Consider the following 68,888-nt stretch of genomic DNA (forward strand, 5'->3'; position numbering starts at 1 on the left):
TAATTCACCCAAGTGCATATAACTAAGTATTGAAGCTCTACCAAGCTGGAACCCAGGTGAAGTGTTGAGCTGGGAAGAATGCAGGTAGCATTTCCATCAGATTAAAACCATTAATTTTTAATTGCCCTATATCCAAAATACATTCTGACTAGAATACCAACTCCTTTTTGTGACCCCTTGCTAAAATAGCAACCATCCCTTAAATCACAGATCAAACAACTTCAGGGAGCGTTCCCTAGTCACTGCAGTCAAACTTTGATTATTCCTTTGGAAGCTACAAAGCCTTGTATCTTCTTCCACAATATTCAGCACAATCTGTCTTGAATATTTTACATACAAATGTCATGTCAACACTACTCTATGATCCTCCAAGATATGTTTATCTCCTATATCACCTCATTCATGTACATAGTACTCAAGATGTTATTTTAATGAATAAAATGGAACTAATATTACATATGAGGTAAATCACCTCCTAAGTTTAGGAATTATTACCATTTGACTATTTCCCAATGGACAATGAACTTATAATTGGTATAGAAACACAGAATCTAGTGTTATAGGAGCCTTTGCTGGTTACCTAGTCTAATCTTCTACCCAGTTATTTCAGGAGACCCAGAAATTCCTTCAACAGCATGCAATCTGCAATTATTTAAAATACTTATTGGCTGGGCACAGTGGCTCATGCCTGTAATCCCAGCATTTTGGGAGGCCGAGGCAGATGGACCACCTGAGGTCAGGAGTTCGAGACCATCCTGGCCAACATGGGGAAACCCCATCTCTGCTAAAATAGAAAAATTAGCTGGTCATGGTGACAGCTACTCAGGAGGCTGAGGCAGGAGAATCACTTGAACCTGAGAGGCAGACATCACCCCGTTGCACTCCAGCATGAGCAACACAGTGAGAATCCATCTCAAAAAAAATAAAAAATATTTACTTAGCCCTACCAATCCACGGGACCCGCATCCACAGATTCAACCAACCAAAGGTGAATATATTTCAGAGGGAAAAAATAAAAAATAATACAGATTTTAAAAATACAGCATGACAACTATTTCCATAGCGTTTATATTGTATTAGGTATTATAAGTAATCTCGAGATGATTTAAGGTATATCGGAGGACGCGCTTAGGTTACATGCAAACACTAGGCCATTTCATATAAGGCACTTGAACATCAGGGGTTTTAGTATCCATGGGATCCTAGAACTAATCTCCCAAGATTACTAAAGGGTGGCTGTATATGCTGTAACGGGAGTGGGAGAAGGATAAGACAGGATACAGTAAAAAATAAGACATGCTTTCATGAAGCCTAAATACTAGATAGGCAAGCAACAAGGAAGCAAATAAATTAAGCTCATTACAGATTGTGAAAGAGGCTGGGAGGGCAGTAATTGGAGTCCTATGATAGACAGTATCTGGGAAGGACCACCTTAGGATGCTCAAGGAGTGTCTGACATGAGATTTGAAGAAATATAAGAAATTAGCCCTGACAAAAGCTATGGTTGGGGGAGGGGTCACTCCAGGCAGAAGGAACATCAAATGAAAAGACTCAAGGAGTAACTTGGCATATTTGAGGAAGAGAAAGGCGGCCAATACGGAGGGCATCTGGCAAGGTAACAAGTGGTAGGAGAAACAGGAGAGGTAGCAAGAGCCAAAACATGTAGCATCTTGTAGGCCAGGTTAAGCCAACTGGATTTTAAGCTAAAAGCAACGGGAAGCCAAGGAAAGTTTAAAGTAGGAACATGGCATGATTTAAAAAAAAAATTATTTGGGTTGCTGGATGGAGAACTCGGATGCCAGTAAAGAGGAAACTGCAGTCACTCAACTGAAAGGTGATGGTGGCTTGGACAGGGGCCATGGAAATGAAGTGGACAAAGTTGAGATATAGTCTGAGGCTGAACTGACTGGACTTGCTGATGGACTAATGTGTGCACATAAGAAAAAGGTGGGCTTTGCTTTCTAACAAGCATTGAGACTGGAAAAACGGAGGAAAGGATAGATTTAAAGGGGGAAACCAAGAGCTCTGCTTTGCCCGTGACAACGTAAGAAGCCTATCCGATATCCACGTGGGGAAGTCAGGTGGGATCCCACTGTGGAATTCCGGGTGAGACTCAGCTGTAGTGACCATTCGGGAGTCACCACACTACATCACTCTACGTCCTGGTTCGTCCGTCTGTCTTCCTGGGACCGAATTAACTGCTTTCTTCACGTTCAGCCCTGAGCAGCTGCGACGTATCCTCTGGGCAACCGGGAGCGGAAAGACGCTACGCAGGAACTTGGGTCGGGTGAGGCTCCCGGGGAATCGCTCTGCGTGCAGAGGACAAAGGCATAGGGACAGCGCGGAGGGCCGGCCGCGGCCTGCCGAGCTGCCCCCGCGGCCGCCGTCACGTCCCCGCGGCGCGAAACACGCGCAGCAACCTGCATCCTGTCTCCACGTCTGGCCTCCCACCCCAGCCTCCCGGCCTTCTCCGCCCTGCCGCGGCGTCTCCCGCTAAGCCCGCTGGGTCTGGCTCTCACCCTCCTCCTCCTCCTCACGCCGACACTTCCTCTTGCCCTTGGACTTCTGGCTGCGCGGTTGGCGTCCCCGCGGCTTCCCGCCGGCCGCGCGCTTCCGAGCCATGTCGCTCTTCGGGGCAAAATCCACTTCGCGAGTGACGCACCTCGCCCCCGTGCGCCAGAGCGTGGGCTCCGCCCCCAGGCGGGTGCGTCTAACCCTGCCCCTTAGTTGGAGGCCTAGTCACGCCCCCGAAGGAAGCTCCGCCGACACCCGTGGCCACTAAAAACCACGGGAAGCAGGAAGGAGAAAAACAGATTTCTCTCTACTTCCGGTGTATTATAGCCTCCTGTTTCCGGAGATCGGCGTTGCTCTTGTGTTATCGCGAGAAGCGGGAAAGGGCGCAGGGTTTGAAACATGGCGGACGACGTAGACCAGGTGAGTGTACTTTAAGGGGGTCGCTCCGAGCAGCTTTGCGTACTAGGGCTGGTTTTTCCAGACTTAGGAAAAATGGCCGGTCGTGTCTACTCTTTCCAGGTGACCATGGTCTAATCCGCCCCGTCCTTTCCGTAACCGCCCCCAGCTCCGAATTTTGCTGCAGGCCCTGAGATCTTTTCTGGCTAGAAGCCCACCTGTCTACTATTCATCACACTCTTCAGTTCATTTTTTTAAATATGTAAATTATTATCCCTGCCTGCCTCACGGAGCTGTTAGGATTCCAATAGAAAGCCTGATAATAAAGTTAGAAGTTCTTATCATTACTGAGCGCAACCATTATTTATTCATTTAGCAGATTCAGTGAACCTCAGCTTTGTATGGTTGGACACTGTTCTAAGGGCCAGGGACACTGACATCGACATATAAGTGATCCCTGCCATTACTTGGAGCTTATATTCGTGAGGAGAACAAATAAAAGTAAATATAAATATGTAGGAGACTTATAGGAACTGTGATGTAATGTGAAGGAAACAAGGAACTAGTATGCAGAATAACAGGTGGCCCTAGAAGCTTTTTCACCTGGTCTTTCTCTTCCTCAAATATCTTTGGAGATCAAGCCACAAATTCTTAAGCTCTGTACTGAAATCTCACCTCCTCAGAGAGGACTTCTCCTGCGCCAGTAGCACACGCTTTACTCTGCTTACCCTGCTTCATTTTTCTTCATAGCGCATTATTATTTCATATTAAATGTATGCATCTGTGTTTAATGTATAGCCCTCCCCACTAGAATTTAAGTGCCATAAGAGCAGGGTTTTTGTTTTGTTCTTTCTTCTGTCCTTAAGGTTTAGAACAGTGCTGGAAACACTCAACAAATACTTACTTGATGAGGCCTCTTTGAAAAGGCAATATTTAAAGCTACAGTGGGCATCGTAGACAGAGGCTTAGGTAGCAGTAGGGCTCTGTCATATGCATATTTTTACAGTATTTAATTATTTATTTGTATGCCTCTCCACATTACAATGAGCTCCTTGAGAGTGGGGATTGTGACTTCTATATCATTGTAATCTAACAGTTGGTTATCTGATCCTTTAACAAACACCTGTTGAACTAGGGAAGTAGGGATTTTTTTTTTTTCTCTCGTCTGACCTTTTGAAGCTTTAGAGCCTGATACATTCAGTCACCTTCCTCCACTGGCCTCATGTACTTAATGAAGAAGCTCTCCTTGAATAGTCTTTCTAGCTCTTAATGGCTGCAACCACCCGATCCCAAGTCATCCTAACCGGACCTCTAAAACCAACGTTTCCAGCAGTTCTTTAATAATACTAATAGGAACCATTTCTTTTCTTTTTTTTTTTTTGGACAGAATCTCACTCTGTCACCCAGGCTGGAGTGCAGTGGCACGATCGATCTCAGCTCACTGCAACTTCCACCTCCTGGGTTCAAGCGATTCTCCTGTCTCAGCCTCCCGAGTAGCTGGGAGTACAGGCGCGTGCCACCATGCCTGGCTAATTTTTCTGTTTTTAGTAGAGATGGGATTTCGCCATGTCAACTCCTTACCTCAGGTGATCCGCCTGTCTCAGCCTCCCAAAGTGCTGGGATTCAGGCGTGAGCCACCATGCCCAGCCAGTAGGAACCGTTTATTAATATTTTCTGTTTACCTGGCACTGCTGTAAATGCATTAACTACTTTAATCCTCTCAAGAACCCAGAAGGAAGGTTGTGGCTTCCTCAATTGCAAATGAAGAATCAGAATTACGGATGGCATGATTTTTCATCTCAGTTCATTAGAGGCAGGTCACAACCAGGAGTTGAACCCAGACTGCCTGATTCCAAAACCAGTGCTTGCTTTTTTTTTTTTTCAAGACAGTCTCACTCTGTTGCCAAAGCTGGAGTGCAGTGGCACGATCTTGGCTCACTGCAACCTCTGCCTTCTAGGCTCAAGCGATCCTCCCACCTCAGCCTCGGAGTAGCTGGGACTACAGGCACGTGCCACTGTGCTCGGCTAAGCCAGTGCTTTCAACCAGTGTTTTATACTGCCTACTAAATATATTCATCTTACTGGCCAGTTGGCAGCCTAAACTCAACCTGTGCTAAATTCATAATCTTCCTGTAAACCTACACCTCTACTTAGCATTCTGACTAGTGTATGGTAGACATTGAGTGTTTTTCCAGCGATTACATAATATTTGAGATAAAGCTAAAGTCCCTGAGAGCCTATACCCTGAAATTGGGTCAGGCAGTTTGATTTTGAGGGAACAAAGTATAGTCATGATTATTTTGCTGTGTAACTCCTTTTTGTATAGGTGTGTTTTAACCCACATTTATGTAGCACATATTATGTGAAAGGCACTGTTCTAAGCCGTCATAGATATCACTTAAACCTCACAACAACAGTATTAGGTAGACACTGTTATCTCCATTTCGTAGCCTAAGAGACTGAAGCAGAGAAAGGTTAAATAACTTGCCCATGGTCACACAGCTTAATGGTGATTTAAGCAGGTTTCTATCTCTACTACTATATTACTAAACTTGTTTCTTTTATCAGCAACAAACTACCAACACTGTAGAGGAGCCCCTGGATCTTATCAGGCTCAGCCTAGATGAGCGAATTTATGTGAAAATGAGAAATGACCGAGAGCTTCGAGGCAGATTACACGTAAGTAAATTTATCAAGTTACCTTGAAATCAGATTCCTTCCTACCCCCACTCCCTTGAAATGTAAAACCTGTGCAGAGTGAAAGAGTATTTTGAAGGAAGAGAGGGAAGTAGAAAGTCACCCATATTTCTATAAGCCAAATAAAGCTGCATGTACTCACTTTTTTAACATTTTTTATTTTAATAGAAATATGTTTATTATAGAACATTTTTATTCCCTTCATTTTTCCCTTTTGTTTATTTGTAAATAACATTTGTCCTTTATTCTTAAATGTTTTTTAAATTTCTGACATGTACACAAATAGGTGTATTATTATGAAAAGTTAAATGTATATATGACCCAAGAATATATAGAATAAAAAGTGAAATCCCATTTCCCCTATTGGTAAACATTATTAGAAATTGGAGTATCTTGGCTGGGTGCAGTGGCTCATGTGTTTAATCTCAGCACTTTGGAAGGCTGGAGCAGGAGGATCACTTGAGGATGCCAGGAGTTCAAGACCAGCCTGGGCAATACAGAGAAACCCTGTCTCTACAAAAAATAAAATTTAAAAAATTGGTTATCTTTTCTGTATGTTTATACGTATATACTCATATATGTACATATGCACATTCCTGCAGTATATATAATCCACCTCTACAAAACATGGATCTTGCTATACATGTTTTTCAGCACCTTTTTTTTTTCCACTTAATCTTTCTTGGAAATTATTGACCATGAGTGCAAATAATTCTCCTTTATTCTTTTTAATGACTACCTAGGATTTTGTACATGATAGTGATAGATTTTTTTCGTTTCTTGCTACAAATACTTACATAAATACTGCAGTAAGCATTTTCTTAAACATATTTCTTTGTGCGTATCTGCAAAATATCTGTAGAATTGGTCCCTTGAAGTGGTCTCATTTATTCATAGAGTACCCTGAAGGTTTTGCCTCTCTTTGATGACTTGTTGCTTTCCTAAGTATGTTGTTTTTAGTGCTGCCACTCTACCCTAAAGTGATTAAAAATAGCTAACATTTATTGAGCATTAATTATAGACCAGTTACTATGTTTTGTGTATGATATCTCATTTAATCTTTATAGCAACTCTGTGATGATAGATACTAATTATTTCTGCTTTGCAGTATAGGAAGCTCAGGCTCAGAAAGGTACAGTCACTTGCCAGTAAAGGGAGAGCCAGAATTTGAATCTATATAGTCTGACGGAGCCCCACTCTTAAGTACTGTGGTTCCACCTTCCACAAAACCTAAAGATAAAGAACCTGTAGGCTTGGAAAGGAAATAGGTACCTAGGGAGACAATAGTCTTAATCTGCAGCTGGCCTTACGGGAAGGGAGACTCCAGGAAAGGAATAGTGGTAACTTCGGGAATATAATTGGAATTCAGCTTAATTACTTAAGTCTGTGGCTCTTGGAGTCTTCTTCAGTTCCCTGTGTAAACTTGATGGTCTCTATCCTAAATGGCCCCTACTTTCTGTTTGTTTTGTGCCCCTCAGTTATACCTTTTTGCTCTTGTTAGTGTGGCCTACCTAGCAATAACCCCACATGGCTGACAAGTGACTTTTATTTTGATGTGAGCAGGTGAACCATGTAACCCTTGAGTTCTGAACAAGGTCCCAGAAAGTTAAATGAATGAACCTTGCAGCTGGGATTGAATATCTTAGCTGCAACATTTATTGATTGAGCCCACAGGTGCTAAACACATTTAAGTTCTAGATAGATTAGAAATGGGCAGGGTGTTGCTCTACTTATTTTCTCTCTGCAACATGTAGTCTGCCATGTGCCTTTAGAAGACTGCGATACCATCATCTTAGCAGTAAACAAAGGATTTTATTTTCTTTACTGTATTTTTCTTGTCACATTGCTATAGGTGGAATTGAAGGATGCCTACTGATAAATGATGAAGATGAATCTGCTGTTTTTCATAATTAAGTATTATAAATGATGTGACTGCCTTAGAATAACAAGTGGGGTGGAGACTTTAAAAATAATGTCAAGTGACTTTGAGTACTTTTATATTTACATATAAGCAGTTTTATATTTTGATCAGGTCAATTAAATAATCATTGGAAATGACTTGTGAAGAAACAGTATATTAGTACAGTAGGATTACTTTTTGTTTGGATATAAAAGTTTGTGATACAAGTATCACATGCCTTAGTTGTAATTGATCCATTTTTATGTTGTTAAGCCTTGGTCATTTTGTAATTTGAATATTAAATTTCTTGGTTGTTTACCCTCCCAATTTAGGCTTACGATCAACATTTAAATATGATCTTAGGAGATGTAGAAGAAACTGTGACTACTATAGAAATTGATGAAGAAACATATGAAGAGATATATAAAGTAAGTCTTGCAGTTCTATTCATTGCTTTACAAATATCAATTGTTCTCTATTGGACAGTTTAACCCATATTTATGGGAAGCCTGTCATGTTTTGACACCTACTTATGGACTCAGTAGAGCATAGCAATTGTAAGCAAGTGTTCTGGGGTCTAATTGACCTGGTTGCCAGTACTGGCTTGACCACTTCCTACTTGGTCTACCTTGGGCAAGGGAATTAACTTAGCAGACTTCTCATTGGTAAGCAGGAATACTACTGCTTACCTCATAGGGTTCCCAGATTCAGTGAAATACAACAATGCAAGGTAACTATGTATAGTAGTGTATAACAGTAATAGTAGACAGTATTAGAAACTGAACATTTTAAAAAATATTTATTCATTAAAAAAACCTGGCCAGGCATGGTGGCTCACACCTGTAATCCCAGCACTTTGGGAGGCTGAGGCGGGTGGATCACCTGAGGTCAGGAGTTAGAGACCAGCCTGACTAACATGGTGAAGCCCCATCTCTACTAAAAATACAAAGCATTAGCCAGGCATGGTGGCATATGCCTGTAATTCCAGCTACTTGGAAGGCTGAGGCAGGAGAATTTCTTGAGCCCAGGAGGTGGAGGCTGCAGGGAGCTGAGATTGCGCCATTGCACTCCAGCCTGGTCAACAACAGTGAAACTCCGTCTCAAAAAAAAAAAAAGTGGCTCAAACCTGTAATCCCAGCGCTTTGGGAGGCCAAAGAGGGTGGATCACCTGAAGTCAGGAGTTCGAGACAGGCCTGGCCAACATGGCGAAACCCTCTCTCTACTAAAAATATGAAAAATTAGCCAGTAGTGGCAGCAGGCACCTCTAATCCCAGCTATTCGGGAGGCTGAGGCAGAAGAATCACTTGAACCCAGGAGGCAGAGGTTGTGAGCCAAGATGTACTACTGCACTCCAGCCTGGGGGACAGAGTGAGACTCCATCTCAAAAAAAACAAAACACCTATCACATGTTGCCGTAACATTTTTATGAACAATAACTATTTTCTACAACAAAATGTTTAATGAGGAATGTCTTTGTTTTACATTTTTGCAAATCTCTTTAACGCCCAGCTTAATTGATGACAGCTAGAAGATTCTTATAATTTTTTTCTGCATTAAATCTATCATGCGATGTTGTTGTAATTGAAGCAAATCTGACCACACAGATAGGTAGTTGGAAAGGAAGGAGTATGTTTTGTGGATGCTCCACCTTTGACACTATACCCAAACTCAACCAGTGGTAGTTGGTCAAAGGTTATTTGCAGGCTGGAATCTGAAACGATAACAGTAAACTTTTCATACTCTTGTTAGGTGAAAAGTCGTTGATCTGCCTTGTACTTCACATGGGTCTTTCAGTCATGCATGATTTGGTTACATCAGGTACTGGTTCTTTAGAAAATAGTAGTTCACTGAGCTATGCAGATTCATTTTATTGTTCAGTGTTTAAAAAAAATCATATTTATTAGTATCACCAATGATCTCATTAGAAAGGTCTTCTTTCTTTCTCTTTCTTTCTTTCCTTTTCTTTCTTGTTTTTAACAAAGTCTCACTGCGTCACCCAGGCTGGAGTGCAATGGCTATCTCAGCTCAACTGACACCTCTGCCTCCCAAGTTCAAGCAGTTCTCTTACCTCAGCCCCCTGAGTAGCTAGGATGTGCCACCATGCCCAGCCAATTTTTGTGTTTTTAGTAGAGACAGGGTTTTTCCATGTTGGTCAGGCTGGTCTCAAAGTCCTGTCCTCCCAAAGTGCTGGGATTACAGGTGGGATTACAGGAAGCCAGTTTGTGACCCTGCTAGGGCATGGTGGTTAAAATGTGGGCTCAGTATAAGACTACGTGGATTCAAATCTCGACTCCCTTGCTTACCACCTTTTTAATTGGGCCAGATCACCTAACCTGCCTGTGGATATGTTTCCTTGTCTGTAAAATGGGAATAATAATAGGAGCCCCTTCCTACAACTGTGGAGGATGCATTGAGGGCTGCATGAAAGCCTCCAGATTAGTGACAGGCACATAGTGACTTAAACTGGAGCCTTCTTTGGATTTTGTAGTTCTGCTTTACCCTGGCAATCCTCCTCTCTCTGACCACACCTGACTCCTGTGCTAGTGTTCTTTATCCTTCTAGATGTAAACATTTAGCATTTTTTTTCTTTTTCTACATTTTTATTTATGTATTATTTTTGCTGGCTTGTTTCTCCAAGAAAGAATAACATTTTTTAAAAATCTACATTTTTTTTCCCTTCAGGAATATCATTTAGTAACTATTATTTGGTGATGGTTATTGTTTTCTTAACATGGACACAATCATAAGTACCAATTCTAAGATGCACTTTTCCTTAAATTTTAGCATGTCAGAAATCTGATTGCATCTTATTGGTGATGTGATTAAAAAAAGAATTGTGTCATGGTTTAATTGGCAAAAATTTTCCTTTTCAGCTCAACTAAGCTTACATGTGATATCTTAAATGTGATAAAATGTGGAATATCCAGCTTTACTATTGTGCTTTATTCATCTAACATTATTAACATAAGAATTTTATAATGGAAGTAGACTCTGTTGTAAACATTTTAATGCTCTTGTCTTGAGTTCTGCTTGTGACAAAAATGACTCAACAGTGGTGCCTATTCTTACAGAGAAGGGAACACTGCCACTCACTGCATGTTTGCAGTGAGCTAACAGCAGGGTCCACCTCTGTCATCCGTAGTAGTCTGTTCCAAGTGTGATTCCTCCTGAATCTGTTTGAAAGTGTTGTATGCCTATGCACATGTGCATTTCTCTGGGTGAAGTGTCTATAAGAGAGTCTCAGTAGTCACTGACCTCCATAAAGATTAATTGCTGTCTTGAAAGACTGCGGGGACTGGTTAGCTCCTGAACGCTGTGTGCTACATGCATGTGGCCTCTCTTGCGCTTAGAGTTGCAGCTGCAGAACATTAAGCAAAGTCAGTTTAGGTAGTGAATTGTTTTTCACATTGCCATGATGTATTGGGTAAAACATTTAAAATCGAATCTTTGGATGCCTGAGAATACTTCAGTGCATAAATGTGTCTTAACTATAGACACAGAAAGGAAAGACAGTCATATTATGGAGAGTGCCTGCATCTGGTTCAGTGCCATTAAGAACAACTAATTCACTCTCCTGTGCACTCCTATTACTCCTCTTCAAGATGGGAAACCAGATTTAGTGGTTTCTTACCTTGGCCCATTTTACATTTTCCTCTCTCTCCTCTATTGAAATAACTAATGAGCATCATCATTACCAAAACAGTATGGGGGACCCATAAACCATAGGGTTGTTGGGGTTTTTTTTCCCCCCTGTAACTTATATAATTGACTTCTGAATAATGAATTTGACTGCTGACTTATTAATGGGAAAATGGAAAGCAGTCAGTCTTACTCTTCTGGTTCTTGGTCCTCCATAATTAGAGGTCCTCCATAATTGGAATAATTACATTTTATAGATTGTGAACAGTCTGTGTTACTTGGCCCAGCCTACTTGTTCAGCTGTCCATCATGTGTGCTACCTTCCTTCACCAAACACCTTGTAGTCTGGCTTACCAGTTTCTCTTGGGGATGTTGTACCCTTTTGTAACTGAGCCCTCTGCTCCCTCTGCTTGCCCGAAGGCCTCCTACAGCATTAGATGGCTCTTCTAGACCTTTCTGTAGATTAGCACTGTAATAGTAGAACTGTCTGCAGTAGTGAAAATTTCTATCTGTGCTGTCATTACAGGAGCTAGGAGCCACATGTGACTATTTAGCACTTGAAATGGGTGCTGGTGTGACTAAGGAACTGAACATTTAATTTTATTTCATTTTAATTCAATGAGCCACCTGTGGCTAGTGACACTCATGTTAGAGGAGCTCTAGACCTGCTGCTTCATACGAACTAACTCTTTATGGTCCATACTGAGACCATATGGTCTGTGTCACCATATAGTACTTAACACATATTTCTTTTTTTTTTTTTTTTTTTACTCATTTTAAATTGCTTCCATTTTAATTTAACTTTTTGGATAGATGCTAGACTCACACAGTCTTAAAATCACAGAATGCAGAAAGGAACACAGTGTAGTAAAACGTCTTCCACCCCAGCCTCTGCTCATCATCTTTACACCCCACCCCCAGACATAAGCACTGTTACTGGCTTCTTGAGAATCTTCCCATGTCTTTATGCATATGCTAATGACTGTTAATCTCTCTTCGCCTATTTTTTATCTTTTTTTTTTTTTTTGGAGACGGAGTTTCGCTCTTGTTACCCAGGCTGGAGTGCAATGGCGCGATCTCGGCTCACCGCAACCTCCGCCTCCTGGGTTCAAGCAATTCTCCTGCCTCAGCCTCCTGAGTAGCTGGGATTACAGGCACACGCCACCATGCCCAGCTAATTTTTTTGTAGTTTTAGTAGAGACGGGGTTTTACCATGTTGACCAGGATGGTCTCGATCTCTTGACCTCGTGATCCACCCGCCTCGGCCTCCCAAAGTGCTGGGATTACAAGCGTGAGCCACCGCGCCCGGCCTCTATTTTTTATCTTAATGCTCTTTCCCTTACATACGTAGCTTCCTTGTGCTTTCATTTTTAGCTTTATGGTACTTCATTGTATAGATGTACCATAATTTAACTATTTTCCTATTGATGGACAGATAGCCATTTCTAATATTTTGCTAATAAAAACTATTCTGCTGTAAATAATTTTATCTTTTTCTTATGTGGAAGTATACCTGCAGAATAAATTCATACTTCCTCTCTTTCATTTCTGGAATGGGGATTCTAGGAGGACAGTCCGTGTTTTATTCATCCCTTTGTGTCTAACGCCTATTGTAGTACCTGACACATAATGGGCACTCTAGGTGTTTATATGAGTGGACTTCAGATTTCACTGCAGGTTGACTCAGTAAGTTTTAAACAGAAGATTCTATTTCATTGCAAGGACTGCAGATATAAGCCTTGTCACCTGTCAGACACACATGCACACTTAAAAAAAAATTCTGGGTGAAATTCATCACCAGTGCTAGAAAATTCAATACTGTTCTCTGATATTGAGTTGATAGCATCCTTTTTTTTTTACCTAGAGCACTTAAGTTTACACACTGAACTCCTTGTACTAGAGTCCCCTTCTTTCTCTGGAATTGTTTATCTGTAGCCACATCTCCTGTCTGGGCATTATGACCAACAGCCCAGGAGAGATTCCTCACACATGGGTTGTTGAAAGCATACTCTTGTGAACATATTAGTTCATGTTGCCTAGACTGTGATAACGGGCAGCCCCCCCCACTCCCCCAGACAGGCACTGGCTCAGCAGAGTCACAGATATGCAGTAGCTTAGCACTGATGGAGTTTGTTTCTCAATGACATAATTATTCTAGGTAGTTTCCTCCACACGGTCATTCAGGAACCCAGGCTCCTTGTGTCTTGTGGCTCCACCAACCCCTAAGTCTTCTGTCATCATTTCACATCTAGCCAGTGGGAGCAAAAAGGAGTGGAGGCATGTACATGAGAAGTTGATGAATCAGCCTAGAGGTACTACATACCTTTTCCTAAATTTTTTAGGCTAGAACTCAGTCATATGACCTACCCAACTATAAGGGAGCCTGGGAAATACTCTAGAATTGTGTGCCCAGGAAGGAAGAAGGAATTTTTATGAACAGTTAGCAGTTTCTGCCATAGTCTGTCCCCCGGCAACCAATGTTTATATATACCTGTGAGCAAAGGGCTTTAAAAAAAATGTATTTATGGCAAAATGACCACGGATTAATTTAGCAGTTCGTTTTCCCCAGAAACTGATAAAATTGGAATGTCAGCTGTGTTAATAAAAAATATTGCTATATTAAAAAAAAAAGGCCCCTGGTTTATAAACTGCATCTGAACTGGAGGAACTGTGAATGAGCTCTGAATACTGTTAGGAGCCCATAGCAGTGGTCTTCCCTGAGAGCACTTCAACCCTTGTAGTGGAGTGCACCCCCTCCTTGGTGACTATGAAGCCACATTCATGAAATTATTATAAGAGATACTGGTTCTGATGTGAAGCTTGGGGCAGTTAAGCCAGGGTGGCTCCTGCACCCACCTGCTAACTAAGCAGTCATTTGGGTAGCTAGAGAAGAATCCTTGGAATGCTGTCAAGATGTCTGCTGAGACACTTGCCGCTGCCCAGCTGGCATGTGCTGTGTTTCCTTTGCACAAAGCTGTGTGCCCTTGGCCATCTTGAGCTTTGTGAGTTTAGTGGCCAAGTTGCTGCAGAGATCAATGATAGTGAGTGTTGCAGAATCCTGCTTCCCACACAGAACACATTTCTACCCCGAAGGATGCAAGCAGGATATCTAGCTCAGGGTGCAGCTCAGCCACGTGATTCTCAGTTCTCTCTGTCAGACCACATGTGGTCACTTGTACAGAGATCTATACCCCAAAGAATATGAATTATTTACCCCTCCCACATTCATGAAAAACACAGCGTAGGCAGGATATCCACCACAAAAACTCTCTTCCAGAGAACGAAGGAATGAGAAACCTAAGACAGTTACTAGTCCCTAACAGTGATGAATCCCACTGGGAACGTATGAATGCTCCCTGTCCTGGTAGTAGCAGAAATCCCTCAATTAGATAAAGTATGATGCATCCAATGTTTGGAACTGACACCAAATTTAATCATGCATTCTACAGCTTTATTTGCAAAATCTGGCAACCCTAAGTGGGGTCTGCAGAGCTTTCAGGGCCAACTTCAATTATGAAAGACTCAAATAGTCAAAGGTTTTTTTTGGCCAGGCTTTTGCTTTCTTTGGCAATGCAATTTCTTTAAAAACTTAGAACATAGGTTTCTGAACTGTTTACATCCAAACAATTCAAAGGGCCAGTAACTTGTCTAAGCTCTTCCCTAGGCATAGCTTATAGGACTGCTTTATCTCTTCAGTTCCTCACCTCTGTTCTGCTCCCTGAAATTAATGTTGACTACTTTGAGGCCACTTGCTATAAAAGCTTGGGTGGAAAGACAACACCCTTAATCTGATCTTTGCCTCAGGGCTGAATTTGTTTACCTGGGAAATTTTACTGGGCCTTGTTTCTCAAAGCCTTTTTTCATACTTATTTCTGTAGTTTGGGTTCTAAAAGCCAATGGGTTTTTTAACCCTGTGAGTCTTGTTTCTTTTCATTTCTGCTTGAAAACCAACTAGTTCTTGCCTGAGCTTTTTTCTCTTCTACTGCCCTGCTAAATGCATTAAGTTAACAGCGACACCTACTAACATTTGGCTTTTCCATCCTCTTATCCCAGAGCTAGTAAGTTTAGAAGCCCCTTGGGCTACATTCCAAGATTTATCTAATATTTTGCCAAGGGATAATATTAGGATTTCAAACATTCATGTGTTTCTCTGCTGCCTAATGCCTGACCACTAAGCTAATGCTTCAGGGTGTCCATTCCATATGCGTGACCCCTGTAGCACACAGAAGTAACATGTAATGGCTCAGCAAAATAGAAGTTCATCTCTTGCCCACATGACGCCCTGGTGGGGTCTAGATCTGCACAATAGCTTTCTTCCAGGTGATAAGTCAGGGACCAGGCTTTGCCTGTCAGTGGCTCTGCCATCCCCTGAGTTCTCACCATTATCTTAGTTCATTTAGTGTTAAAGAATGATTGCAGAGCGGCATTCTGGGTCAGTCTGGAGATAGTCTTGTCATTTCTGTTTATTTGCTATTGGTTAAAACAATCCACTGGCTACATCTAGTTGCAAGGAAAAATAAGAAACGTAATCCAGCCATGTGCCCAGGTGGAGGAGAGTGAGTTTTAGTGGGTAGCTCCAGTGTCTGCCACAACTGTTGATATCCAGGAAAGGAGGCATTAGATAGATTGGTTCTTGGTGCTACCAAGGTAAGTGATCAGGTTTTTTAATTCAGTTTTTTTGTGTCATGATGAATCAATTTTTTGACATTTCTTTCACAAACAATAAGTGGTAATATACAATTGCATAAATAAGCTCTGTTTTTTTTTTCTCTTCCAGTCAACGAAACGAAATATTCCAATGCTGTTTGTCCGGGGAGATGGCGTTGTACTGGTTGCCCCTCCGCTGAGAGTTGGCTGAAACAAAGAATTTGTCGTGTGGAGCCTTTGTACAGGGGCCTCTTTAAATGTACAAGACATTCAGAAGAGAAACCTGCGTACATTTTGATATTAAGAAATAATTCCAGGGATTCTTCCACTCCTGAAATGAGTTGATTTGCAGATAACTCACTATTCTTAAGCTAAATTGTATTTTCATTTTTCTCAAGCTCTTCCAATAAATATGACCACCAAGATGCAGAGCTCTTTTTCAGGACTTCTTTTGCTCCATAATTCTCACAGATGATTTATTTTTCTTTGAATTAAAATTGGTGTTTTCTCATGGATTTTTTTTTACTGCAGTCTTCTGTGTTGTGAATTACTTAAAGTGAGCACATCTTAACTTTACTTAGCACACATTTGCAGTGCATCTACTGTGTTGGAGGCACCAGGTTTGAGTGCTGGGAACCAGAGTATTATGAAAATGCTTTCTGGGCCAGGTGCAGTGGCTCACGCCTGTAATCCCAACACTTTGGGAGGCCAAGGTGGGTGGATCACCTGAGGCAGGAGTTGGAGACCAGCCTGGCCAACATGGCAAAATGCTGTCTCTACTAAAAATACAAAAATTAGCCAGGCGTGGTGGCGTATGCCTGTAATCCCAGCTACTCAGGAGGCCGAAGCAGTAGAATCGCTTGAACCCAGAAGGCAGAGGTTATAGTGAGCCGAGATCATGCCATTGCACTTCAGCCTGGGTGACAGACTCCCTGTGGAAAAAAAAATGTTTTCTGCCCTCAAGTGTTCTAGGGAGGCAGATGTTTAAACCAACAATTGCAGGCAGTAAGGTAAATGCTAATAGAATAATGCATATGCAGGATGCCATGGGAGCATGGGGAAGAGCACCCAAATGCCTGAGAAGGGAGTGGAGGGACGTCGTAAACATTAACACTAATGGAAGACAAAGCGATGCACGATTTCTCTTTTCTCTGGCCTTATTTAATTCTAAGGTCAGATGTGGTTCAGCTTGGTCATACCTACTTATAATTATCACCCAAACCATTTTTCCTTTTTGGATCATAGGCCGTTAAAGATGAGGAGTCTCAAACAGCATGTCTCAGTGACACAGTAAAGCAGAAATTGGCTAAAGGCAAAGCTATTTTTATTTCTAGCTTCAGTCAGTCAGCACTTAATGCTTAAAACCTAAAGGGGAAAGTAAAAGTGTGTTAGAATCTCTCAAACTTTATCAAAACAGGACTTAGAACCTGACATCCTGCACGCTGGTCATTCCATTTTGAAATGTTGAAAATCCAGTTTGTGGGTGGTTTATCTGTAAATATGCTGAATGTGTGTGTGTTCATCCATTACCAAGCACAGTATGCTCACAAATGCATAGTACTTTAAGCCTGGTGCAAGAAAGATGCTTTCGGTAGACATTAAAAAGGGTTTCTTTTCCTTTCTAATGGTACATGCCCCTGCAAGTTCATGGAGAAGAGAAAAACCAGTGTGAGTGAGCTGATGGAGGTTTCATCTTAGGTGAGGAGGCAGGAGAGTTACCCTCTCTTCACTTCTGCCATCCCCATGCTTTATCTTTAAGCTGTAGCGGTCCCACGAGGGCAACCTGTTTACATCAGCCTGTTCACTATTAAAAAAGTGAACTCCCTCCTGCAGAATGTTACAAGAAACTGAACCTCAAAGACCTGAAGTCACCTGTGGTCATTAGTGTGTGGGAGCAAGATTGAACCTGACTGCCTCCTACCTGTGTGAGCCTGTGGTGTGGGCGTGCTGCCAAAGCCCTGGCTCTGGGCTGTCTATTGGCTCCTGGTGTCCACGGTGTGGTGTGACAGGCTACCTGGCCTCACTCTGCCACTCTGCAGCTCTCCCCAGCACTGCATTCATTTGTAGTTACTTCTGATAGTCACACTAAATTCCTGAACACTTTCTTCTCTTCATTCTTCATTTTGTTTCTCCTTTTTGTCCTGGAACTGTTTACACTAAAACTTTCAGCTGTGAGGACTTGATTATACCATTTCTAAAACCCATGAATCTTAATATCTGATGCCATTACCCTCACATGCACTCACAACTACAACTTCATCTAGCTGCTAAGATACAGGGAGAGGGACAATAAAAGGGTCACTGCAGACGAGCCATTTCTGTTAGGAAGTGGAGGGAGAGGAGGTAGTGTGTGAGTCCTTGTGGAGCTGGGACTCCATCCACAACAAAGCTCAAGCAGGGCCCTGCCATGGTCCACATCGAGGTTTCCTCTACAGGGGTGCTGTCCACTGAGGGCTTATGCTGTGAGGGCCACTGGGAGCCATGCCTTAGACTTCTGAGTCTGCAGAACACTCAACTCCTGTCAGCTGGATGGCCAGTGGTCACCGGAGCTGGTGAATAGTGATTTCTGCAATGAGGTGTCAGATAGCCTAAGCGGAGCCTTGCCAGCGGGTGTCATACCTGGATCCCTATCTTGGTTGTTTTATGAAAGAGGCCGATATGAATTGCCATTGCCCCCCACAAAGAAAAATGGACAAAACATTGGACCACATATTTGAGATAAAATATGCCCAAAATGAAAAGTAACGAGTATCCCAAGTTAAACTTAATCATTAGCTACAGATGGATACTTTTCACATTTCAAATAGTGATTTTTGAAGATTTGCTCAAACTAGAGCAGTATCCCTCCACATGGTAAGAGGCAGAAAGTGGTTTCACACACCCTTTTATTTAATCTTTAATATTTAGCTAAACTGGGTGTGGTGATGCACATCTTCAAACTCAACTACTAAGGAGACTGAGGCAGGAGGACTACTTAAGCCCAGGAGTTTAAGGTCAGCCTGGGCAACATAACAAGACCCTGTCTCAAATAATACTTAGCTATTGCCCACATTGCTTTTAGTCTGCTACCAGGAGAGGAGGAATGTCTCATTGTGTGAACAGATGTCAGGTGTGAGTTATGCTCACCGGCATTCAATGTGGAAAATTAATGAGAGTTCCAAAAGTCATCCTGGCTAGATTAAGAGGCCCAATTGATGTTTCTCTGCCACTCAGCTCTGCTGAACTATGTGGATTTCATTTGTGTACAAGCTCTTCACTGTAGCAGATGCAGACTTGCAGCCTACCTACCTGCCCGCCAGCTGCAGTGCTCTCATCCTTGCTTGGTCTCTGTGCCCATCTGTGGGCTGGTCTTTACAGCCATGAGAGTGTGGGGCTCTGATTGGCCAGGCCTCAGTCACGTGCCCATTCCTGGACGTAAGACCACCTGAGCTGTGTGGTCTGAGTGTAGAGGGAGGGGTAGTTCTCTAATGGAAACCAGAGGGAAGCAGGGATGGAGCTGGACGCAATGCCTATTACACAGGAAAACTTTTAGTCTCTCCAACTTAGAGAAAAATAAATCCCTTTGATACTTTGCTATTAGTAACAGATTTCTGGGAACACACCTCAGACTGACACTATGACTTTAAGCTATTGCTCTGGAATTCAGGAGGTTCTGGAGCAACCCATGGGGGAATCAGTATGGGTGGAGCTCTGATTTGTTGGGTGACTGGGCCTGAGGGTAGCCCAAGTCCTCTGGAGGGGTCTAGGTAGGAGACCTGCAACACAAGAGGGCTGTTAAGCTGGAGGTAGGTGTTAGGGGGTCCTCAGAGCTTCCGGGGAGGGCAGGTACTTGAACAGAGCAGACTGAAGAATACCAAGCTCCATGAGACAAATTCCTGCTTATAGAGGCAGAGACCATACTCACAACCCCTGACACAGGGCCTGGCCAAGAATTTGTCCTCAATAAGTGTTGAATGAATGAATATTTAAATGATAAGAAACCTAGTGCAGCAGGACTTTGTGATCAGCACTGTGGATGGAAGTTTCAAACGGGAGTTTGAAAGAAGGTGAACTTTGCACATTGTTTTCCAGACACTTGTGTTTTCCTTCCCACAATTGGACAATGCTCCCCACTTATTTACCCTTCTGGCCATCCTCCCCATTACCATTTACCTGAAAATATCAGTATTTGCCAACTCTAGATACCTAACTCGTTATTAATTTACATGGAAAACTAATACCAAGAAACAAGGAAGATAAGGCCAAATGCTTTAAATTCCTTTTAGATTCATTGCCCAATTTTAATAAACCAGAGCATGTAGATTCCTATTTTCTTGGCTGCTTCTAGAAATGTCCTGGGTGTGGAGGCAGCATGCCCCATTGCAGTTTCTGATATTGATTACTCCAGAGGAATGTTTTCTTGGTGCTCACCCCACCCACCTGCAGTGCTGCGGGGATCTAGGCTCTGAATGTTGACAGGAGCCCCGGGGTGGCCCTTAGTGAGGTGGAAAACTGACCATGCAGGGTCTAGCAGTGCATCGGGGTCAGAGAAACCTGGCTGCACCTCCCTGCTGTGTCACATACCAGCTAGGCAAATAGCTTCTGTCCTACGGTCAGCTGTAAGGACTGGAAAATAGCCCCGGGAGCAGACTAGGGTAGTGCTGGGATGTTACTGCCACATCACGGACACCAGGGTCAGAGGCATAGAGGTGAAAGGGGCACTGGGAGGCCACTCCTTCAGTTTATTCCACTGTCCCTGCTCTTTTCCTCCCCAGATAATTTCCAGGAGAATCATGAATTCAAAATAATTTGATTCATTCAATTGAAAGTTATTTTCAGATGTCTGTTATGTGCCAGGATCTGTCCACAGAGGCCTGAGCAAGACCAACTACATGCACAATGCTAAGAGCTGGGAAGGACCTGAAGGGGGTGAGGAAATGGGAAGTGACATGGTGTGAAGGGTGAGGGGCGACGGGGCTCAGAGGTCTCTCTCATCAGGGAATATTTGAGCTGACATCTGAACAGCAGTCAGGAATAGGCCCGGAGGGGATTCGGCGAAAGAGCATTCATCCAGGAACTGGAAGCGGTGCAGAGGCTCTGAGATGACGTTTTTCCTGGTGGAGGGTCAGCAAGGAGGCCAGTCAGCATGGAAATCTGAGACCTTGGAGGTCCAGGGGTCATTCAGCACCTTCGTTTTACAAAAGGGGATGAAGAGCCCAACACAGTGAAATAGACTTGCCTGAGGCCACCGCCAGTCCAGGCTTTCTAGTGCTGAAGCCTAAAGAAGGGCCACTGTGCGCCCCAGCTGCAATGGTGCCGCTCACACTGTAGCCTCTGGAGTCGTGCATTGTGCTGCTTCTGCAGCTACACGATCCCTTTCTTCCCATCACAGGCCAGCATTTTATCATCCTTTGCTTTTTCGAAGGAAATGGCCTTCCTTCTGAGTTCGCAGCTGCTATGGGGACCCTACGCGAGCTGGTGGTATTCAAGAGGTGGAAGGCTGTGCTTTCCTCCCCATGGCCAGGCCTCGTGGGAGGAGCATAGAGTTGGAAATCACACCCGCCAGACTCAGCTCGATCACCATGTGCTTTGTGACTTTTGGGAAGCTCCTCGCCCTTCCTGGGCTTCCATTCCTCACACGAAGGGAAACGCAGGGAGTGATTTTTCCTCCTAAACCTGCATGTCTTACTTGCCAACACCAGGTGGTGCTGTACCCTTTTGCTTTTCCACGTCAGTCTTTGCGATCAACACGAGCTAATGCCCACAAGCTCTTAAATCCACGGTCTGTGGAACTCCAACCCTACTATAGCCATGTATAGGCCCCAGGGAGAAAGTTTTAAGGGAAAACACCCTTCTCGTGGTGCCCACATCCTGCTAAACTGAGATCACCAACAAAGCTGCACTCCAGGTGAGGCGGGTTTTGCTGCTCTGGCTCTGTGCACCTGGCTGAATGATGGGCGGGCAGAGCTTTCTTTGGGGTCCGAGGCCAGATTCTGCCATCCTGTCAAGCAGATCCCTTTTTCTGTTCATAGCCTTGGCATCCACATCTATACAGCGTCCTTTGAGTATGAACAATGTGTGTTTCAGGAAAAGGGCTCGATCACTCTGCTATTGATTAAAAGGGCTTAGGTTTAGAGTTGAAAAACTCTTGGTAGCAGTGTCTGAAAGCCAACATTGATGTGTGCTAGGAAAAGTGTACAGATTTGGAGTGAAAAAGCCTTGTATGTGAACCCCAGCACTGCTGCTTCTCAGCTGAATAACAGATTCCACCTCTCTGACCCTTAGTTTCCTCCTCTGTAAATAGGGATAGTGACAGTGCCCACCTCAGGAAGAAGGGCTGAGGATGAAAAGATGTCCATCAAGGATGGAGCTCAGATCCTGCCATGGAGTCAGAGCTCAGGACATCTTTGATTCCCTTATTTGGGCCAGCAGCTCTAAATAAGATGCTTCTTGTCTCCTCCTGAATGCCTTTCTGAAAAGACCACTGGTAAATATTTAATTGTCTTTAGAACAAGGATCCAAGCTGTTCTTCATGAATTCATAGTTTCTGCCCTGCTGAGTCTACTACAATATACATTTTTTAAAATTCTCATCGATCTCTCCTTGCATTGTTTTTGCTGTATGACTTTTCCAGGCTGAGTTCTGCTAGAAACTGGGTTGGCTAACAGCTGGTCATGATAAGGGTTTGGGAATCAGATGAGGGAACAGGGGAGCTTCCCCTTTGTAGGGTCCTCTGCCCTCCCCCTCCGTGGTTCTCAGTAATATTTTTCTCAGTTCAACTTCAAGGTAGAAGAGAAGTAGATGAAACCAGCTCCATGAACAAGGTCACCCCGACAACATCACGAGCTAATGACATCACTGTCAGTTTCTGCCCAGGAAAAACCCGGGGCTTGAATTACCAAGGGAAAGGGCAGGTCATCCTCATGGCAGGTTGACAGAACTGGTTGCAGACCCCCTGCCAGATATCAGGGCCTGGGAGTGTGGCTAAAAATGACCCAGGGACCACACCTTCCTCTGGTCAGTCAGCCCCTGGCAGCCTCACCACCCTCATGTGCTCAGAACAACAGAATATCACCAATGGGGGGGTTCATTTCCCCTTTCCTAGAAGAAAGGTTACCAACTGCCAGAATCAAAATAGAACATGAACCGTGTCACTGGAATCCTGTCCAATCCAAGCACACTGATATTGTGCAATGCCCTTTGGGAGATAGAGCAGATAAGCAGAATCTCCAAACTATTATCACACTGTTGGACCTGACATTGCAGAAGGCCTCTAGCTGACCTCTCTCTAGGCTTGCCATGTTTCTGCAACACTGCGTGTCGAGTGCTTTTTGTGTTCAAGAAAGACACTATTTCATAGGTGGCCCAGACACAAAGCCTCACAGAAAGAATTATTTTGTTAAAGTGAATGGTTGTCCCCAAGTTTTTCCATTTCCCAAGCTCATAATTTTATACATTGTTTATTTGTTTAAGGCTTGGCTTAAATTCCTTATTATTCTTAATGGCACAACATAGTTTTCCATATGGTAATGAAATACCCATGCTGACTTTCCTGAAGAACAAGGAAAAATTGACAAATTGGAGAATTCAGTACTTGGCAGGCTTGTCTTCATATATATGATGAATATCAGCCTTCCCTGAAACTTTAAAATTCTGTTGGTATAAGTTACTTATCCTTGAAGGATCATTCCTGATTCTTGACATCTTTGAGAATTGTTCAACATATAAATGGTGTGCATCATTTAATCAACTTACATTTTAGCTTCTCTATACCATCAGCATATTTTTTTCTGTCACTTTTGCCTTAGTAAAGTACAGTAGGTATTTGTAAAAGTATTTGTGACTATATATTTTTTAATTTTTTTCTTTCTTTTTTCTTAAGCCTCAGATGTCTACTTCCATCTTTACAATTTTAATTTTTTTTTTTTTTTGAGATGGAGTTTCACTCTTATTGCCCAGGCAGGAGTGCAATGGCACAATCTTAGCTCACCGCAGCCTCCACCTTCTGGGTTCAAGCAATTCTCCTGCGTCAGCCTCCCAAGTAGCTGGTATTACAAGTGCCCACCACCACGCCCAGCTATTTTTGTATTTTCAGTAGAGATCAAATGATGCACATCATTTATATGCCAAACAATTCTCAAAGATGTCAAGAATCAAGAATGATCCTTCAAGGGTAAGTAACCTAGACCAAGAGAATTTTAAAGCTTCAGGGAAGGCTGATATTCATTATACATATGAAGACAAGCCAGCCAAGTACTGAATTCTCCACTTTGTTCATTTTTATGTTTTCAGTAGAGATGGTGTTTCACCATGTTGGTCAGGCTGGTCTCGAACTCCTGACCTCCTGATCCACCTGCCTCAGCCTCCCAAAGTGCTGAGTTTACAGGCATGAGCCACTGCGCCCAGCCTAATTTTTATTTTTGATTAAGTAAAAAATGCAACACATAAAATATACCATCTTAACTATTTTATAAGTGGGCAGTTCAGTACTGTTAAGTACATTCACCTTGTTGTGCAATGTACGTTACGTTTTCTTTTTTTTTCTTCTTTTTTTTTTTTTCCAATTTTAGTATATGTGCTGCCAAAGCGAGCAACGTTACGTTTTCTTAAAGCAAAGCGTTCCTGAATGTTCCTCATCCACAAGTCCTTTTCCTATAATATAATACTTTATTACTGTGCCTAAACTTACTCTTCAAGGGTTTCAAAGCCTTGGACAGTAACTCTGAACAAAATCCATGGGCAGGATTTAAAGTATGGGGAGCACTTAGAGAAGGCTGTGAAGCTATTTCATTCTTTACTCATCACAAGCCAAACTGCTTTGGGTAGAAAACGCTTGACTGGCAGGAGGAGAGCTGTCCTTGAAACTGCTGGATGAAGGCCCTGGTGAAAGCCTTCAGATCACATCACCCTGTGTAAAGCCCTCCAGTGGCTGCCTGTCTCACCAGAGTAACACCCACAATCCTGACCCATCTCACCGCCTCCTGATCCAATCTGCCCTGGCCTCTCTGGCCTCATCTCCTGCCCAGCCACACTGGTGTCCTTGCAATTCCTTGAAAATATCAAGCTCCTTTCTTTTTAAAGGCCTTTGCACTTGCTCCTACCTCTTCCTGGAACGATCTTTTCAAATCATGTTGAGCGACAGAACCACTCATGGAGGTCATAAAACTCTCACTGCTACGGTGGCTCACACCTGTAATCCCAGCACCTTGGGAGGCCGAGTCGGGCAGATCGCGAGGTCAGGAGTTCGAGACCAGCCTGAGCAACATGGAGAAACCCCGTCTCTACTAAAAATACAAAATTAGCCGGGCATGGTGGCGCATGCCGGTAATCCCAGCTACGCGAGAGGCTGAGGCAGGAGAATCACCTGAACCTGGGAGGTGGAGGTTGTGGTGAGCCGAGATGGTGCCATTGCACTCCAGCCTGGGTAAGAAGAGCGAAACTCTGTCTCAAAAAAAAAAACAACTCTCAATGCCCAGGCCACATCTTACACCAGTTAAATTATTTCTGGGGTCTTAAAGATCCGTTTTTAAAACAAAAACGGGGCCAGGCGTGGTGGCTCATGCCTGTAATCCCAGCACTTTGCAAGGCCGAGTGGATCATGAGGTGGATCATGAGGTCTGGAGATCAAGACTATCCTGGCTAACACAGTGAAACCCCGTCTCTACTAAAAATTAGCCAGGTGTGGTGATGGGCGCCAGTGATCTCAGCTATTCTGGAGGCTGAGGCAGGAGAAACAGCACCACGTGCCTCCTGCTGTGATGTACTGAGGGGGACACAACACCACCTCTGTGTTGTCCCTGCCTAAAAGGTGTCAGCTGAGCCTAATCCTCAGGAAATATCAGCAAACCCAAGTGAGGGGACATCCCACAGAATAACTGGCCCACACTCTTTAAAGAATGTCAGGGTCAAGAAAGACAAAGAACAGCTAAGGAACTGTTCCAGACTAAAGAAAACTAAAGAAACATGAGGCTCAGTGGAATATGTGACCCTCGGCCTGGAAAAATATGTGTAATTTTAAAAGGTTATTGTTGGAGCAATTGACACCATTTAACCATGCACTGTAGATTAGATGTGGACTGTGTTATATAAGAGAATGTTCTTATTCTTAGGAAGTACACACTAAAGTGTAGGGTGAAAGGGCAGTATGTTCGAATTGTGCACTCTCAGATAGTTCTGCAAAAAGTGTGTGTGTTTGTATGTGTGCGTGTGATGTATATATTGTATATTTAGAGAGAGGACAGAGAATGAAGCAAAACGTAAACAATGAGTGAATCGAGAAGTTAAGAGTTCCTTGTACTATGCTTGAATTTTTCTGTAAGTCTGAAATTATGTCAAAATAAAAGTCATGTACCCCTCTTCCTGCAAAAAAGACCAATGATAGCAAACAATGAAAGGCAGCTTTCTAGAACACTCTTGCCCCCGAGTTTGGTATGGCTCTCTCCCTCTGGTCATTCAGGTCCACTTTTACATCCTATGCCTCCTCCACAGGGCGGCCACACCTAGTCCCCCCATCTAGTCTACCCCCAATTCCTGGCCCCCCTCCATTACACTCACTATGTTCTTGCTCTCCATAGCACTTTGTTAGTATGGGACACTATTCTTGTTTATATATTTGTCTACTCGTTTTCTGTCTCCTCCCACTAGAATGTAAGCTTCAGAAGCATGGAGACTCTTTCTGTCTTGATAGTCCCCTCTATGTGAAATGAATGAATGCACAAATGAGCAGATATACAGATCCGAGGCTCCATTTGCTCATCTGCAGAGCAAGGGGCTCTGCATGGCAACATCCAGATTCCTTTCCCACACTGACACTGAAGGAAGGCATCTGGCAATGGAAGAGCGAGCTACTGTGTCATGCGCATCTAAAACAGTCTAGGCTTTTATTTACCATTTCTTATTTAATCCTCACCACGATCCAGCAACGGTGGTAAGAGTGTCCTTATTCCGTTCGTTCATGTAGCAGAAACATGCCTGTTATCTGCCAGGCGCTTAAGAAAACAGAGCTGAGCACCACAAGCACAACCCCACCCCCATGGAGCCTGCCAGGTGAGCAAGAGCTGGCTGGGAAAACCAAGACTCAGAAAGCCTGCCCCACTTGCTAAAGCTATGCAGCAAGGACATGGCAGAGCTGGGAAGCCCATGCTGTTTCCACTGCTGATGACAAGGGGCGTCAAGGAGAGAAGCTGCTGAGTTGGCCACTCCTCAGGTGGCTCCCTCGGAGCTGTCACGCCCACCTGTGCCCCTGGCCCCAACACGGCAGCAAAATAGAACATGCTGTATCTCAGCCATTTCTGACTGCGTTTTTATTATTTCATGACCTCTTGGTCGTTTATTGCTTATCTCTGTTTTTTATTATTTATCATTTTTATTATTTTTATTTTGTCATTTATTTATCTTATCATTTATCTGTTTTTTTTATTATTTCATGGCCTCTTGGAGGGGACAAAGTGCTCTGTAGGGTGAGAAAATATGAAATTGGAATGACGCACAGAAAGGATTTATATCTGCTACAATACACGAGCCAGGAGAAGGAGCAAGAAGGGCATTATATGTCTGAGGGCACATCATATGTACTTGAGACTATAATCAACAGGAAGGGTTGCATGGACTCTAAGCTTATACTTCCCATAAGCAAGAGGCTGTCTATTTCACTGGGAAAAGTTTGTGTTCAATTCAACCTAAGAAGTAATCTAAGTTGGAGATGAGAACAAATAACCTTGACAGAAAAAGCAGAACAAAGTAACAAAATAAAAACCCACTTCAAAAATGTTTAATGAAGACACTGAGCATGAAGAATTAAAACAATGTAAGGGCGCAGGGGTGGGCGGTGGAGGGGCAGGGGACAACTTCTTAAAAGGTATTTCTTTTTTTTCATCTCATTGATCCTTTCTCTACTTGAGAGAAAGCAGAGAAGCTTTGTCTGCCAGTTAATCACTCAACTAATCACCAGGTCCTATTTCCCTGTTTATAATCCTGAGCCTGAAGAAGCCTTCTGTAAAGGCCACAGTAAATTTCCCTGGCCAACAAGACAAACATTTATCCTAGGGGCTGAATTACTACCCTGGGAGGTCTTAGATTCCTGGGATTTAGTGCATGCTTGTGCCTCACATTTCCTGGGTGACCTTCGCTCCTCTGTGCCTCAGTTTCTGAAGCTGCACAATGAAAACAATGTTACCCACTGAGTCATGTCCTAGGATGGTTCTGAGCTCCCTGTTGGAGAGTGGAAGAGGGAATTTGGCTGAGGGTATGGTTATCTGTGTCTCTAAATGCTTCTCCTCCTCCTTCTGGAAGCTGCCTCATTATGTTGAGAATTGAAATGCATTCTCTGTGAGCATCTGAAGTAGATTCCTTACGAGAATGTGTAGTGGGAGGGTGAATAAAAGAGACACATTAACAAAGTTGTGTTATTCTAGAGAAAAAAATGTCATATCTTCATTTTTTTGTGACCACAGAGTGCAAAGTTGGGGAGGGGGTGGATAAGAAAACAGTATTGTTCTTTGGAGCCATTATTCCCAGATGGCTTGCCCATGATAGAAGCTTTTCTATTGCTGTTGAATGTCATTTTTCCAAGAAAGCCAGGCAGCTAACTGGCAACCATGTGGGTGATGAAATGCCCCACCTTTCTCTTTAGTGAACTCCCCATCCTTGGAAGTAAGAATAGGCTGAATAAACCCTCGTCAGAAGTGGAGTAGAGAAAATTCATTCACCAGAAGAGGGGTTCAACTATACCACTCATTTCCCTCCAACCCTGAGATGCGGCGGGATCCTAGTCCCTTTTGGTGTTACATCCTCTTCTGAATGGACAATCCAGACTGCAGCAGTGCACAGGGACAGAGGGTTCTGTGGAGTGAGAAAATGTGAGATTGGAATACTCATGGAAGGGATTTATGTCTGCTACAACACACGAGCCAGGAGAACAGGGAGGGAGGGAGGGAGGGAGGGAGGGTATTATATGTTTGAGGACACATCACATGTATTTGAGAATATAACTGTCAACAGGAAGGATTGCATGGACTGTGGACTCTGTAGCCTGAAAGGAATCCTGGCAGCCCCTGGAATCCCTCTGGATGTAGCTTTCAGTCATAGGAAGCTCTGTTACTGAGGAGAGACTGGAGGAACCCAGCACCAGAAACCCAGAGAGGGTGAGCACAGTGGTAGAAACCGCAGGTGGTATCAGCTTAGCCAGGCCCTCATTTTCAGTAAATTACAACACAATAATAACAGCTCCCCAGCCTGGATCCTCAGCTGTGTGCAGGTGCGATGCATGGCTTGCTTCATTTACCTCAACAATCCTTCAAGGGAGGTGCTACAGGGCTAATTTGCAGATGAAGAAACTGAGGCTTCAGTTTCACTGGAGAGAGAAAGTGAGTTGCCCTGCAAATGGCAGAGCCAGTATTCACCTCAGGCCTATCCGACTCAAGACCCACATTCCTTCTAGCGTGTCAAGTCTTGATTTAAAGGTAGGGATTATAAACCCCACTTTTTTGCAAACAGAAAAACTGAGCTCATAAAGTGGAGATAACACTGAGCAAACTGAGGTTTGACTGGTTCCAAATTTCTGCCAGGTGTCTTGTGTGAGGAGCAGCTGTACCTTGCAGAATGATGAAGCTGGGGGACTGGCCATAGGGTGGTCTGATCAAATCCCTTCCATCTGCAGAGGGAGAACTGGACTCAGAGGACAAAGGTAAGCAGCTCATGGCAGGAGGCAAGAGAGTGGCAGGCCAAACACAGAGCCCCCAAGGGTGTGACTGAGCTGCTCTTGGGTGTGGTGGGAACAGATCTGTCCCACCTGCCTCTTGATGGCCTCTGTGTGCCTGGCAGGGATGCCTGCCCCAGGCTGGGATGGAGACATGTCTGTAACCTTGGATGGGATCCAGGAGGCCAGGGCGGGTGAGGTTGACCTTGTGACAGGGCAGCTGGCTCTGTATGAAAACACAGCCAACGGGACAGGGGCCTGGGGCCTAGGGGTCAGCAGCCCAGCACCCGTCTGTGCTGGTGAACCTGGGAGAGAGTGGGTGGAGTCAGTTGAGGTGTAGAAAACAAAAGCAGGGCTTCATTCATGAAGGTAAACTGTTTGTTCTCAGATGCCCCTGCTCATCCTATACCTTCCTTAAAGGCTCAGCCTTTGGAGTGAAGCCCCCTGAATCCATCTAAACTCCCTTTTCCTCCTCTGGCTGCAAGTCAGAATTCTGACTACCGTTTCTAGAAGGCTGGTTATGTGCCAGGCCCTGGGCCAGATACACTGCGAGTAAGATCTGATACTTCGCTTTCCCAACAATCCTGTGACTGTGCTGTAATGAGCTGAGGCTCAGAGAGATCAAGTGACTTGTCTAAGTCCACACAGCTAATGAGCAACACAGCCAGGGTGGCACTTCTATTTTATTTTATTTTATTTTATTTTTATTATTATTTTTTTTGAGACGGAGTTTCGCTCTTGTTACCCAGGCTGGAGTGCAATGGCGCGATCTCGGCTCACCGCAACCTCCGCCTCCTGGGTTCAGGCAATTCTCCTGCCTCAGCCTCCTGAGTAGCTGGGATTACAGGCACGTGCCACCATGCCCAGCTAATTTTTTGTAGTTTTAGTAGAGACGGGGTTTCACCATGTTGACCAGGATGGTCTCGATCTCTTGACCTCGTGATCCACCCGCCTCGGCCTCCCAAAGTGCTGGGATTACAGGCTTGAGCCACCGCGCCTGGCCGGCACTTCTATTTTAAAGAGACTTTTTTTTTTTTTTTAATTTTAGAGGTCTAGCTCTGTGGCCCATGGTAAAGCGCAGTGGCACCATCACAGCTCACTGCAGCCTCAACCTCCTGGGCTCAAGTGAGCCTCACACCTCAGCCTACCAAGTAGCTAGGACAACAGGTATGAACCAAAACACCTGGCTAATTTTTTGTAGAGATGGGAGCTCACTATGTTGCCCAGGCTGGTCTTGAACTCCTGGACTCAAGTAATCCTCCCGCCTCAGCCTCCAAAAATGCTGGGATTACAGGCATGAGCCACCGCACCCAGCTGGGATTTCTGACTCTTATTCACTGCTGTATTCCCAGTGGTTGGCACATAGTGGCCATTGCAATACACATTTGTTGAATAAATATCTGACTCCAAAGCCACACCCTTAGCCCTATACCCCTCTGCTTCCTGGAAACTCTCATGGTGGGGAAATTCAATTTTGAGTGGAAATAGACTTGGAGGACTTCAATCAAGAGTGAATCCATTAATTTCTCTTTTATGGATACTTTCTGTACTCACCAAAATAAAACAATGAAGAAAACTCCCCAAATAGAGTGTCAATTACATTATGCACATTTTTATAATTAGTAATTAGGACTCCTGTGGAATTAATTTCTTCCTTGGGAGGATTCACAGAGATGCTTGTTAGCTCATTTTGCTTTTTGGCTTTCCTGCAGACAGCATGGACGGCAATAGACCTTTGTTTTTCTGGGTCTGGTCCTTCTCTAAAAGTTCAAAGCCTTTTTGATTTTGCAACACAGAGTCTCTAAGGCACTTTCCTTAAGCCATGAGTTTCTGACTTTATATTCAACCCAGGCTTTGGGGATGTGGGAAGGGTCATCTGTATATCCTCAGATTTCCAAATAAGGAATTGCGAGGTATGCTTACTGTATAGCTCCCTGTTGCCCAGCAAGGTCCAGGTCCATTGAATGTTCTGTTTGTTGGATCATTACCACCCATGCCACACAGCAACTACAATTCTACAATTACAACTGAACTTCATCTGACTTTAATGACCGTGATTTTTGTGGTCGTTCGTAATTCAGGATGTAACTCATCTCACAGAGCCCTCAGTCAAAATAATGCACTTTGAATTATAAATTTTCAGAGCTGAAAGGGATCCTGTAGATCACTACATGTAACTTTTCCCGAAGTCTGTTTCACACCACACCTCCCCAGGATACTGTACCCAGAAGGTTTCCTTTCTTGCAGAAGTGTGGGAACTGCTACACACTTTACATGTTAGGACCCACAATGCGTAGAACCAGACTGAGGTTTCCAAGAAGTCCTGTAGGAAATATACTTTTGTTTAACTTTGTTCTACATTGTGTTCCCAAAATTGCTGGCCCAGGATGGGGAAGCTCTTTTTTTTTTTTTTTTTTTCTTTTTCGATTTATGGAAACTTCTTTGGTAAATAAAACTCTTATCAGGCCCCACCCCTCTACCTCCCAATTTTACAGATATAGAAAGTGATGCTCAGCGGAGGGAAGGGAATAAAGTGGCCTGAGGTCGTCCATAGGAAATGGCAGAGCCAAGCCTGGGACGCCTGTCTTGACTGCAAGTTCACGATCTCGCTTAGCCACACCTCCCAGGTAGGACTGTCAAATGGCTGTTAACATAGATAGCAGGATTGTAAAGTGCAGATGGACCCAGATTTATTGCTGATTTTGAAGCTGATTGTACAAAAAAAGATAACTGTGGGGCAAGTTCACATCAAGTCATCCCAGGTGACTGTTTTCATGCCTGCATTTGAGAGCAGAGGGGCTGAACACGGCCACCCTCCCTCTTCTCCAGCTGTAGATGTCACCTTAGAAAGAAGATTTGAGGTAGCTGGAAGATGGGAAGGAGGGAAGGGCGCATGGTCAGGGATGAGAAGGCCATCACACATCAGCCTGCTGGAGTGGCAGCTTGACTACAGCGATGGTGGCCCCTCACTGACTGGGAGAGGACACTGCAATGGTGACACCCTGGGTTTCAATCCTGGCCCTACAGAACAACTGCATGACCTTAGACAAGAAACTTGATCTCTCAGGGCCCCAGCTTCCCACTGTGAAAATGGGGTCATAATAGCACCTACACTTTCTTGGCACTGCTCTCTCAGAGGAGTTTATGCCACGATTTCTTCACAGGGAACATTGGGTAAGAAACACAAAGTTCCTGTCGTAAAAGGAGGGTTTCTGAAAGACACTCAGAAGCTCGCCTTCTGGCTCCCTCTCATAAACCTGAAGTGGCAGTGGGGCTGGTTGGAGCAGGTAGCCCAGGAGGTCCTTTAGGCTGGCATGCAGCAGGAAGAGCAGAGAAGGGGGTAATAATTTGGGCAAAGATGAGGGAGAGATGCTCAGTCCATAATGGCGAAGAGCATTTTTTAATAGAAAGCTCTCCCAAATATGCTGTTGAATCTCTCTGAAAAAAATTGTTTTAATTATTGTAGTTTCCAACTTTAGATTTTCTCTTTGGTTCCCCTTAACAATTTCTATCTTCTCATTGGTGGTCTCTATGTTTTTGGAATATCATTCTCATGATTTCCTTTGGTTTTTTGTACATAGTTTCCTTTAGCTCTTTGGGTATATTTTAAATAGTTGGTTTGTAGTCTGTTTAGTAAGTTCAATGACTTGTCTTCCTCAAGAACTGTTTCTATTATTTCTTTATTTCCTGTGTATGGGCCACACTTTCTTGTTTCATTGCATGACTCATAATTTTTTGTTGAAAGCTGAACAGTTTGAATATTATTATATGGCACATCTGGAAATCATCTCCCTCCCACCAGAGTTTATTGCAGCTGCTTATTGTAATTGCTGTTGTTTGATTGCTTAGTTCTCTTTCCTTCATTAGTTTTGTAAAGACTTTATTTGTTGTTGTATATAGCCACTGAAGTCTTCATTTTGTTAGCCTAGTAGTCAGCTGGCAATTTAAATACAAACATGTATTCTTTGCCTGGAACCAAAAAAGAAAATAAAATCTCTCGGTGTTTGCAAATGGACTCTATGTATATGCTGGGGTATACCTTCAATTCTTGGTGAGGCACTTCACAACTCTGCCTTAGTCTTCACCTCCTCCTTGTGGAGAGCCTTGAGGTCAAGCAGAAGTGAAAACTTCTCAGTTCTTTCCTAAGCATGCACCCAGCTCTGGGCATGCAAGTGGGCTTCTAGGTTCCCACAAATATATGAGAGCTCTTCAAAGCCTTTATTTCCCAATGTGTTTTAATCCCCATTCTTTTTTTCCAACCCTTTTGGTTTTTCTATAGTTTGTCCCGACTGTTATCTATTGCTCCAAGTGGCAGCAGCTGTTACATCTGCCTTTTAATGTTTTCAACAAATTCCCCTTGAGTAGCTGCCTTAGCCCTTGGAGATCTCAGCAATGAGTCAATTCTTTAGGGAGCCACAAGACAGGTCAAAACAAACAACCACAGTTATTTGGAAATTAGGTCTAGTCTGCTCCCTTATGTACTAGGAGCCTATATAATGAATATGAGTTGCTATCTTCAAGGCCACTGCTGAGCCAGGGTAATTTAAATACCATGAAGCTCTATTATCAAGATTCTGGTGGTTTTTTGTTTTGTGTTTTTTCCTTGATTAAATATTCTCCTGGTTGCTGTAAACTTCTAGTTAGTTTTCCAATTTCCAATCAAGTTGATTCTGACCACCTTTGCCAGTTTATTTTCTCCTTTTGTGGAGGGATGGGCTTTTGTAATTCCCTATTCTGCCATTTTCATTTTTAGGGTGCTGACTTTTGAGATGCAATACATGCTTCAAAACAGCAGGCATTCTATGGAGCTGGGGCCCGTCAGATAGATTACATGGGAAACAAGCAGTGTAAACAGAAGTGGCCCCGTCACCATCATGCCCAGTGGCTCGCCTCAAGAATGCCTTTAACTTTAGGCTCCACTGGACCAGTAATGCTGGTCCCTTAGCATACCTGGGCATCGATGGGGAGGAGACACTTATCCCAGGGATGCCTAAAGCTGTAGCAGCTCCTTGTTGTTTTAGGCTCTTCATGCCAACAGAGCAGTAGGCAAAGAAAGGAATGCTTGCACTTGTAGGAATGTCAGGTTCTGCCTATCATGCGGAAGTAGCACTGCTGCTAGATAACGGGGTCAGAGAAAAGGATGCCCAGAGCTCAGGGGATTCAGTGGGGCTCATCTCGGTGTTTCCCAGCCCAGTGACAGCAATTATGGGCAATTGCAGCAACGACAGTCTTCCCAGTGCACAGCGACCAGGGGTTCAAACCTCTAGGGATGAAGACCCAGTTACCCCCGCAGACCAGCACGCTCAATATGCAGGAGTGGTCAAGTATGAGGGCTATCCAGAATGAGTGGTGACACACAGAGACAATGAACACCAATTATGACCTTAGAGTCCATGGTAATGATGGGGTCTATAGCTTGTTTCACGAACCCTCTTTCTTAACTTCTTTGTAGAAATCGTGACAGGCAACATCCTAAAAGAAGCAGTAGCAGGAGGGAGTGGGATTAATATGGGAAAGCAGTATCCCCCAGGTCTCAGCATTCCCGCGCAAGCTAGCCTGACTTCCATCTGCCAACACATACATCTCTTTGCCAAGGGCTTCCTCTGGCTGCTGGAGCCTGCTCTAACCACAGGCATGGCAGCCTAGAGGTGCCAGAGTACCATTGCCACATCCCCAACTGCAGTCCTCGACCAGCCCAACCTCAGATAAGATGTCACGGAGGACGCCAGGGTATCACTGTGTCCACCACTGGCTTCACGTGCTGACAGGGGCAGCTCGTGTGTTAACAATTGCTTCCTGGGTTTCCCTACAGTACTGTTCGGCATGAAGTAAAGTGCTTTCATTCAAATCCATGACTGAAGGTCTGCTTCATGGGAAGCCCAGAATAAGATGCACACGTCTCTCCTCCTTCCCTCGAGGAAAGCTAGTGTCTTGCTTCTGACTGTTTTCCTTCCCCTTCAAGCATAGAAATGGGGCATTTTGACAGGCAGAACAATTCGCTCACTGAATTGCTGCCCATTGTACTTGGAATGAATAACAACAACAAAAGCCTCCCTAACACAGCCTGCCGAACCCCGTAGTATGTGAGCGCAGCCTCCAATCCTGTCCTCGCTGCTTCTCGTTTTATAACATGCTGTGCTCCGGCCCACCTCGGAGCCTTGGCTTGCACACATGCTCTTCCACCAAAAACACCCTCCCCATCATTTGTCATTTGGTGAATTATTACACATCCTTCAGGTTTTAGCTTTCAAGTCGTTTCCTTGAAACAATCTCCTCCAAGCCCCCTCGTATCAACCATTTCCCTCTGATTCTCCTTCAGAGGACACTCTGCTTTTCCATGTTATGCTTATACTAAGTACCCTTCATATATTTACTGGTGTGTTTATCTGATTAATATCTTTCTCCCAACTAAACTTAGAAATGCTGAGATGGGCCCTGGAGTTCTCCAAGGTAGATGGAGGGCACAGTGAAAATAAGAAGGAGGGAGGGCAAGAGGGGACCTGGCCAGGAGCCCACAGAGCCCTGGCTGATGGAAACATGAGGTGTGAGAGGGTGAGCACTTTCAGAAACTTTGAGGGCTGTTTTCCCGCCTGACCCCACAGCCCCCTCCACCTCAGTCCTCATTTCCCCGCTGCACTTGATAATAAAAGTTTTCAAAAGAATCGTTCATGTCCCTGTCTCCCATTGCTCTCATCTCAGTCACAAAATCAGGCTTTTGTACCCACTACACCACCAAAACGTTTTGTCAAGGCCGGCTACGCACCTCCAAGTGGTACATCCCAGGGTCCATGGCCACTCCTCATTCTCTCTTGGCCCGTCAGCAGTAGACACAGCTATGGGCCCCACTTTCCTGAAGCCCTTTCTTCCCCTTGCAGACCATTCCTCTGCTTCTCCTTCCTCGCCAGCCACTCCTTCCCAGCCCCCTTTGCTGGTGTCTCCTGACTGCCTCGACCTCTGAATGGTGGAAGGTCCCAGGTTCAGACCTTTGTCTCTGTTTCTCTGACCACAATCACTCCTTAGCTGATGTCATCCTGACTCATACAGGTTTTAAATGCCTCCTCTAAGTCAACAACTCCCAAATCAGAATTACTAGCTTGACCTCTATATTCAGCTGACTGTATATTCAGCTCCTGCCTGCAACCTCCCCTTAGAGGCTGTAGATAGTCAAATTCCGCATGACCCAAAGCAAACTCCTGATCTTCTCACTCCGCCCTGATCCTCCTGCTATATTCCCCACCTCAGTAAAAGATAACTCTGTCTGTCCACGAGCTCAAGCCAAAACCCTTTGTGTTCCCTTGACTCCTCCCCATGTCCAATCCATCATCATTGTCAGGAGTGGTCTTCCTGTTTCTGCCCTTACCTTCCTACAGCTCTTTCTCAACACTGCTGCCTGAGCAACCTTTGAAAAAGAGAGTCAGGTCATATCGTTTCTTGGCTAAAAAGATTTCAGTGACTCCCATCTACTCAGAACAAATCCAAAGTCCCAACAGTGGTGCACAAGGCCCGACCTGATCTGCCCCCAGCCGACTCTCTACCCTTTGCCCTCATTTCTGACCCCTCTCCTTCTCGCGCCCTTGGCTCCAGCTCCCCTGGTTTCCCTGATGTTCCTTAAACATGACAAGCTCACTGCTGCCCCAGGGTCTTTGCGCTGTTGCTTTTCCTGCCTGCAGTACTTTTTGCAGATGGCCCCAAGACTTGCTCCCTCATTTCTTCAGAGATCTGCTCAAATATCAGCGGCTCCATAATATCTTCCTTGGCTGCCCTATTATCAGTGGTAACTCCATGTCCCTAGAGTTTCCTATGCCCTTAATCTGCATTTTAAAATTTCACAGCACCTACCCCCATCTCATTTTCTATATTCACTTATTTGTTTGTTTATTGCCCATCTCCCTGGCTAGAACCTGAGTTCTATGAAACTGAGAAGTGTGTGCCCAGCTTACCACTGCAGCCCCTGAGCTGGGAACAGGCCCTCTAAAGTAATTAATGAGACTCTGCTCAATAAATATTTGTAGATCAAACCAACAAGTAAGTGGATTTATATTTACTTCCACATGGATTTCAGGAATATGTTCAAGACGTCATCTAGTAACGAGAGTTGTGAACTGGGATTCTGAGGAAACAGCTCATTCCTGACTCCTTACTGACCTTTTTGTATGTTTTCAAAGCAAATATGCAAAGCATGAAGACCTTCAAAAACCCTTCTCTTGCTTCTCAAAGCCTGATTCAGCTTGCAAAGGCAGCAGGGCCCTTCCTTTTCTTGTAGGAAACCTGAGTCTCTTAGATGGATTCCCCATATGACCTTGGTCAAGCCAGGTACTCTCGTTGGGCCTCAATTTCTCCTTCTGTGAAGCCTCCAAAGTCTTCCAGCTCTGACATTCTATGATTCATTTCCATAAAATGATGAGTTGGCTGTGGCACTTTGACCTCACTGGGGCAAACATTTCAGATAAGCAGGTCCTGCTATCTCAGGAGCCTTTCTCTTCACCTCCATCACTTCACATGAAACCCAACACCAGAGTTTCTAGGACAGCCTCCTCATTGATAAAGTGTTCCCTGACTTCTCAATGAGCTTGTACACTGTAGCTGCAGCGATAATGGGCTATATCTGGCCGGCCCGGAATCCTGCCCATGTTCCAGTCAGTGCCCTGGCTATCAGTTGTCTGCTGAGCATGAATGGCCAGAGGCAGAAAAAGGACAAGGAGCCATGCTGGTGAGAAGTGGAAGTGATTAACTTATGTCGCATGCTCCAGCGTGAGTTGCAGCCAGCGATAGGCAAATGTATGTTGACAGCTGCCTTGGAGTTCACACCACACCGTCAGCACCCTACAGGAAACAGATTACTCCAGGGCTCGAGAGCTCGTTGACAGCTGGAGCTTTCTGATAAAGTTGTCAGAAAGTGAAAAGGACAGTCCCAGGAAATTGTAAGTTTCCTGTCCTTGGAGGTGTACTGGTAGAAGAGGAGGAACAATGGCTGGAATGTTGTAGACGAGGTTGAACGTACACTGATGGGCTGGGTGCAGTCGCTCATGCCTGTAATCCCAGCACTTTTGGATGCCGAGGCAAGCAGATTCTCTGAGCTCAGGAGTTCAAGACCAGCCTGGGCAACATGGCAAAAACCTGTCTCTACTAAAAACACAAAAACTTGGCTGGGTGTGGTGGTGTGTGCCTATAATCTCAGCTACTCAAGAGGCTGAGACACAAGAATCGCTTGAACCTGGGAGGCAAAAGTTGCAGTGAGTCGAGATTGCACCACTGTACTCCTACCTGGGTGACCAAGCAAGACTCTGTCTCATTTCAAGAAAGGAAGAAAGAAAGTAGCAAGTGCAGTGACGGGTGGATCGTGTCTGTCCTGTTCTTCACAATGTCATTGTAACCTAGCATGATGTCCTCTTCTGTGCTTAAGGGCTCGGGGTCAAGGTGTATCTGTCTGGGCAACTGTTGGGGCCCCAGGAGATGGTGGAATGGAGGGGAGGTGGTATAAGCAAGTTGGACTAAACTTCTAGAAGGAGAGCCAGGATCCAGGTGTCAGGAAAGGGCAAAAATCCAGAGATAGAAAGAGCAAGAAATTCAGGGTGGGAAGCAAGAATTCACAATAAGAGAATGGGGTAAAGTGAAAACAAGTCAAGGTCAACTAGAATTGGAGGACAGTGGTTCTAAGTGGTCACTTATAAACTGGAAAGGGTATGATGTCAGGTGCATTGGCCTAGATTTAAAAATGACCAGAAGTGGGGTGTACATTGTGCCTTGCTGATAACACTGCACTGCAGAACAGTAGCAATCATCTTTTAGGAAGTCCAGTTCAGAAAAAACAGAAAGGCTAATGGGCCATATTTACCACCACCTAAAATGAAATGCCTTTGTTAATTTAACTCTCATGAAAAAAATACAGATATTCTTATAACTTGGATTACATACTTTGTGCAATGTCACTTAGAAAATTGGTACTGCTTTTGGCCACTTTGATGTTACTCTCCAGGCCTATTTGAGAAGAAGCCATGAGGTGGCAACTTCCTAATCTTTCACCTCAGTATAGCCCAAGCAATGAGCGCGAGCAGACCCTTGTGGGCTATCCACATGATATCATCTCTGCTGTAGAACTTCTCCAAATGGAATTTCAACTTCAGAGAAAACAGTATAAACTACATGGTTTCATAAGGAGTCCACAAGTCTGAATACTTATTCTGTTACCAGCCCCACCCCTCTCTTTTTCACTTTGATTTGCATGTAGTTTTGAGTCAGGCCAGAAAAAGCACTTAAAGCTTTCCATTTCATGACCCCACCCTCCCAAAGGCGCGAGCCCTGTTGGGCTTTGGCATCAGTCTGAAAGATCGTGCGCGTTCTGTTTCTACCCGAGCATGTCACAGGAGAGAGCCTGACCTGGGTGGGGTGAGATGAGGAAACTGGATGACTTCCCAGCCTCTCATGAGTCAGGTGTTCATGGCCTCATTCTTTTATTCAGAGAGAATTCCTGGAACCTAACCCGTTTTCTGATATCAATGCAAAAACACCTTTAGCGCCAAGTGGCGCCCTTTGGGGTCACATCGGTGGACCCTACAGGCAGCCTCCTCTTTGGAATGGGAGAGATGGGCTGGGAGAGACAGCCAAGAAGCCCTCTCTGCAGAGTCTCTGGGGTGATGGTGCAAAGTTTAAGTTTTACTCTAAGAGCAATGGGAAGTTATTACAGAGTTTGATGCAGACAGGCCGTGATCTGACAACCATTTTTAGAAGATAGCTCTGTCCGCAGCGTGAGTGATGAAATCGAGGGAGGGAGGGTATGAGGGAGACCAGTTAGGAGGCTACTGAGGTCTCCATCCACTTGAGTATTCATTCATTCTCCAAATATTCCCTATTTGGAGAGGCTCCCTACCCTCCCGGAGCTTAGGGATGAGAAGGACAATAAAAAAGTAAACGACTCTAGAAGAGATCGTTTCAAAGTGTGATGAGTGCTGTGCAGAACTTGAACAAGGTGCAGTGATAAAAGGGAATGGAGGGGAGGTGACATTCACTTCAGAGGGCTGAAGGGATGGCCTTTCTGAAGAAATGGTATTTGTGCTGAGACCTAATACTGGGACTGTGCGAGTCATATGAAAATGTGGAGTGGGGATGGTGTGGGGGGTGTTGCAGGTAGAGGAAACCATGAGTGCAAAAGCCTTGAGGCAAGAATGAGCTTGGCTTGTGACCAGGCAGTGGGATCTAGGGAGAGAGGTCGTCAGGGACCAAGCTAGGCAGCTCCTTGAAGCCCCCAGTTAGGAGCTGGGTTTTCCTCTGAGGGGATGAGGAGCCATAACAGAGGGTTGAATGATGGAATGCAGAGGTGGCAAACTATAGCCAATAGGTTATGCCAGCCCACCTCCTGCCTGTGTAAATAAAGTTTTATTGGAACACGGTCTCAGCCATTCAGTCACATGTTATCTGTGGCTGCTTTCACACTACAAGGAAGAGCTGTAGTTGTGACAGAAACCAGCTGGCCCACAAAGCCTAAAATACTTTCTGTCTTTCTGGCCTTGTGCAGGAAAGTTTGTTGATACCTGATCTAGTTTGTATTTTCAGAAGGTGACTGACTCTGACTGCTATGTGGGGTGGCATCATGACATGGAGCTACAAGGCCACTGTAGGACAAGAGATGAAGATGAGGTTGCTCCTTTGCATCAATGCCTGTGGCTGATGTCCCCCTCCTCCATCAGACAGAGGGAGATGGTGGCTCGGACTGATGGGCCCATCCTTCTGGGTGCACACTGCTTCTAAGGTCAGAGGCTGCCCAGCACGCTGTGGCCAGCCAGGCGGACTCTGCTTTGCTGGGTGAACTTGGCAAGAGGAGTTCACTGCTGCTTGTGGAGCCTCCGCCCAAACCATAACTGCCTGTCTTTTGTCTGTGACACCTCGTCACCAATTTGGGGCTTAGGAGACAGCGTGGGCCAAGCAGCTGCTTCCCATTCCCCACTTGTCCCATGTCAGCAGCCCATCGTGACTGCCAAGCGTGCCCACACCACTCCCAGCAAACGGCAAGGGACACTGTGAGAAAAGGATCTAGTGTCCAAATTGCAGGGCAGTTTGCTTTTGTTTTGTTTCTTAAGAAAAATATGAAATAAGTAAAATAGTTGAGTATTGTGTTAGAAAATTAACCCCAAACATCTGGATTTTTGGTACTGTGGTAGCTTATTTTCATTCTTTTGTTTCTAACTGATAAATATTCACAAAATAATTTTTTTTAGTAAGGAAAACCATCCGTGTTATATAAAGGCATGGTGAGGATGAGGACAGGGATAAGAGCAGAAGATTTGGAATATCACAGCTGTCCCAAGTAGATCCCTCTGGTGGAGCTTATTTCAGCCAGCATTTATTGAGAAACTACTCTGTGCCAACTATTTTCAGGTACTGGGGAAGCTCAGTGGAATAAAACAAGGTGTCTGCTGCCTGGGGGCTCACGATCAGATAATGACTGTGACAGGGGCAATATGACAAAATAACTAAAACAAACCACTTGTGATGTCTTTCATCCTTACAACATCCCTCTAATGTAGGTGTTCTTCCAATTTTAAGTTGAGATTTGAAGAGGAAATGCCAGAATTGGGATTTGAAACCACATTTATTTGCCTTTAGAGCCTTCTGCTCCCCTTTGGATTGGTAGAGCTAGAACTAGTAAGTATGTTCCAGGGAAGCAGGCTTTAGTTCACGAGCAGAAGGGCAACTAAAAAGGTGATGTGCTGTGTGTCCACGTGGTGTGTTAATCAAGGCCTACAGAGGCATGGCCGAATCCAGATCCTCGAAGGAGATTCTCAGAAATTAATCTCTCTCCATGTCTTGGATCTGCTTTTCCCTGGCTTGACTGCAGTAGCAAGTAGTTTCTTCCCTATGGAATGGCAGGCTGCCATTAGGAGCTTCAAGCTAACATTCTATCTACTTCACAGAGTCTCAAGAGAAAGAGAGCATCTTTTTCTCAATGGTTTCAGCAAAAGTCCCAGGACTAACTCTGATTGGCCTATTTTGAGTCACATGCCCATGTCTAAGCCAATTTTTGCAGCCCCATGAATGTGGGACTCTCATTGAATAAACTCACCAACACACATGGACTGAGAGCAGTCCTCACCCCCTATCTTCTGAGGTCTCCTACTACCACTGTTCCCAATAGTACAAAGGCATTGGGCTCTTTGGGATCTTTGGATCGGAGGTCATGGGCTCCAGTACAATGGAAGGAGGGTGGATTTGGAGTTCAACGGCTTGGTTAGTCACTTACTGTGTGACCTTGATTAAATAACCTTCTCTGAGCCTCATTTATAAACTGGGTATCATAGCACCTTCCCTGTTGGCTGCAGGGATATTAAACAGGCACTGTCTGCACAGCAGATGCTGAGTCTCAATATCGAGCTCCTGGAATAGGAGCCACTTGGACAAGGGCTGTTTGTAAAGGCCCGGCCAAGCCAGTTTCCTTCTCCTGCTTCTCTAGCTCCAGCCAGCTCCCCAGAACAATGTTCCCAGAATGAATTGGCTCAGCAACTTGTAGAAATGCTTCCAGAAAAGGCAGTTCGTGATCAGGTCCTATGCTTTGCAGGGGTCTATGTTAGACACAGCTGAGTGGTAGAAAATGCACATTCTGGGTCTTCTTCATGGCATCATTAGGGGGAAGGTGAACAGCTGATTTCAAGTAAAGGAGGTTACCCTAGATATTCGGTATGGGCCTGCTTCGATCCATTCAAAGTCCTTAAGAGCAGAACTGAGGCTTCTCTGAAAGAAGAAGAACTTCTGCCTGTGGACAGCAGCTTCAGTTCGTGCCCAAGTCCAACCTGCCCTTCCTGACAGCACTCCAGTCCCCACAATCATGTAGGCTGATTCCTTGCAGTAAATCCTTTAATATATATCTCCTACTGGCTCTGTTTGTTTGAACCCTGGCTGATACAGACTTTGGTACTAGAAGTGACTTTAGAGGATCATGATCTTAAGGAAGAGTTTTCCAAATTGGTTCAAGGTTTTCTGGAATTGGTTATCTAATCTGATTAGATTTTAAAACACTAATGACCCTGTTTTCAGTGACAAAGAATAGCAGTCCCCAATGTTTTTGGCATCAGGAGCCTGTTTCATTGAAGACAATTTTTCCATGAATGGTTGGGGTGGGGGATGGTTTCAAGTTGAAACTGTTCCACCTCAGATCATCAGGCATTAGATTCTCATAAGGAGCATGTGACCTAGAGCCCTTGCATGTGCAATTCACAACAAGGCTCACACTCCTATGAGAATCTAATGCTACTGATGATTTGACACGAGGTAGAGCTTAAGCGGTAATGCCCACTCACCCGCCTCTCCTTACCCACTGTAGAGCCCAGTTCCTAAGAAGCCATGGACCAGTACCAGTCCATGGCCCAGGGGTGGGGGACCCCTGGCAAAGAGGACACTGGTAGTACATGGTATGCCATGGCAATATAGATATGCCAAATACTGCCATTGATGAGGAAAAGAAGAGTAAGCCTGAAATACAAGAGATCTATTAGGGTTTCTCTCAGTACTACCATGTCCTGTCAATCTAATTTAGGCAGGACTATTAATGGCCTACACCATTCAAGAATGAAAGTTTGGGTCACTCTGCTAGGTAAAGAAGCATGACCAGCTGAGGTGCTTGCTGAGGGCAGAGGGAATATGGAATGGGTAGTGGAAGAAGGTGGTTATAAATGCCAGCTATGGCTATGTGCAGCTGCAGAAATGAGGACTATAATAGTTATAAATATTTCTTCCTTATTTTGTTATGAACATATTTGTATATATCTGTCAAGCAAGTATTTTTGTTTTCTTACCTCCCGTATGCCCTTACCAGATGACATAAGATGTATTAATAATTGTTTACTTTACATCACAGTATTTAAATTGCAGGCTACCAAAGGGAAGGGTGAAGATCACCCAAGAACTTTGCACATTCCTCTCGGAAAAGGGCTAATGTGTTTTCAGTTGTACTCAGGGTGTTTGTATCACATTAGATGAAAGTGTGGCTTAGTGATCTTGTTTATTTGGATAATTATGTATGGTTTAGGGAGATGATCTGGATGCCAAGTTGACAAGGGGTAGACTGTGATGGTCAGTTTTATATGACAGCTTGGCTAGGCTTTCATCCCCAGTTATTTGATTAAACCCTAATCTAGGTGTAGCGGTGATGATATTTTGTAGATGTGATTAACATTCATAATCAGTTGACTTAAAATAGATTATTTTTGGTTATCTGGGTAGGTCTAATTCAATTGAAATGTCTTACAAGTGGAACTGCAGTTTCCCTGAAATCCTGTGAAATTTCCCTGAAATTCTGCCTGTGGACTGCAGCTTCATGATGTGCCCGAGTTTCAGACTGCCCATACTGACAGCCCAGTTTCAGAGTGCCCAGCCAGACCCCGCAGTAGTTTAAGCCAAATCCTTGCAATAAATCCTTTAGTATGTATCTCTTACTGGTTCTGTTTCGATGGTTGCACTCTGGCCAATAAACTCCTATTTTCCAGAAGAGATTGTATAGAATTGATGTTCATTCTTCTTTGAATGTTTGGAGATTTCTTTTTTGACAGTTTTTAAAAATTACAAATTTAACTTCCTTAATATTGGAGCACTATTGAAATGATCTATTTCATATTGGGTAAGTTGTGGTAGTTTTTGTATTTCGAGAAGTTGCTTCATTTAATCTAAGTTGTCTAATTTATGTGTGTAGAGTTGTTCTTTTATTCCCTTATTATTGTTTTGATGTGAGCAGGGTCTGTAGGAATATCCTCTGTTTCCTTCCTGATGTTGGTAATTTGTGACTTTTCTTTTTTTCTCTATCAGCCTTGCTAGAGGATTAGAAATTTCATTTATTTTGTATGAAGAATCAGATTTTTATTTCATTGATTTTCTTTGTTTCTAGTTTCGCCATTTTTTGCTCATTATAATTTCCTTTTTTCTGTTTGTTTTGGATTTATCTTGCTTTTCTTTTTTAGGTTCTTGATATGAGAGCTTAGGTTATTGATTTGAGACTTTTCCTCTTTTCTGACATTTGCACTTAATGCTGTAAATTTCCTTCTCAGCACTGTGTTAGCTGTTTCCCATAAATTTGGTATGTTGTATATTGTCATTCAATTCAATGGATTTTTTATTTCCTTGAAGACTTCCTCTTCGATTATTTCGAAGTATGTCTTTTTATTTTCCACAAGTTTGGAAATTTTCTTATTATTTTTCTGTTATTGATTTCTAGTTTGATTCTATTGTGTTAAAAAAAAAACACTGCATCTGATTTCAATTCTTTTAAAGTCGGTGACATTTTTCATGGCCCAGGATATGGTCTATCTTGATATGTGTCTTGTGGGCACTTAAAAATAATACGTACTCTGCTGTTGGTGGCAAAGTGATCTATAAATGCCAGTTCGATCCTATCAGTTGTATTGTTGAGTTTTCTATATCCTTGATGATTTTCTGTACAACTGATCTTTCAGTTGTTGAAAGAGCAGTACAAAGTCTTCAACTATAATTGTGAATTTGTCTATTTCTCCTTTCAGTTCTATCAGTTTTTGCTTTACATATTTTGCAACCCTTGTTTGGTGGACACACATTTAGGATTGCTATGACTTCTTGATGGATTATCTTTTTTGTCATTATATAATGTCCCTGTCTTCTCTCTGATAATTTACTTTAGTCTAAAGTCTACCTTATTATTTATTAATATAGACACTCCTGCTCTCATTTAAGTAATGTTTGTATGATGTTTCTTTTTCCATCCTTTTACTTTCAACCTGTCTATATCATCATATTTGAAGTGAGTTTCTTGTAGGCCTCATAGAGTTGGTCATGCTTTTTAATCCACTCTGACAATCTCTGTCTGTTAATTGGTATAGCTGGCCCATTTATATTCAATATAAATATTGATATTATAAAGCTAGGTCTGTCACTTTTTAATGATCTGTTTATTCTCTGTTTTAATTTCTTTTAAATTCTTTTTTTTAATTATGATTTTAATGAGATGGGGTTTTACTCTGTGCCCCAGGCTGGAGCACAGTGGTGCAATCATAGCTCACTGCAGCCTTGAACTCCTGGGCTCAAGTGATCCTCCCATCTCAGCCTTCTGAGTATAAGCACCCAGATTCTGTTTTAAATTTATTTGTTTACTTTCTTCTGCCTTCCTGTGGGCTCCACTAGCATTTTTAAAATCCCATTTTGGAACAGACATGGTGGCTCACACCTGTAATCCCAGCACTTTGGGAGGCCAAGGTAGGAGGATCCCTAGAGCCCATAAGTTAGAGACTTGCCGGGGCAACATAGCAAAACCAGCTCTCTACATAAAGTTTTGTAAATAATAGCTGGGTCCCATGGTACGTATCTGTAGTCCCAGCTACTCAGGAGGCTGAGGTGGGAGGATCACTTGAGCCCAGGATATCAAGGCTGCAGTGACCCATGATCATACCACTACACTCCAGCCTGGGTGACAGAGTGAGACCCTGTCTCTAAAAATAAAAGTAATTCCATTTGATTTATCAGTTGTGTATTTGAGTGTATCTTTCACATAGACTTTTGGTGGTCGCTCTGAGTACTGAATTGTGTATATGTAACTTATCAGCCTACTGATGTCATCATTTTGCCAGTTTAAGTGAAGTATAGAAAACTTAGCTCCCTTTCTGTCCCTTTACCTACACTTGTTAGCAACTGTCTTAAATTTTTCTTCTACATACATGCAGAACCACAGCAGCCAGTGTTGTAATATTTGCTCCTACAATCAAACATAATTTAGGAAAGCCTATTTGGGAGAAAGGGAAATCCTGTTTAACTTACCAACATTTTTGTTTATGATATTCTTTCTTTTTTCCTGATGTTCCAAAGTTCCTCCTTTTATTGCTTTCTTTCTGTTCTTTTTATTATGGCTGTTTTGAGATCCTTTCCAGATAATTCTAATATCTCCATCACCTTGGTATGGGTATCGATTGATTGTCTTTTATTCATTCCATTTGAGATCTTCCTGCTTCTTGATATGTCAAGTGATTTTTTCATTAAAACCTGGAAATGTTTGTATTCTGATGAGACTTGGGCCTTATCGAAGCTTTCTCTGTACCTGGCTTTCTCTGACACTGTTTCCACAGGGGGATGTGTGTGGCATTCCTCGTGATTGACATGTGAAAGTCGAAGTCCAGGTTTTCCACTCAGCCCCCATGACACCAAGGTGTGGGGGTTCTCATTACTGCCGAGTGGGGGGTGAGAGTTCCAGCTCCCCAGCAGTCTCTGCTGACATTTTGATGGAGGTGGCCTCATCGCTGCTGGGTGCTGCTAAAAGTCCTGACCCTCCCAAGAACTTCTTGGACACCCTGGAGAGTGGAGAGAGAATGAGATGCCTCATTATTGCGGGGGGGGGGGGATGAAAATCCAGAGGCTCCATGTGGGTGGACTCTATGAGGGTGGGGAAGGGTGAGCTGATTGCCAGCCAATGAGGGTGAGGCCTCTATCTCTACTGGGCCTTCTTGGAAACCGCTCCTGCCAGGCTATTGAGATCCTCCTTACAGCCTCTCGAGTGGGGACATCTAGGCTCCCACTCACCACTTGCTGGCGTGGTTTGTGCGGTGTTTATCTGGAGTAGAACAGGGTTGTCTAAAAGTTTTCTTTCTTGCTGAGCTGCCCTTTCCCTGGCCAGCTGGTGAGGGACAGGCTTTTGTCGGGGCTTTCTTTGTTGGTGTTTCCAGGTCACCAGCTTCTTCCGCTCCAAGTCTCTTCCCAGGACAATTTGATTCCTATCCAAGCTTGGAGGTCTGTGCCCACATTACTCAGGGAAGTCGCAGAGCACCGGACCCGCCTCAGAGGATCTCCTGAACTTGGAGAGAGATGATTATGGATTGCAGACAGGAAGACAATATGAAAACTAGAAGAAAAAGATGTCATTCGTACTTCGAGTATGTGTTGGGTGTTTGAAAACTGATTTTTTCATCATGTGTCCAATCTTTATTGTTTCTTTTTTTCCTTTTTGTTATTACTATGAAAAGTTCACAGTCATTGTAGAAAAATGAGAAACCAAGGTTAAGCAAGAAAACATCAGGCAGGAAGATTGCTTGAGCCTAGGAGTTCGAGGCTGCAATGAAATATGATTACACCGTTGCACTCCAGCCTGGGCAACAAAGTGAGACCCTGACTCAAAAAACAAAAAAATGTACAATAAAGTTGAACTTTAATGGGAATCAGGAAAAAAATGAGAAGAACACATTGACCTAAATAAGAGATACTTGGAGTCCGTGTTAAGTCGCAGGTTGTATGCTCACAAAGCCGGCCTGCCTGTGTCCACCAATGCAGCCCCTCTCACGTTTCTGTTTCCTCCCTCTAAGCCTTCAGGAGCACCTGCCCAGTGGCAGGTCCTACGCTGAGTACAGACAGTGGAGGTACAAGTCACACCTGCAGAGCAGAGCCTCTGCCTGTTGACAAGAAGGAGGATAGGCTGCCCCAGGCAGAGGGAGTGGCATTGCAGAGATGCAGAGACATGCACAACTTGGTGCAGTCCTTCCAGCGTTGCTGAAGCATTGCAGGGAAGGAGGCTGTGGCTCTGGGCTGTGCAGTCCTAAGTTTGCACCTGTTCTGTGGGCCACAGGAGAGCAGAGTCTGAGACGGGGACAGTGTTAGTTCGCTAGAGCTTCCATGACAAAATACACAGACTAGGGGGCTTAAGGAACAGACATTTATTTTCTAACAATTCTGGAGGCTGGAAGTCTAAGATCAAGGTGTTCGCAAGTTTGGGTTCTCCCAGGGTCTCTCTCCTGGGCTTGCAGGTAGCCACCTGCTCACAGCCCCTCCTCTGTATATGTATAGACCTGGGGTTTCTGTGTGTCCCGATCTCCTCTTCTTATAAGACCACCGGTCAGATTGGATGAGGGCCCACCTTAATGGCCCCATTTTAACTTAACTATCTCTTTAGAGGCCCTATTTCCAGATATGGGCATGTCATGATATACTGGGGTTTAGGACTTCAACATAAAAACTTCTGGGGTGGAGAAAGAGACACAGCTCAGCCCCTAACAGGACGTGAGCAGAGGAGTGACTGGATTCTAGTATGTGACATAATTGGATTTCTGGCATCATGGAGGATGGATTGCAGGGAGAGGGGGGCTCAGAGACTGCCAGAGATTTTTAAAGAAAAGAAAAGGGATGGTGAAGATACAAACCAAGGTGGGAGCCATGGGCATGGGGAGCAGCAGGTAGGTCAGGGCGAGAGGGACAAGCAGAGAAAGGCGGCAGGGGCGTCAGGGAGCCCACGCTCAGGAAGCTCCTGGCCTTGGCTCCCCTCTAGGAGAAGCCCTCTCGCTGGGATCAGCCTTTGAGGCTGGCCTGCCTCGTCTTACTTCTTGATCTGATCCGGTAAACCTGTTTGCTGCTTTCCCCAAACAGAATGCGCCCGAAGAGATCCACAGGAACACACAATGCAATTAAATTTCTGGAAACTAAAGACAGAAAAATATTGTGAAACTGGGTCAGCTGCAATGTAGCTGATTTACAGAGTCAATAATAACTCCACAGGTGTGTGCAGAGCGGCACACTCCTCCTTAATGGACCCTTTTTGCCAGGTTTTCTGTATCAGAATTATGCTAGTTTCACAAAAGGAATTTGGAAGCTTTCCTTTCTCTGCACACTGAAATGCTCTAAATAGCACTGGAGTGATCGTTCCCCTAAAGATTTGGTTGGGTTCACTTATGGGCCTGGTGAGTTTCCCCCCTTTTCACATCTTCATGAAGGTGGTCCCTTGAGACCATCACCACAATGAAGATGACGAGCACTTCCATCACCCCCAAAGTCCCCTCGTGCCCTCCTGCGTGCAACCCGCCCCTCCTCCACCCCCGTCCCCAAGCAATCCTTGGCCTACTTTCTGTTATTATAGATTTGTTTGCATCTTCTAGAATTTTATGCAAATGGAATCAAACAGTACTTTCTTTGGCCTCTTTCACTCAGCATAATTATTTTGAGATTCATGCATGTCGTGTGTATCCAGAGTTTATTCATTTTTATTGCTGAGTAAAATTCCATTGTATGAATATACCACCATTTGTCTATATATTCACCAGTTGGGGGACGTCTGAGTTGTTTCCAGTTTGAGACTATTATAAATAAAGCTGCTATAAACATTCGCGTACAAGTCTTTGTGCAGACATATGTATTTTTTCCTCTCTTGGATAAATACCTCAGAGTGGCAAGATTGGGCCATATGGTAGGTGTATGTTTAATGTTTTAAGAAACTGCCCATTTTCCAAAGTGGCTATTCCACTTCGCATTCTCACCAGCAGCATACGAGAGCATTCCGGTTGCTCCATATCCTAGCTGGCGCTAGATACAGCCAGCCTTCCTCTGATTTTTTGAATGGTTGCAAATTGACAACTTTCTCAAATTCTTCTCTTTATCTTAGACTAGGCTGCCTATCTGACAGAGCCACCAGCGAAACTCAGATACTGGTGTGTCATTCCAGGGTGTGAGCTGGGGGAAGACTGAAGGAACATGGGAAGTGAAGCGGGAAAGGAGAGAAAGAAAACACAGGGTGGTACATGATTGAGCTGGTCACAACTGCAGAGCGAAGCACACCAGGTCACTCAGCCATGCAACATCTCCAGAGGAGCCAGGACTAGAAGAAGAAGAAGAAAGAGGCATCTCCTCGTGATTTTCCATCATCTGTCTTTCACTGGTCCAAACTGACCCTAGGGCCTTAACTCTCCTGGAAGTGTTGTGGTCCCTTCAGACAGCTTCTGGGGAAGCCATATGCTACATCCCAGGGCACAGTGCTTTATCTGCATCTAGAAAGAGTGAGATGAGCCAGAGCCTCTGCATGACTGCTTGGGTTGGACGAGAACGCTAGAGTTGCTGTGGTTCCATGGAGGGTAAGACGCCAGGCCTTGTGGCAGACGTCACCCTGTAGCAGGATGTCACCCAGATGGAGCCTGTAGCAGTTAGAAGATGAGCTGGCATGGAGCCTGGGCTCCTCTGAGCAAGTAAGTGAGGCTGGGGGTATCATTGGGGTGCAACCAGTGGAGCTGAGTCAACCCGGAGAGGTCTGTGAGTTAAGTACAAGCTTCAGGGAGAGTTTGCATCTGTGAACTCCTCTCATCTCTGACACAGTCCTGGGATGTCAACAGGATGTAAAATCTGAAGCCCTGGATTTCAGATGTGGGAAGTCCGGTCTTCTCCAAGTGACCCATCCAGGATCACAGATCAACCAAGGGTGGCACGCATGGGTCTTCAGACTCTAAGCCCAGTGCTCTTTCCACTGTGCTATGTGGTTGTAAAACATTCTCAGATTTCCATTTCCGGGACTGTGTTTGGTTCCAAGGCACCTGCTGGAAGACAGAGCAGCACGTCCCAAGTCTTGTTTCCTATTTTCATCCACTTTGGGGCAGTGGAGCAGCAGCAGATCCAGGTAAAAGGCTGCCCAGGGGCCTCATGGGAAGGAAGTGGGGGATGTTGAGGTCTGGTCCCACTTTGTGTGACTTTGGGCTAATGCTTGTTTCCCTTGGGCCTTGTTCACTCCCCTACTCCTGCCCTCATTCATTCAGCAAACATTTGGTAAGAGGGTACGACCTATGTGCCAGACATTGTGCTATAGAGGGAATATCAAAATGAGTGACATGGTCATGACATTTCTAACTCTGACCCATGTTACACGGGAAAATTATTAATATACATCTTATAGCGACATTGGGTGAATTATAATACATGAATTAATGCACGTAAAGCACTGATAGCATCTGCACATCACAGATATTCAATAAATGTGACAATGGTGACAATGACAGCAATGATGACAAAGACAATGGCCTCCTGGGAAGCTGAGCTCCTTAGGTCTTCGTCTGTGAGTGGAGTGGGCAGTAACTCACAGGAGTTAAGAACGTGTTGTCTGTGGAGTCATACAAACCAGGGTTTGTTCTCAACTATTAGCAGCTCCTTGAGCAAAATCCTTCCTTCTCTGTGCCTCAGCTGCTTTACCTGTAAAACTGAGCTTCAACTATGTCTTTCTGAGGAAGTAAGGTAACACCTGTGAAATGGACTGTTTGCAAAAATGACCCAATTTTTCACACCCTGCCATATCCGTGCCCCTTTGCCATACTTCCTGTCAAGTGGCAGAGTCTCTTTCTTCACTTCCTTCAATACTGATGGCCTTGTAACTTGATGTGGCCAACTGACTATTCCTTCTCACTTTGAGTAAGTATCTCTTCTTATTCTGGGACCTCACCACCACCCTATGAAGAGGCTCAATCTTACCAGAAGGATGAAGACACATTAATCAGTCATCCCTCTTGACCCTGCCAACAGTCAATCAATCCCCAGAAGCAGAGGCAGCCTGCTGGCCCACAGCTAACCACAGACATGTTAGACAGTCAACACCAGAAGAACTGCCCCACTGAACCAAACTTGTACTGCCAATCCACAAAATTGTGACCAAAATAAACGGTCGTGATTACAAATCACTATCATAGGCTGTTAAGTTCCACAGCAACAGCTAACCAACACAGCATATAAAATGCTTGGCCTAATTAATGGAAGCCATGATGAAGATGATAATGATGGTGATGATGATGACAACAGTGCCCATGCTTTGGCCTCTGTTGGGAACATAAGAAAATGTTGTATCATGACTTCTTCTGTCCTAAAGGAGCTCCTAACACTATGCTATTTAAAGGAAAAGAAAGACAGCAAACAGTGACTTCCGACGAACTCCCAGTCACTTGCTTGTTCTTCGAAGTCTTGACCAGCTATTACGACCTCACGCCCCTGCTAAGGAAATTTGACTTTGCCTCCACAGTGAAGAGTTATTGGCAGATTCTAAGGCTGGGAATGATGGGATAAGAGATGCTTTAGAAACACCCTGCAGAGAAAGGGTCAGAGGAAGAGCCTGCCTGTGGGAGGTCTTACGTGGTGGTTGAGGGGAGCAGTGACACCAGCCTTCTGCTCACACCTGCCATGGCTCCCCAGTGCTCTAAGAATAAACTCTAGACTCCACAGGGCCTGGGGTGACTGGCCCTCTACCCTTTTGAACCACTCTTCCCCATTCTCACTGTGTTCAGCCCATCCTGCCCCTCTTAGCTCCTCTCTGTGCCCTGATTCCTCTTCCCTTGGTGCCTTGGCACATGCTGTTCCATTGCCTCCCCTCCCTTCTTGTGCTCATCCTTCAGATCTCCATAGCTGAGATGTCACTGGACCCTTCATCTAAGTCAAGTCACCCTGATATGCCCACTTAAAATCCCTGTGTCCGTCTTTTGTGGCAGTCACAATGGTTTATACTTGCCTATGTAATCCATGAGTGATGGTTCATGGGTATCTGCCCCCCCCCCGCAGGCTCTGAGCTCCTCTAGGGAGAGGCCAAGTCATGGCCCGATGCCTGGAGTGCATCAGGCATAAATGGAATAGTTGTAAAATGAACAGACTCCCTTGAGTAAAAACCCTTTGGGGCAGAACACCCATGTGCATATTCAGAATCTCCCAGTCCTGAAATCATGTGGGAGGAGAAAGAGGCCACAGTTCTTAGAGCTCTTCCCTCAGAAGACAAATCAGTCTCGCCCTGGAAGTGTAGCCCAAGACTCTGGCACCAGTTTTATAGCTTAAGGACACATTTAATCAGGCCAATAAATAATCCATTCCACCAGCCCTGGCAGTTGTGTGGAAGGTCCTTAAGGAGAGAGCAACATCGAGGTAGAACATTGAGTTCCCCAACCCCAAGGACATGAAATTCTCCTGAGGGGTTTTCATCATCTAGACAAACCGGGAATGCTTTCACAAGCCTTGCTTTGCAAACAAGCCTGTGATCAGAAACAAACAAATAGCCTCTGTGTGGACATCTGACATCTAGGAGACTTCATCGGGGCAGCTACAGGGAGACAGGCGCAACAGAGAAACACACAGAGCTGAAAGCAACGAGACTCTGTGGCCTGACCCCACAGTTCCCAAATAGGCGAGTCACTGACATCTCTCCCCTTCATCTTACAGACTCCTTCTTCTTACTTGGAGCTGCAGGCTTGTGTGCAGCACTTATGGGCTTACGTGTCCATCTGTCCATGTCTCTCACTAGACCACCTGCACCAACAGGGCAAGGACAGAGCTTACTCAGCCATTGTTTCCTACTCATAGTTCAGTGCTTGCCATGGAGCTGGCTCCATAAATGTTTGCTGATTGAATAAGCAAAGGAGAAAGGCTGAGCTATAAGAGGAGATGGTAAGGTCAAGCACATGTATACACGAAGGTAAAGCTGAAAGCATAGCAGAGAAATGGAATGGGGTCTGGAGCCTCTGGATGGAGACATTCCTGAAGCCTTCACCACCAGTGGAGTTTTCACTGGTGTGCTCCAGGGTATTCCCTTTGTTGATTAATCCAGGTCCACACAAAGACTGTTACTCAAATATTCTCCTCGTTCATAATAAATAGCCCCAAACTGGAAACAACCTACATGTCCATCAACAGGTGAGGAACAAAGCAATCAAGATATATTCATACAACCATCCATGTAATGGAATACTACTCTGCAACTCAGCCATGAAGGGAACAAACTGCTTGTTACGCACAGAATGTTCCTGACCCTCCAGAATGTGAATGTGAATGTGAATGTGAAGCCCTAACCCCAGCAGGCCTGTCTTTGGAGATGGGGCCTCTAAGGACATAATTAAGGTTAACTGAGGTCGTAATTAAGGTGAAGTAAAGCTCTAATTCAATAGGATTGGTGTCCTTATAGAGAAAGCACCAGAAAGCACCCTCCTCCCCCATTCCTCTCCCTCCCTCCGCTCACCCCTTCCCCTCACTCCCTGCACACACTGAGGAGAAGAGGTCAGGTGAAGACATAGTGAGAAGGTGACTGTCTGCAAGTCAAGAAAAGAGCCCTCAATAAACCAAATTGGCTGGCACCTTGATCGTGGACTTCAGCCTCTGGAACTGTGAGGAAATGAATTTCTGTCATTTAAGCCCCCCCGTTGGTGGTGTTTGTTATGAGAGCCCAAGCAGACTAAGGGACTGCAGATACACACCACAATACAGCATGCTGAGCATCACCAGCCTGAGTCAGAGGCCCACATCCAGCGTGAGTTCACTTAAATAAGGTCTGTGAGCTTAAGCTTGTCCAGCCCACCTTATTTTGTTGCTGTTGCTGTTCTGTTCTGTTTTGTTTTGTTTTAAGCTTTTAGCAGTCTGAAGCCGTGGTTTTTAGTTTCTGTCTCTAGTGATAAGTGGAAAAGGGATGAGGAAGGGACTTTCCTGGCCCAACCAGAAGCAGAAACTAAGAACCCATGACTATGTTCTCTCCCGTGGACCGCCCTAGGCAAATTTGTAATTACCCAACAGTTTCTTCTTGCCTATTGCACAGCCGAAATCCATTCACTGAGACCATGGTACTGCAGTAAAGACATTTCATTGACAGGAAATCGGCCATGTGGAAGAGAGTTATTGCTCAAATCACTCTCCCCAAAGGCTCAGAGGTTAGGCTTTTTCAAGGATAGTTTGGCGGGCAGGGGTCTAGGGAATGGGGAATGTTGATTGGTTGAGGATGAAATCATAGGAGTATAGAAAACAGTCTTCAGGTGCTGAGTCTGCCTCTGGGTGGGGGCCACAGAACTGGATGAATCACAGGTCTGGGTGGAGTCAGCCAGTCATGAGAAAGGCAAGAGTCTGAAAGGACATCCCAAAAGGTCAGTATTAGGGTCTGCAATAGTGATGTTATCTACAGGAGTAATCGGGGACGTTTCAAATCTTGTGACCTCTGGGACAGTGGCTGGTTACATTTAACTATATGCACATCTTAGCAGGATTCAGGCCCCCCTCACAGCCCTAACTTTGTGGACTTTCATTAGTTTTACAAAGGCAGTTTAATTTTAGGCTAGGTTATCATCATCCTTGCCATAAGTTTAAACTATAAAAAAGGTTAAACCTTCCTCCCAAGGTTAGCTTGGTCCACACCAGGATTGACCAAGGACAGCTTGGAGGTTAGAAACAAGATGGAGTCAATTATGTCAGATTTCTCTTACTGACAGAATTTTGCAAAAGGAATTTCACAACTATGGTGAAAAGATTCAGACCAGTGGCTGCCTCTGGGAAGGCAGGAATTGACTGGATAGGGGAAAGAGGAATTTTTGGAGGAGATGGAGATGTGGCATGTCTTGATGTGGGTGGCATTAGGTGCATGTAGACATGTGTAGAAGCCATCAACTTGTCCATTTAAGATGTAGGCATTTTACTGTATGTAAATTATATCTTAATTGTTTTTTAGCTGCACTAGATTCTCTGAGCTTCTTCTAATTCCTTTGCCTTTAGGATTCTGAGGTAGAGTGCAGCTACTCTGCAGCCTCACTTCTCTGGGCCTCTTTGGGGGCAGTGTGCTGTGACCAGAGGGGCCAGGACAGGAATTCACAGAGCTAAGCACTGGATGCTGGCCAGGGAGAGTCATGGGGAGCAGAAGCCGAGTGAAAGCAGAGGAAGCCCGGCAGTGGCCAGAAGGCAAAGCAGACACACAGAGAGAAGAAAGAAGACAGGCAGAAAAGGGGAAAGAGAGAGACAAAGGAAGACTAAGAGAGAGATGGAGAGAAGGGCAGAGAGCCCAAGAGTGACGGACGAAGGAAGAGACTGAGAGGTAGACAGAGACACAGACAGAGAGAGGCAGATTGCCATGTGTGGCCCCAGCGAGGCAACCATTTTGCATTTTGCTCGGTTTTCAGCCCTGACTTCCACATCCCATAAGGCCGCCTGAGTTCCAAGGCTGTCCCTGAGTCTCCACGACCCTGAACTATACTTGCTTCCAATGCAGACCTGATTACCTTGTGCGGACTTGAGGGAGGCCCTCTTTCTCATGCAGCCTGAACTGTGTCCCCAGTGCTGCGTGGTCATTTCTTTCTTGTGCGTCAGCCTCACCTCAAGGACTAGGAGTATCTGGAGGGGGGGAAGCTGCTGCCACCCACCTGCATCCTCCAGCAGGTGAAGGTCAGATAGCTGAGCTGAGCAGTTAGTTCATCATCCCTACCATGAAGCACTCGAGGGCACTGCCAGGTGCTCACAACCTTCAAATGTGCTTCGGACAATGGCCCCAGCCCCTGGGCCTCCCTGCTAGGTCCTGGTTGTGGGGCTGGGGAGAAACTGGTGGGGGCAACAGAGGGGGTGGGGTGGGAGCAAGATGCCCAGGTTGGAAAATAGTGGAGGCGTCTTGTGTGCTGGGCGAAGCAGGGTGGTCCCTAAATAGGAAGACTGGTCGCACAGTAGAACCACAGGCATTAGAAGGCAGGGCTCACTCAGCCAAGAGGTGGAGGGTGGGTGAAGGAAGGCTGTGGGAAGGCCTTGGGGCTGGTATGTTGGAAAGACCTGGGCAGGCGTGGTATGTCTGTTGCACAATTTTCCAGTGGTCACTGGACTCTGGCTGAGTAGCCAGAACCCAAATCCTCCTCTGCCTGCCTTCCAGACAGCCGGAAGGCGCAGGGTCCCAGCTGAGTGGATTAACGACCAATCACCACAAAAGAAGCCCAGTGTGAAATTTGAGGGATGGCAGCAGGTCCAGCTTCTGCTAGGACTTCTCTCATCCACTGCCAAGAGAGTTTCATCTGAAGACAACCCTAAGCACGTGCTGGTCATGTCTCCGTTTCGTGTCCAGGAAGGCCGGGCTTTCCGGAGTCTGCAGGGTGCTTACCCACCGTGGGCTGTTGTCTGCCTGACAGCCCAGCCCTGAGATTGGGGACTTTCCATCTTTTTCTTCCCAGATGGCCTGGTCTGAGGCCTTAGATCTTTGGGAATGTGTTTGCCTGTGTCCCGAGGGTGACGCTAAGGAGGTCTGAGTTCTCCTCCAGTCCCTCTGGCTGGAATGCTGTGAGTGTGGCTGGAGGATGTCTTGCATGTGGTTCCCGTTTGCATCTTCGACAGCCCTCCAGCAAGATAGGCGGCTGGCTGGGTTTCTGTTCTGATGGGAGCTGCGTGGGCGTTTTAGTCAACAGGGAGACTGGTCTTTGAGGAACTGGGGAGAAAGCAGAGATACTTTTCACTTCTCCCACCCCGCTTTATTCCACGTTGCTTCAACAACTGATCTTGGGTGTAGAATTAAAATCTTATTTTTGAGCAGATTCTGGCTGCACCACTAAGTTGCCATGTGACCTGGAGCCACTCACTTTGGCATCTCTGTGCCCCAGATTCCTCGTCTGGCTGTGCCTCTTCCCATCTGGTGATCCATGGCTTCTGTGAGCTCCAAACCTACCAGTCCTCTGAAAGAAATCACAATTTTCCTTGTGTTTCAAAAACCAAGGCTAAGAACTGATATGTAATCGTTCATATCTCCCCCAGCTCCCCAACAATGTAAGCCTTGGTTTCTCTATAGGTGGAGTGAGCATAATCAACGCTCCCAAGCTGCAGAAGGAACTAGCTCTTACGGAATTTGCAACCTGAAATAGGTGATGCAAAGATTTATACCAATATCTGCCCCAACCTTCCCAGGTCCCACACATGTAATTTGCTTGCCTGTGTTCCTCACAACACCCTGTGTTCCTTGGGCCTGCCCTCCCTCAGCAGGGCCTGCAATAGCCAGTCCTTACATTCTGAGAGCTTTGAGTGCACCTGGCCCTGTGCCTAATGTCTTGCATCCCTAATATGTTGTGGGTGATTACATCTCTGGGAGGTGGGAACCAGTATCACTTCCATTTTAAGGACAGACAACTGGATCACAGAGTTTAGACCACACGACTGCACCTAAGGTTCTTATTTCTCCCTAGGCTCAGCTTTTAGCTGTGCCTCAAAGCTGGGGCTGTGTGAGAGTGCGTGTGTGTGTGTGTGTGTGTCTGTGTATGAGTGCAGTGGGCTGTGTGTGTATTGACCTATGTGTGTGCTGGGGGTTGTGTGTTGGGTGTGTGTGTGTGTGTTGGGGGTATATCTTTTGAGGTATGTATTGGGGTATGTGTGTGTGTGTTGGTGTAGGGGAGAGTGTGTGTGTGTTGGGGTGTGTGCATATTGGGGTGTGTATTAGAGTATGTGTGTGTCAAAATGTGCGTTTTGGGATGTGCGTGTTGGGGTGTGTGTCTTGGGGCATATTTGTATTGAGGTGTGTGTATTGGAGTATGTGTGTGTTGGAGTATGTATGTGTTGGTGTATGTGTGTGTTGGAATATGCATGTGTTGCTATGTGTGTGTGTTGGGGTATGTATGTATTGGGGCATATATATATTGGAGTATGTGTTTGTTGGTGTGTGTGTTGGGATGTATGTGTTGGAGTGTGCATTGGGTGTGTGTGTTGGTTATATGCATATTGGGGTGAGTGTGCTGGAGTACGTGTATGTTGAGGTGTGTATGTTTTGGGGTATGTGTGTGTTGGGGGTGTGTGTGTTGGAGTATGTGTGTGTTAGGGAGTGTATGTGTTTTGAGGGTGTGTGTCTTGGGGTGTGTATATGTATTGGAGTATGTAAGTGTTGGGGTGTGTATATGTGTTGAGGATGTACTTGTTGTGTGTTGGGGGGTGGGCATGTGTGTGCATGGAATGATCTGCTGCATGAAATCACTGGCCCTGAAATGTAGTAAGTTCTGAATAAACATGGGTCATTGTGAAGGCTTCTTTTATTTCTTAACTTTTTTTTTTTATCAAGGTGTAACATTCAGCAAGGTGCACGCATCTTAACTGTAGAACTTGATTAACTTTTGCTTGTGTATATATGCACACCACCACCCCCAGGATCAATCAATCTGTTGGACACCTGCAGCTCCCCAGCAAGCTCCCTCCAGCCCAATTTCTCCATCCTCCAGACTCCTATCATTACAGATTATTTGTGCCTGGTTTTTGTCTCCATATAAATGGAGCCACACAGGTTGTGTGTACTGTGAGTATGCACGCAGGATGTGTGCACTCTTCTGTGCCCGGCTTCCTCTGTTCAGCATAAAACCTGTGCACTGAATCCATGCTGTGTATAGCAGCAGGCTTTTTCCTTTTGATGTGCTGTAGCATTGCATCACATGAACTGACCCCTCCGTGTCTATCCATTCTCCTGGTGATGGACATTTGGTCTGTTGCCAGTTGTGGCTATCATGTATCAAGCTTCTGTGAACAGGACTTCTGAGAACATAAGCACGGATTTCAGTTAGGCATCTACCTAGACAAGAATGTGCTGGGTCTTAGGGTCTATGCAGATTTAGTTTAGTCTTAGAATAATAATATGTAATATAATGCTGCCAAAAGTTTTCTGAAGTGGTATTAAGTGATGATCCACACAGCAACAGTTGAGGCTTCCACACCCACATCCACACTGTGCAGGTTGGTTTCTCCAGGAGCAGATGGGGCCATGGAGTTTGGGTCTGGAGATAGTGATTGGGGATCCACACCTGTGAAGAGAAAAGGGAGAAACAAGATGGGGCGGAGGGAGGAGCTGAGTTGTGATGCAGGTCAGACAAAACCCCAGTCAACCCAGCAGGGAGCTGGCATGAGAACTGCCCAGCAGCGGGACCCACATCCAGTGGAAACAAAAGGCTGACCTCTCAGCCCTGCTGCACTCAGCCACCTGACCTGGGTTGCCCCAGGAGGGCCATGGCCTAGGGCGGGGTGGCTCTCCTAGCAGAGGCAGACCTTGGAGGAACCGACAGCTGCAGGCCACCTGCTGACGGCAGTATAACTGTCAGTGTACCACACCTGCTAGCCATTTTAGTGGGGAGTGTGATGGCATCTTCTTGTGACTTTAATCTGCATTTCCAAGAAGATTAATAATGCTTATATGATAATTGGCCGTTTAGATGTGCTCTATTGTGCAGTCTCTCTTCACAGCTTTTTATCCATTTTAAAAACTGGGATGTCTGTCTTCTTTTTTAGAGACAGGGTCTCACTCTGTCACTAAGGCTGGAGTGCAGTGGTGTGATCACGGCTCACTGCAGTCTGGATCTCCAGGGCTCAAGTAATCCTCCCACCTCAGCCTCACAAGTAGCTGGGAGCACAGGCGCCGCTATCACACCCAGCTTTTTTTTTTTTTTTTTTAATTTTAGTAGAGATATGGTCTCACTGTGTTGCCCAGGCTGGCCTCAAGCTCCTGAGCACAACGGATCCTCCTGCCTCGGCTTCCCAAAGTGCTGTGATTACAGACATGAGCCACTGTGCCTGGCCTGTCTTTTTCTTATTAATTTATGAAAGCTCCTTATATGTTCTAGATATGAGTTCTTTTTCTTAAGTGTATTTCAAACATCTCTCAACCTGTTTGGTTAAGGAATTTTTGTCTGCCCCAGGGTCATGAAGATATTCTTGTATTTTATTTTCTAGAAGATTTTTTTTTGTTTTACTTTAGGTCTATGATGGATCTCAAATTAATTTGGGGGTATGATATGAGGTAGGTCCATCTTTCCTCCATATGACTGTCCAATTGAACTAATACCATTTATTAAATATCACCTTCCCTTACTGAATTATGCATCTTTATTGTGAATCCAGGGATTGAACACATGCGGGTTTGTTCCTGGGCTCCCTACTCTGTTCTGTTGGTCCACTTGACTAGGATTACATTATGCCACACTGTCTTCTTACCCTGGATTTAGGAAAACCCTTGACACCCAGTCCAGTAAGTCATCCAGCTTTGTACTCTTGTAAGATCAGTTTAACCATTCTGGGTCCTTGGAATTTCCATATAAATTTTAAAAGCAGCCTGCCAGTTTTCTTGTAAATACCTGCTGGAATGGGTTTGTATGAAACATACAGATCAATTTGGCAACTTAATATCATAATAATATTAAGCTGGTCAAACAACAAACAGGGTACAGTCCTCAATTTATTTAGGTCTTCTTTAACTTCTCTGCAATGTTTTATATCATCATAGAGGTCTTGTGCTTCTTTCATTAGACTTACTAATAAGTATTTGATGATTATTTTGGTATTATTATAAATAGCACATCAAAATTTTCATTTGTTAATTGTTGCTAGCACATAGAAACTCAACTAATTTTTGTATATTGATTATAACCTTGCTAAACTTACTCATTAATTCTAATAGGTTATTATTGGATTTTGGATTTTTTTCCATATGCCATATTTTCATCTGAAATGATGAGTTTGTATGTTTCATTTCAATCTTTATTATTTTTATCTTTATTTCTGCCTCATTGAAACAACTGGGCTCTACTGTACATGTTGAGTAGAAATGATAGTGGCGGACATCCATTTCTTGCTCTTATCCTTAGGAGAAAAGCATTCAGTATTTTACTGTTAATGATGATGTTAGCTCTGTGTATGTGTGTGTGCCCGCATACACGTGTCTTTGATGGAAACCCTTTATCAGACTAAGTTTTCCTCCGTGCCTCTTTTGTTGAGAGTATTTTTTTTAATGCATGAATAAGTATTAAATTTTAACGAATCTTTGCCCATATATACTGATTTTAGTTCACATCTGCAGCTACAGCTCTCAAAAGCTGGGAAGTGGTCTGCGGCTGGTGTCAGGCCAGAGGTTTCACAGGGAGTTCTGCCCTCATGGAGACTGGGTGAGACGGTCACAGGAGGCCAGAGCGGGAGATAGCCCCAAAGGCACAAATCAGCGACACTGACATGATCACACACCTTGGTCCTCATGACCTCCTCTTCTACTCAGTCCCAGCAAGGACTTGGGATCTGTTTAGAATAGAAGAGAAACTAGTGCCATGCATATAACCCTGTGGCAGGCACTGCACTAGGCATGACGGGAGGGCAGAGGATACAGGTACTGCCCCTCCAGGGCCCTGGGGCATCTCCATGTATCACACCATCCTGCACTCCTAGGAGGGCCCCAACTCTGGGCTAGAGCCCAGGCCTGTGTCCCTTTCCTCCACCAGCCCCACAGTACTCCCTCCCCACCCCCACCAGAGACCAGGGCCCTTGGGAGCAGTCGGACTGACCATGAACAAACAGAGCAAGAGCAGTGGAAAATGCCCCGAGTGGTCTCCACCCTCACCCGTCTCTTCCCCTGGCCAGTTGTCTTGTGAATTCTTGGCCTTCCCAGTGCGGTCTGGGAAGACTTCGACGGTTTCCTTCCAGAGCCCCAAGAAGCCAAGAACAGAAGCTGCTCCAGGCCATTTCTGTCCCTGGGTCTCCTTTCAAAGGATTTTTGGGTCAATGAAGAGAGAATGTGGCTTGTGGGCAGTCAAGGGAGAGGGCCTATCGTTGTTTCAGATTCCTCTCTTGGCTCAGAGATTCAGACTCTCCAGTTCCCACACTAGATGCCTCAGTCTACTGAGATTAAGGCCTTGCCTCCAAAGAATGGCCATGACATTTTTTGTTTCTGCCGTGTCTGCTCAGCCTCCCTCACTGCCTTCCACAGCAAGCCTCTGTTCCAGCCAGCTTGTGTGGAACTTAGGAATCTTTGGATTATAAATGATGAGCACTCATAATTACTAGCCCAACTCCTAAAGCCAGGATTTATTGGTTCACAGATCTAAAAAGCCTAGGGGGAAATGGCCTCAGGTGGGGCTGGTTCCAGGTGCTCAAACATTGTCACCAAGAATGTGACTGTCTCCATCTGTGACTCTGTTTTCTCTTGTATGAGCTTTATTATCTCCCTTTGTGGTGACAAAGATTGGGCTTGCATCCTTCCAACTTGACAACTCTGTTGAAAAGACAACACTTTTTTCAATAGGTGAAGCAGCGGTCTCAGGAAAGGCTCTCACTGGCCCAGCTGAATTCACACACCCGTAATGAGAATCAGCCCCACTGGAAACACATGATCTGAGGATGTGGGAAATGTGCATCCTCAGAGGAAAAACAACGGGTGTTACAACCAGAATTAAGGGTGTTAAACAAGCAAAATCAGCAGGCGTGTCCTCTTCTAGCTTCCCTGCCACCTCTATGCATTTGTTCAGATTTCCCTTTCTGGAATTCTCTTGGCCTTCCTGGGCTCAATGCTTCCTTTTCTTCAAGCCCCGCCACCTTAGGAAGGCTTCCCTGGCCTTTGAGCCCCCTGCTGCTCTGAACTCACCATGTACCAATGGTCTAGACATTTGATTTTATTTTAAAATTAAAGTTATCTGATTTTTTTGATCATATCAAAATAATATTTGTTCCCCAAACAAATCAGAAGATACAAAGATGAAATCCTCTATCATCCACAGAGCCTTCTCTGGGGAGGGGACACTGTGCCCAGGTTTGAGTAGAAATTGGCAGGGGAGGGGTGGGGCCAGGAGTGTCTCAGCGCCAGGAACCAGCATGGGGTGGGAAGATTAGGATTGGAAAAAGCTCAAAAGCTTTGAGGAGCTGAAGGAGCCCAGTGAGCAGGAATAGAAATAGAAGGGGTCAAGGGTTTGGGGCAAGGTTGGCTTGAGGGGGCTTTTAATCTAGTGAGCCAGGAAACCACAGGAGGAAGTTAAGCGGGGAAGCAGCATGATCCAACTGGTGCTGCAGCCGTTCCCTGTGCTGCACGCTGGAAAATGCAGAGGGGCAAGGTTGGAGGCCCCTGCGGTCACCCAGGCCAGAGATGAAGCTGGTTGGGCCGACGGTTGTGGTCGTGCAGAGGAATAGAANTAAAAGGAATTAATAAGTTCTATTTTCTGCAGTAGTGATTCTCAAAATTTTTGGGACTTAGCACTGAATTATACTTACAAAATTCACTGAAAACTCCAACAGGCTTTTGTTTATATGGGTTATATGTACTGATATTTACCATATTAAATATTAAAACTGAGAATTAAATATTTACTTATTCATTTTAAATAACCATAATAAACTCATATCACATATGACTATTTTTTACATATGATTTATTTTATAAAAAATATATTTACAAAAACACTAGAGGAAATGATAGTTTTACATGTTTGCAAGTCACTTTAATGTCTTGCTTAGTAGGAGACAAATGGATTCTCATCTGTATCAGCCTTCAGTCAATTTGCAATACGTTGTTTTGGTTGAAACAGATTAAGGAAATCTGACTTCACACAGATATACTTGGAAAATGAAAAAGATAGTCTTTTCAGATAAATTGTGGATTTTCTTTCAACAAATGATAGTTTCTTAAAGGTTAGTTGCAATGTGGGCGCTGAAGTCATTTCAATAAACTTTTTATTCTCTGTTACATTCAAATCCATTGGCCTATCTTGCGCTTTGTATGGATTCTTAACCCATATTATGTGATATTGTAATATAATGCATTGGTTATTGGAAAATATTTGTTTCTTGAGCATTACAGATCTTCCAAATGTTGAAACATTTCCTTTTATAATATCACATTTGTTAGTATCGCCACTGATGTCATCTAAAAAGTTTTTAAGTATTCAAGTAGTATCTACTACAATGAGGTAGTAGATAAAAGTTCTCCCTAATCCCAATTTTTACTTGAAAGTTCGAGTTTTATCCTTGGCCACAAATACTACCGCTTGTTTTCCTTGAAGTGATAGGCTCACTCCATTCATTTTCAAGAGAATGTCTGCCAGGTGTCCAGGTCTGAATAACCATCATTTGTCTATCAGTCCTTTTATCAAGTAAAAATGGGGTTTCATGAACAAGAAGGCCAATTCAGCTTACATACAACTCTAATAATGGCCCAGAGGCTTTTCATTCAGCTATCTATTGTGAATGATGCTTCATGGAGATTGCCCATTTCATAACACAGGATATTAAAATAATGCATACTGAGGGTTGGAATTTAATGAAATTAATGTTTACTGCTTTATCAAGGACAGTCTTAAGTGAAACTGGCTTTTTTCATTTTCCTGCTAATGCATGAAGGTGAAAGATTTAATGACCACTAGCACAGTTTGGAGCTGCTGCCTTGTTCCCTGCTAAGGAAGCAGCAGTGTTACCCACCACTGCTTTTTTTAACATCAGTGCAAATGTTAACACAGTAATTACAGGATAACCCTGAGACTCAAAAAATTATTTAGTACTTTCAATATTTCAGCACCTCTTGTATATTGTTGCCAAAAATTCACAGAAAAGATTTTTGATGATTTATTGTGCTGATAACAGACAAATACAAGCAAACTGGCAAATCCATCAATATCTGGAGATTCACTCATTTGTAAAGCAAAAATATGATTGTTTCACCTGAGACATTAAGCCAGTCTTAAAATCCCAAAAAGAGATTTGCAGTCAGATCTCTTAATTGGATGAGTTACTCTGTCATTGCAAAGCGGCAGTGCTGTGATTTCCTTTACTGACTTTTCATCCAATAAGCATTCTGCAATGTCAACAGTACAACTATCTCTCAGCTACTCTGTGTACTTCTCTAGCCAGGGCTGCGTAACTAACCCTGTAAGGTGCTTCAGTGGGTTTTTCACTGTTTATCTTTTAATGAGCTTGTCATGTCTAAGTTTAAATATTCAATTCTCTTCTTTATACTGTGAATGATTTGTCTCAATGAGGCATTACAACTTAACTGGCACCATAAATATTATTTTTAAATGTTCCATTGCATAACACACAAAAAGTTAAGTTATTAACATCCATAAAGTTGAGAGAAAGATGGCTTTCATCATAATTTCATTTCTTCTTCATAATTTTACCCAGTTTCTTTAAAATAGATTCTTCCCTTCCTTGAGTCAAAAGACTGACATGTCAGTTTCACTTTTTTTTTTAAGCATCTTTAGATATAGACAGATAGTGCAGTGCAGTTATAGGTTGAGAAGATAAGCCTTCTTCTTCTTCTCCTTCTTCTTCTTCTTTTTTTTTTTTTTTTGACAGAGTCTCGCTCTGTTGCCCAGGCTGGAATGAAATGGTGCAGTCTCGGCTCACTGCAACCTCCGCCTCCTGGGTTTAAGTTATTCTTCTGCCTCAGCCTTCCAAGTAGCTGGGATTACAGATGCCTGCCACCACACCCAACTAATTTTTGTATTTTTAGTAGAGATGGGGTTTCACCATGTTGGCCTGGCTGGTCTCGAACTCCTGATGTCGTGATCCGCTCTCCTCAGCTTCCAAAAGTGCTGGGATTACAGGCATGAGCCACAGCGCCTGGTCACTTTATTGTCTTTATCTCAATACTTACGAAAATGATCTTGCAACTTGGAGAATCCATAAGAGCTTGGGATCATGGTATTTTGGAAGATTAGACTTATGGAATCCTAGACTTCCAGAACTTCCACTCCACATTGAGGTTGGTGGAAGAGGAAATTACGGTTGGAAAAGAGTGATTGAGGTCCTGCAGAATGGTGGCCTCCAAGGCTCCTGCCTTCTTCCTCCTGCCTCCTGTCTGACCCTCCACCCCAGCGTGCTCAGGGCTCCCACTGTGCATTCTGCTCCCAGTAGAGAGCACCACCCGGAACAGCTCTCTGCTTGTTGGCAACACTCACTCCCCCATCTCCTTCCCGGTACTCCTTCTCTATGCTAGCTAATCTGGTGGCTAATGAATCCACAGTCTCAAATTGATGGACAAATGAGTGATTTATATGAACAAATGACCACCCTCCCCCATCAAGTAATAAGTGCTTTCTACGGAACATTGCAATCTACACGGTGGTGCTGATGGTGACATTTGAGGCAGGATGGTCATCAATGAAGACAATATCATGACATCTTTGGATGAAATGCCTCCATTTTTGCATTTTATTTCCACTAGGGATTGCAGAGATTGGATTTGGGGTTCCAGAGAGAGCTCTCCAGAGAAAACTTGCCTCTGCTTCTTTTCTGACCTCAACATTCAGATGTCTAACTAGAGACCAAACTCATTCACTTCTGGAGGTCTGAATGTTTACAACTCCTTCCCACCTTTCTTTCTTTTCTTTTGAGACAGGGTCACACTCTCACCCAGGCTGGAGTGCAGTGCTGCAATCATGGTTCACTGCAGCCTTGCCCTCCTGGGCTCAAGTGATCCTCCCACTGTTAGCTGCAGTGAATCCATCTGGCTCTGCAGCAACCTCAATTCTTGCCCTCAGAAGGAGTCTGAGCAAAGTACATAAGGCAAAGTGAGAGACTGAGGAAAGTTTTAGAGCAGGAACGAAACGAAGTAAAGTACTCTCAAGAGAGGCCAGGCAGGCGACTTGAGAGGTGCAGGTGTGCGGTTTTGACCTTTGATGGGGTTTTATATATTGGAGTGCTTTCGGGGGGTTGTGTCCCTCCTCCCCTGATTTTTCCCTTTGGGAGGCTGTCCACCTGTGCAGTGGCCTGCCAGCACTTGGGCGGGGCTGCACGCACAGTGTGTTTACTGGAGCTGTGCAGACGCTCACTGGAGGTATTCTTCTCTTATCAGTCTAGCATTTCTAGAGGAAGGTCGTATACCTATTAAACTCCATCATTGTCCTCTTAATGCACATGCCTGAGGCCACTTGCCCAGCTCCTAAGATCTTATCAGGACGTGGCTGATCACCAGCTTCAGATGTTTCTGTCTATTGGGAGACGGGCTTTCCTTCTGGCTGCAACCAATTATCATTATTTTAGAGAGACAGTTAACAATCACCTGACCATCACCTGATGGTGGCCTCACATTCCTGGTTGGAGGCGGGGCCCTCTCCTGCCCTGCTCACGTCTGACTAGCTACCTGCAGTAACACTACTTCAGCCCCCTTCCCCGAGAGCTGAGACCATAGGCACACACCACCACATCCATCTAATTTAAAATTTT

The 68,888-nt window shown here is 44.5% G+C and overlaps 2 protein-coding genes and 1 long non-coding RNA gene across 4 annotated transcripts in view; 2 read left to right on the plus strand and 1 right to left on the minus strand.

Annotated features, from left to right (window-relative positions):
• Positions 1 to 2,719, minus strand: part of XPC (XPC complex subunit, DNA damage recognition and repair factor) — a 40,048-nt gene extending 37,329 nt beyond the window's left edge. Inside the window, exons 1-2 of one of the 2 annotated variants that reach the window (XM_017505037.2) lie at positions 2,544 to 2,644; positions 2,452 to 2,457 (exon numbers count right to left, since the gene is read on the minus strand). In XM_017505037.2, coding sequence (XP_017360526.1) covers positions 2,452 to 2,457; positions 2,544 to 2,622 — 85 coding nt within the window. In that variant the 5' untranslated portion in view covers positions 2,623 to 2,644. Of the gene's footprint in view, positions 1 to 2,451; positions 2,458 to 2,519 lie in introns of both variants that reach the window. The other variant, XM_017505035.2, reaches the window with a different exon arrangement.
• A 105-nt stretch (positions 2,720 to 2,824) lies between these two features.
• Positions 2,825 to 16,224, plus strand: LSM3 (LSM3 homolog, U6 small nuclear RNA and mRNA degradation associated). Its single transcript, XM_017505040.2, has 4 exons — positions 2,825 to 2,934; positions 5,479 to 5,589; positions 7,840 to 7,935; positions 15,924 to 16,224. Exons 1-4 carry the CDS (start codon positions 2,914 to 2,916, stop codon positions 16,002 to 16,004), a joined length of 309 nt encoding a protein of 102 aa, XP_017360529.1. The 5' UTR covers positions 2,825 to 2,913; the 3' UTR covers positions 16,005 to 16,224.
• A 21,738-nt stretch (positions 16,225 to 37,962) lies between these two features.
• On the plus strand, positions 37,963 to 58,937 carry LOC119467794. The gene is made up of 3 exons (XR_005196417.1): positions 37,963 to 38,400; positions 52,327 to 52,331; positions 58,926 to 58,937. It is a non-coding gene; the product is annotated as an uncharacterized LOC119467794 (long non-coding RNA).
• The last annotated feature ends 9,951 nt before the right edge of the window (positions 58,938 to 68,888 follow it).

This window comes from Cebus imitator, unplaced genomic scaffold, assembly GCF_001604975.1.
Source record: "Cebus imitator isolate Cc_AM_T3 unplaced genomic scaffold, Cebus_imitator-1.0 Scaffold332, whole genome shotgun sequence".
In the NCBI taxonomy this organism is placed as follows: Eukaryota; Metazoa; Chordata; class Mammalia; order Primates; family Cebidae; genus Cebus; species Cebus imitator.

Bases quoted from the DNA above. Each gene is read 5' to 3' on its own strand.
- LSM3 (XM_017505040.2), top strand. From the start codon at position 2,914: ATGGCGGACGACGTAGACCAG. The intron at 2,935-5,478 runs GTGAGTGTACTT...TTCTTTTATCAG, and splicing joins TGGCGGACGACGTAGACCAG to CAACAAACTACCAACACTGT. The intron at 7,936-15,923 runs GTAAGTCTTGCA...TTTCTCTTCCAG, and splicing joins CATATGAAGAGATATATAAA to TCAACGAAACGAAATATTCC.